Source organism: Chiloscyllium plagiosum, unplaced genomic scaffold (genome assembly GCF_037043375.1).
Source record: "Chiloscyllium plagiosum isolate Xiang-an unplaced genomic scaffold, Cpla_swu_hap1 HiC_scaffold_9, whole genome shotgun sequence".
Classification (NCBI taxonomy): Eukaryota; Metazoa; Chordata; class Chondrichthyes; order Orectolobiformes; family Hemiscylliidae; genus Chiloscyllium; species Chiloscyllium plagiosum.
Genome location: NW_028270147.1, coordinates 97,659,419 through 97,731,507, shown reverse-complemented (window position 1 = coordinate 97,731,507; position 72,089 = coordinate 97,659,419). Strand labels below are relative to the sequence as shown.

At 44.7% G+C, this 72,089-nt stretch overlaps 1 long non-coding RNA gene across 1 annotated transcript; it reads right to left on the bottom strand.

Annotated features, from left to right (window-relative positions):
* Positions 1-26,260: 26,260 nt before the first annotated feature.
* Positions 26,261-36,917, bottom strand: LOC148149200 (uncharacterized). The gene is made up of 2 exons (XR_015758066.1): positions 36,867-36,917; positions 26,261-27,136 (listed from the first exon to the last, which is right to left on the bottom strand). It is a non-coding gene; the product is annotated as an uncharacterized LOC148149200 (long non-coding RNA).
* Between the last annotated feature and the right edge of the window lie 35,172 nt (positions 36,918-72,089).

Below are 72,089 nucleotides of genomic sequence, written 5' to 3'. Positions count from 1 at the left end.
CCCATGCAGACACAGGGAGAATGTGCAAACTCCATAAAAGGCAGTCACCTGAGGCTAAAATTGAACCTGGGATCCGGTGCTATGAGGCAGCAGTGCTAACCACTGTACCACCGTGCTGCCCCACGGTGATCCCAGTTCCCCCAGAACATTACTTGGCTCTTTGGATTAAGAATCTAGTGATGATACCATTAACTCATTGCCTCCCCACATGTGAATCATCTCTATCTTGAATTTATTCAAACGCCTAAGTATCGATGAGTATCCCAAAGATTCAAAATCCTCTGAGTGAAGAAATTCATAGAATCCCTACAATGTGGAAACAGGCCATTTAGCCCGTACCGCCTCTCCAAAGAGCATCTCACCCAGACCCACTCCCCTCTAACCTTGCATTTCCCATGGCCATTCTACCTAACCCACACGTTTGTGGACTGTGGGAGGAAACCAGATCACCGGGAGGGAACCCAGGCAGAAACAGAGAGAATGTGCAAACTCTACACAATCAATTGCCTGAGGGTGGAATTAAACCTTCGTCCCAATGCTGTGCCACCCCATTTGATTCTGGGCAATAAATGCTGACATAGCAAGTGATGCCCAATCCAGCAAATGAATTAAGAAAAGATCAGTCAAGTTTAGGATCGGACTGTGGTGGGTTACTCCCCACTTGCCTGGATGGATGCAGCTCCAAAAACAATCAAGAAGCTTGATATCATCCAGTACAAAACAGCCTGCTTGATTGGCACCACATCGATAAACATACACTCCCTCTACCACTGATGCTCAGCAACAGCCGTGTGCACCATCTACAAGATGCACTGCAGGAATTCACACCAAGTCTCTTGAGACAGCACCTTCCAAACTCACAATCATTTCCATGTAGAAGGACACAGAACACTACCAAAAACAAGTTCCCCTCCAATCCACATAGAATCTTGATTTGAAAATATATTACTGTTCCTCCAGTGTCGCTGGATGAAAATCCTGAAATTCCCTCCCTAAGGGCATTGTGGGTTTATCTACAGCACATGGACTGCAGCGGTTCAAGAAGGCAGCTCACCACCACCTTGCAAAAGGCAGGATTGTGGCTCAGTGGTCAGTGCTGCTACCTCACAGCACCAGGGACCTGGGTTCAATTTCACCCTGGGACAACTGTCTGTGTGGAGGTTGCACATTTTCCCCATGTCTGTGTGCGTTTCTTCCACACAATCCATAGATGTGTTGGTTTGGTGGATTAGCCATGCCAAATTGCACATAGTATCGAGGTATGTGTTGGCTGGGTGAGTGGGCCATAGGAAATGCTGCAGTACATGAATAGGGTCAGTCCAGATGGGATGCTGTTTGGTGGGTTGGTGTGGATTTGATGGGCTGAATGGCCTGCTTCTACACTGTATGATGATTCCATGATTCACAAGGACAACATAGAATGTGTAATAAACGCTGGCCCAGATAGTAACACCCATGTCCTCAGAGTGAGTTTTAAACAAAAAGACCATCTGCACCGCTTACTATTCCATCAGTCTTTGTGTCAATGTGGAACTATGATTCTCATTAATACATATTTCTGAAAGTTGTTGAGACTTGCTGCCCCATCGACTACTTAGTTTATGCATTTGGTTCATCAGTCAGAACCTACCCATCACAAATCTATGTGGGCTATTTCCAATTCTCTACATGTTCATTCTCTTGGCTGTTAATTATAGATTCCAATGAAACCCTCAAAAGAGATGTTAGATTGACCAGAATGTAATTTCCACGGTTCCCATTCTCATCTTTCTTGAACCCGAGGAGTTACAGCAAGACATTTTCCAAACTAAAGGAATGATTGCTGCTTTGGAATCTGATGGGAAAAGCCTCTGAAACTTCTCCCCCTCCCCCTTCCTTGAAACCCCTGAGGTCCTGAAGATCTGTCAGCCATTAGAGCTGCTCGCTTTCCAATGCTGTTTTCTGGCAAGTATCAAGTTTTGTGACTTCCATTCTCCAATTGTGGCAGGACCTCCCTGGAATGTAAGCTGCATTATGCCATTCGTTGACTATGAAGACTGACACAACTAATTATTGTACATATCAGCAATTCCCTTAGGCTCATTCATGGAATTCCCTGTTTATTTTTAAAGGGCTCACATTGCACTGGAGCCTCCTTGGTCTTCTAATTTTCGTGTAAAACATTTGTGTTATTCTTGTGACCCCTTGCATGTCTCTTTTTCCATCACTTTCTGTAACTCTTGTTTCCTTTTTGTCTTCCTTTGCAGTTCTTTATACATTCCTTCAGTTGCCTGAATTGTCACTGATATTCCCACATTCAAGTGTTCTCATCTTTTGTTTTCTGTTTTCTCTCACTGATTTTGTCAGCAATGATGTGTAAACAAGTGGGGATCTGTTCCATACTGAGCTGAATTCATCTTTAACCATCTCCCCATCTCATTGAGAGTCTGATCTGACAATTTTGGCTGACGTCAATCTCTGTCGCATTCTGTTTTCTGGGAGGTGGGTGTCACTGGCATAGATCAGCATTTGTTACCCAAGACTAATTGCCCTTGAACCGTTGGCCTTGCTGTGGCTCTCAGAAGGCACCTAAGAGTTAACCAGATTGCTGTGGGACTGGAGTCTCATGAAATCCAGACTGGGTAAGGCTGAGACTGGACAGCAATCAGGGATCATTATCGTGGTCACCATTAATGAGGCTTGCTTTGTGATTTGAATTCAAATTCCAGCACTTGTCTCTGGGGGAGACAGTACAGTTCGATATATTGTGCCAGGACCCTTGTTTTGTATCTCACCTGAAAGACAACAGCTCCCTCAGTTTTGCAGTGTCAGCCTTGACTGTGTGTTCAGCATAGGAATTAGGAAAGGGAGGAGGCAATTCAGCCCTTCGAGCCCGCTCCGCCATTTAACATGACCATGGCTGATCTTATCCTGGTCTCAACTCCACTCTCCTGCCTGCTCCCCATCGCTCTTTATCTCACTTTCCATCAGAAACACATCTTTCTTGAATCTGTGGATTGATTCTACCTCCACTGCACTCTGGGGCATTGAGTTTCACAGATTCACAACCCTCTGGGAGATGTAGTTTCTCCTCAGCTCAGTTTTGAACCGACCTCCTCTCACTCGATATCGCTGACCTCTTGTTCCAGACTGTCCTGCAAGGGGGAGCATCTATTCAACATCCACCTTCTCAATCCCCTTTCCCATTTTCTGAGGTAGTTCCCTGGCACGGTGAGGCAGCAGTGCTAACCACTGAGCCATCGTGCTGCCTATTATTGCTTGCTGTCATGTCTGTTTCATGACTTGTAATTTATTTTATTGTTTTAAATAAACCAACAAATAGAGTTAATGGATTGATTATGGGACCATTATCTTTAACCTCACAGTGAAAGGCTAGAGAAAACACTGTGCAGATGAGGCCTATTGCACAAGCAGCTTAATCTGCAGGTAGAAAATACGAATGGCAATCTTTGCTTGTGCGAAGGTGTGTGAGGCAACATATGGGCAAGGAACAAAAGTAGGCCACTCGGCCCTTTGAACCTGCTCCCCCATTCAATAAGATCGTGGTTGATCTGATTTTAACCTCAACTCTACATTCTCTGATAATGTTCCATCCCTTCAGTCATCAAGAATCTATCTACCCCTTCCTAGGGTAAATATAGGGTGGGGAAATGGGTCTGGATAAGTTACTCTTCGGAGGGTTTGTGTGGACTTGTTGGGCTGAAGGACCTGTTTCCACACTGGATGGATTCTAAATTCTGCATCCACTGCCTTTTAAGGAGGGGAATTCCAAAGACTGACAATCTCTGAGAGAAAAACATGTTTCCTAATCTCTGTTTTGAATGGACTCTCCCTTAATTTAAACAGTGATCCCTAGTTCTGGACTCTCCCACAAGAGGAAACATCCTTTCCACATTCACCTGGTCAAGGACCCTCAGGATCTTGCTTGTTTCAATGAAGTCTTGCATTCAGTTTCCCCTCACACTACACCATAATGTTCTATGAACTTTCCTGATGACTTGCTGTACCTACATACTAACCTTCGGTGATTAATGCACAGAGACCCAGGTATGGTTCTGGGGACACAGGCTCAAATCCCACCGTGGCAGATGGGGGAATTTAAATTCAATTAAAAAGTCTGCAATTAAGAGTCTAACGATGACCATTAATCCATGTCGATTGTGAGGAAAACCCCTCTGGTTTACTAATGTCCTTTAGGGAAGGGAACTGCTATCCTTACCTGGTCTGGCCTACATGGGAATCCAATCCCACAGCAATGTGGATGACTGTTAATTGCCCTCTTGGGCAATTAGGGGTGGGCAATAAATGCTGTCCTCGGCAGTGACACCCTCATCCCGTGAATGAATGAAAAAGAAAAATCTGACTATAAATAATCGACGAGGATTAAAGTCATTTGTAATTAATGAGCAGCCTTTGTTCCAGGCCCTCATTATCTCCTGATTTATTCTCTTTCCCACCATAAAGCTACTGTTAGGAAGCATGGAGACTATTCCTATCAGCTCTTGGATCTCTTCCCTATTTGTGCTGCTTTCCAGAACACAAGCGTCTTCCTGCTCCAGCCTCCATTCCTCACCCTCACACTGTTCTCCCTCTCTCCACTCCTGACCTCTCACACTGTTCTGCAGCCTCCGCTCCTCACCCTAACCTATTTAAGACCAGAGGTTATAAGATTAAGGTGGAAGTATTTTTTGACCCAGTGTGTGGTAGATATATGGAACATGCTGCCTGAGAGGGTGGTGCAGGCTGAAAATTACACAACCATTTAACTTTGGCCAAATGAGCTGCCATCTCAGGCTAAATTGTTTTTCATCTGAGATTTGAGAAGATTAAGGCCTAATCTTCAATCCCCATCACAAAGCCTATTCTCTATCCATCACTTAGAGACACCTGCAGGCAACACAGAGTAACACACTGACACTCAGTGAGATACCTACAGGCAGTGCAGAATAACACACACACACTCAGAGACACACCTACAGGCAACACTGAGTTAACACACACAGAGTCAGGCAGCACTGAGTAACATGCTCACAACCCTAGCTGCCTGTAGGTGTCTCTTTGAATAATACACCCACACTCAGAGTGACACCTACAGGCAGCATTATGTCGTACACTCACTCAGAGAGACACAGTCTGCAGTGTCAGTGATTGGCCTCAGATCGTTTCAGGTACAACACAGCATGAAGCAGAGAGTGCACAGTGCAATCCCAGCACCTGAGTTTGTACCAGAGAGTGAGCACGGAATGCCTCAGATTGTAATTATTGAATCCCAACAGCTTTCAGTTTCTATTCTGTTTGGAATCTTGTAACCGCCACAGATTCCAGACCAACTGGATTATTTGAAACTGATTGCTGATTGGCTGTCAGTATCATCTACTACGGATTGACAGGCCACGTAGCCAATTGTGACAATGTCATGCTGACATGCAGCTAATCAGCTGAATGGAGTGGTCCATTTCCAAAGCACACAGAGACAGAGACTGAATCTTCATCATCTTTATTCCCTTTTCTAGACTGACATTGACAGAAAACAGACTGCAATTAACAGCCCAGACAGAGGAAGCTGCACAAAATAACAGCTACAATGGGTTTTGAGGAAAACACTTGTGGAGATTTTCTCAATAACATGAGAATCCTGCCCTTCAAATAGTGACAAAAACCTTAAATTGGAACTGGCTGCTGAGCAGGAAGGAGATCTGATTTATTGAAGAAGAAATTTCGAAGGTTCACATTGTTTTGTACAGCTGACAGCCTTCAGCAACTTCAAGAGATTTTACTTGGCATCACAAATCAACCCTGTCCCAATCAAAAAGTCCCAGAACAGGGAGATCATGAGGTTTGACACAGCGTAAAGCTCTAACTACACTGTGCCAATGAACTACCTTTCTCCTGAACCTCAGAAGTGTCCCTGAGCCAGTCCTGAGATGGAAGAGAGTTGAAATTCAGTGCTGACAATGATCTTTGTCCTGCCAGTTCAGCCCTGTTCTGTTTAAAGTTGTGTCTCCTCTGTGGACTGTCTCAAACACTCTACACACATTCTGATCTCCTGATGCTCTTGCTGAGGGGAGATGGGAGGGTCATGTGGGTGAGGGCACAGGAGAAGCGAGTGTTGGACTCCCAGTCAGACCCAGAGAGGGTCAGCAGGCTGCTGACACTGTAGGTGCTGTCCGAAGCTCGCAGGTAGTTGCTGGTCTGAACCCTGTCCGAAATGACTGCACCATCCTTCTTCCACTGCACCTCCAGCTCATCGGGATAGAAGTGATTGGCAAGGCACACCAGGGTGGCAGTGCCCTTGGCATTGACCTGCTCCGGGGAGGGGGGCAGCAGGGTCAGCTTTGGCTGAGAGTTCTCACGGACTGAAAGACAAGAGAAACAATTTTAATCCCTGCCATTCAAAGGGATTTCAATTCTCAGAATATTCACTGGTAAAATGTTTGAATATTTGTCTCCAATACCTAATAAACCAGACAAAATAATTTACATTTTTTAAATTGATTCTTGGGATATGAGTGTCACTAACAGGAGCAGAATTTATTGCTCATCCCTAATTGCCCCTGAGAAGGTGATAGTGAAAGAGAAGGGACAGTTTTGGACCATCGTTTGGGGAATGAATGTGGGCAGATGGAAGAACTAAAAGATGGTGAGCATTTTAGTGAGAGTGATCAGAACTCAGTGAGATTGAAATTAAGGAAGGAAATGGAGAACCATGGAGTAAGTTTAAAAGTTTTCATTTTACTAAATGTTTCAGTAATTTAGTAAAAGTGGACTGGAACCAGTGACATGATGGGAAATCAGTGTCAGGGCAGTGGGAGCCCTCAAGTGACAAGACAGAGATCATTCGGAATCTGTTCCCACAAAGAGTAAGGGTGGGACTCCCAAATCTAGACTCTTAGCCTGGGATGTCAAAAGGCAGCCAGTGTAGGGAAGACCAAACAGGGAAGGTGATGTTGGTTATCTGGAGATCAAACCTGCAGAAAGCTGAGAGGAGGATAGAAAATGCAGGATTAAAATTGAACAGGACCTGAGGAATGCAAAGAGTTGACAGGATGAAATATGTCCAAATGAATCAGGGAAATCCTACTGAACAAGAGGATTGGGGTCATGTACTGACATGGATTGGAAACTGGTTGGCAGACAGGGCAGGAAGAACAAGTCTTTTTCTGAATGGCAGGTAGTTACCAGTTGGGGTACCACAGGGGCCAGTCCTTGGTTCCCAGTTATTCATAATATAATAGAGTTACAGAGTCAGAGAGACCCAAAAGACCCATCAGTCCATTGTGTCCACATTGGTCAATAAAAACAACAACTCAATAATTCTCATCCATTTTTCCAGCATGAGGGAATTAGATGCAGTATGTGTTCAAGAAGGAATTAGATATATTTCTTCGGATTAATGGGATCAAAGAATGTGGGGAGAAAGCAGGAACAGGGGACTATGTTGGATGATTGGCCATGATCATATTGAATGGTGGAGCAGGCTTGATGGGCTGAATGGCCTCCTATGTTTGATGTTTCTATCTGTTTCTCAGATATTGAAGGAATGTCTCTTGTCAATTTGAACCTGGAAGTCACATGTGTGTGGAGGTGGAAGATGTGGCCATGGTGATTAATGAATGCGGGTCAGTAAGGTGGTTAAGAAGACACATGGGATAAACTGTTTTTCTTTTTTCCCTTGATGGAATGAGGTCATTGCTGGATCGGCAGCATTTATTGCCCATCCATAATCGCCCAGAGGGCAGTTTAGAGTCAACCACATTACTGTGGGTCTGGAGTCACATGGTAACGATGACCGTTTCCTTCCCTAAAGGTCATTAGTGAATCAGATGGCTTTTTCCTGACAATCAACGATGGTCATCATTAGACTCTTAATTCCAGATTCTTTTATTGAATTCACATTTCACCATCAGCTGTGGCAGGATTCTAACCCTGGTTCCCAGAACATTATCTAGACCTGTGGATTAAGAGTTCAGTAATTATATCATTAGACCATCACCTCCCTTTATCATTTTTGGTTGAGAGCGAAAGCATGGAGTTTGTTTATTCTGGAACTGTATAAAAGCCCAGTTAGAGCACAGTGAGAGAACTGTGTACGGCTCTGGTCATCACATTACAGGAAGGATATGATCCCACTGGAGATGGGGAGAGAGGGGAATTTTGTCAAAAATGGGGAGTTTTAGCTTTGAGGAATGATTGGTTTGGCTGGGATTGTATTCTTTGGAACACAGGAGGCTGAGGGGAGATTTGATCGAGGTGTGGATGATGAGGGGCCTGGATAGAGTGGGTAGGAAGGACTGATTTCCATCAGCACAGAGGATGATAACCATGGGGAGAGATTGAAATTATTTGGAAACAGAATTCGAGGGGAATTATGGAGTAATTGTTTTCAGCCAGAGGCTGGTGGGATCTGGGACGCACTGTCTGAAAGAGTTGGAGAGGCAGAAACCCACATCATATTGAAAAACACTTGAATATTCATTTGAAACAGTGAAACCGCAGGCTTGTGGAGCAAGAGCTGGAAAGTGGGATGGAGCTCGATATCTCTTTAACAAACCTCCGATTAAGCTAGTCCCATTTTCCAGCATTTTGTGCATATCCCTCTAAACCCTCCCTATTCATGTACCCATCCTCTTAAATGTTGTAATCATACCATCCTCCACCTCTTCCTCTGGCAGCTCATTCTATACACACACCACCCACCACGTGAAAAAGTTGCCCCTTCAGCTCCTTTCAAATCTTTCCCCTGTCGCCTTCAAGCTATGCCTCTAGAACTGGACTCCCCAACTCTGAAAATAATACCTTCTCTACTCACCCTTTCAATGCCCCTCATGATTCTATAAACCACAAAATGGTCACCACTCAGCCTCCAACAATCCAGGGAAATTAGATCCTATTCAACCTCTCCCAGTAGCTGAAAACCTCCAACCTTGGCAACATTCTTGTAAATCTTTTCTGAAGCATTTTAAGGTTCACAACATTTTTACTACAGCAGGGCAACCAGAATTACACACAGTGTTCCAAAAGTGGCCTAACCAATGTCCTGTACAGTCGCAACAGCTCCCAGCCAGTCAGACAAACGAGATTCTGAAGAAGTAATCTATTTGGATTTCCAGAAGACCTTTGACATAAGGTACGAGCCCATAGAGTTAGGGGCAATGTACTGGCATGGACTGAGGACTGGTAGGTTGATATAAAGCAGAGAGTGAGGAAAAATGGCAGCTGGTGACTAATAGAGTTTTGCAGGTGTTAATGTTGGCACCATAACTATTCATGTCATGCGTTAACAATCTGAATGAAGGAAGTGAAGACATTGTTGCTAAGTTTGCAGATGACATGAGATAGGTGGAGGGACAGGTAGTGTTGAGGAAGTGAGAAGGCTGTAAAAGGTCTGAGATAGGCTGGGAGTGTGGGCAAAGAAGTGTCAGATAGAATACAATGTGTTACAGTGTGAGGTTATGCACTTTGGTATTTAGAAGAGATGCAAAGGCTGTTTTCTAAATGAGGAAATGCTTTGGAAATCTAAAGTACAAACCTCATTCAGGTTTCTCTGAAGGTGAACAGGCAGGTCCAGTTTGTGCTTGGGAAGGGAAATGAAATGATAGCATTTATTTCAATTGGGCTAGAATACAAGAGCAGAGATGTAGTGCTGAGGCTGTGTAATGTTCTGGTCAGACCACTTTTGGAATATCATGAACAGATTTGGGACCCATATTCTAAGAAACGATGTGCTGTCATTGGAGGGGTTTACAAGAATGATCCTGGGGATGAAGGGCTTGTCATATGAGGCGTGGTTGAGGACTCTGGGTCTGTACTCGATGGAGTTTCGAAGGATGAAGAGGGATCTATTGAAATTTGCAGAATACTGATCAGCCTGGAAAGAGTGTATGCAGAGAAGATGTTCCCGAAAACAGGAGAGTCGAGGTAACCAAGGCACAGCCTCAGAATGAAGGACCGACCCTTTCGAGCTGAGATAAGGAGGAATTTCTTCAGCCAGAGGGTGGGGAATCTGTGGAACTCATTGCTACAGAGGGAAGAGTGTATTTAAGGCAGAGATAGATAGGATTGTGGTTGTTAAGGGGATCAAACATTCCCGTGGAGTAGGCAGGAGAATGGGGGGTGAGGAGCATATCTGCCAAGATCAAATGGCAGAGCAGATTCCATGGGCTGAATGGCTGATTTCTGCTCTTATTTCTTAAAGTCGTCTGGAGAGTTTCCCCAAAACCCTGGAACACTGAACCCACTGGACTGTGAGCCCTGCTGTAGCTGTTTGTCATCAGAATGTTGCCAAGAGATAACCAAAGAGTGGAGAGAATGTGCATCTATATGGGAATTTCAGGATACCTTGCAGTTCCTGGAATACCATGAGTGTAGGAAGTGTGGTCAGTGACAGCAGTTGGAGCTCCGGGTTTCAGAGCTTGAGCAGCAGCTGGTGTCAGTGCAGAGCATCCGTGAGGCTGAGAGCTCCGTGGAGAGCACATTTCTAGATGTTAAGAAAGATTCTGGGTAATCCAAGAAGGAGGACGGGAAACATTTCTGGCTGTAACAGCTGCTCCTTTTTTGAGGTATTTTAGCTGCTGGAGGTGATTTCCTCGAATTGCAGGATCAACAATTACTGTTTTATATGCTGTTGCATTGTTTTGGAGCTTTGGAAAAAAAAAAACAACAGCAGTTTTAAAAGGCAGAAGAACAGACAAAGTAAGCACATGGTGAGGTCATTGCAGGAGAGAGAGAGAGAGAGAGCCTGCACAGTTACTGCCTTTGCTCTTTGAATTCATGTATCGCTGGACATCGGGGTGCATCTGGGAAAATTATCCAACAGTGAAATTCACAACTGATCTTGGGGGATCTGTTGGGAGAAGTTCACAGCACAGAATCAGATAAGTTAATTGTTGTTTTAAGTGTAGCCTACAGAGAATCTGCAGTAGTGAGTAGAGTCGCTTCTTTCTTGATTATATGTTTCTGGAGATATGTTTCTTGATTAAACTTAAAATATAAGCCATAACTATTAATTTTACCTGGGGCAGGGTCTGTAGAGGAATAAGACATTGTTATTTTCTGGGTCTGTAGATTGTGAAGGAGAAAAAAAATGGCCTTTAATAGAGTGATATGTACTTGTCAGATGTGGGAGTTTAAAGCGTTTAAGGGTTACTGCGGATTATATCTGCCATAAATGCTGCTGGCTGTGAATCTTATCAGATCAAATGGATCGGTTGGAGAGACAATTGGAAGCAATGAGGAATTTGCATCTGCAACAGTATGTGATGGATGGCAGTTATAGGAAGTGGGGGGGGAAGTCTCAGATACAGTCACATAGACGGGTTAACTCCAGGAAAGGTAAGAGAGGTAGGCAGCTAGTGCAGGAGTCCTTTGTGGATATACACCCATTTAAAACAGATATGCTGTTTTGGAAAATGTAGGGGGTGATGGATTCTTCGGGGAACATAGCACGAACAGCCAAGTTTCTGGTATTGAGACTGGCTCTAATGCAATGAGGAGTCCGTCGGGTTCCAAGAGATCAATTGTATTCGTGGATTCTCTAGTTCGAGGTACAGACAGACATTTCTGTGGCCAGCAGCGAAAAAGCAGAATGATGTGAAGTTTCCCTGGTGCCATGATCAAGGATGTCTCAAAGAGGGTGCAGAATGTTCTCACGGGGGAGAGGGGCCAGCAAGAGGTCATTGTCCACATTGGAACCAATGACATAGGAAGGGAAAAAGTTGAGATTCTGAAGGGAGATTACAGAGAGTTAGGCAGAAATTTAAAAAGCAGGTCCTCGAAAGTAATAATATCTGGATTACTCCCGGTGCTACGAGCTAGTGAGGGCAGGAATAGGAGGATAGAGCAGATGAATGTATGGCTGAGGAGCTGGTGTATGGGGGAAGGATTCACATTTTTGTACGATTGGAATCTCTTTTGGGGTAGAAGTGGCCTGTACAAGAGGGACGGATTGCACCAAAATTGGAAGGGGATTAATATACTGGCAGGGAGATTTGCTAGAGCTGTTCGGGAGGATTTAAACTAGTAAGGTGGGGGGTGGGCAGCGTGGGACCCAGGGAGATAGTGAGGAAAGAGATCAATCTGGGACTGGTACAGTTGAGAACAGAAGCAAGTCAAACAGTCAGGGCAGGCAGGGACAAGGTAGGGCTAATAAATTAAACTGCATTTATTTCAATGCAAGGGGCCTAACAGGGAAGGCAGATAAACTCAGGGCATGGTTAGGAACACGAGATTGGTATATCATAGCAATTACAGAAACATGGCTCAGGGATAGGCAGGACTGGCAGCTGAATGTTCCAGGATACAAATGCTACAGGAAGGAAATAAAGGGAGGCAAGAGAGGAGGGGGAGTGGCGTTTTTTTGATTTAGGGATAGCATTACAGCTGTGCTGAGGGAGGATATTCACGGAAATATATCCAGGGGAGTTATTTGGGTGGAACTCAGAAATAAGAAAGGGATGATCACCTTAATGGGATTGTATTATAGACCTCCTATAATTGAGAAACAAACTTGTAAGGAGAACTCAGCTATCTGTAAGAAAAATAGGATGGTTATGGTCGGGGATTTTAACTTTCCAGACATAGACTGGGACTGTCATAGTGTTAAGGGTTTAGATGGAGATGAATTTGTTAAGTGTGTACAAGACAATTTTATGATTCAGTATGTGGATGTAGCTACTAGAGAAGGTGCAAAACTTGACTTACTCTTGGGAAATAAGGCAGGGCAGGTGACTGAGGTGTCAGTGGGGGAGCACTTTGGGGCAAGCGACCATAATTCTATTAGATTTAAAATAGTGATGGAAAAGGGCACAAGGTGCTGGATGGCATCTCCAGGGGTTGTAATGAGGCATGTGGGGACAAGAGGGGAGTGTGTAGGGAGGGAGTGCAGTTTCAGTTGAAATGCGACCTTTACCAGCAGCAGCATGACTTTCAGCACCAGGGTGTGTCCCTGACTGTGTCAGGCTCACTGGCTGCTCTCTGTGTAATTCCACACAGCCACTGATCTGGTCAAACACAATTATATATTGGTCAATCTAACATCTCTTTTGAGGGTTTCATTGGAATCTATGATTAACAGCAGAGAGAATGAAGATTAGATTATTTACGGTGTGGAAACAGGCCCTTCGGCCCAACAAGTCCACACCGACCCTCCGAAGACCAACCCACCCAGCCCATTCCCCTAACACTATGGGCAATTTAGCATGGCCAATTCACCTAACCAGCACATTTTTGGACTGTGGGAGGAAACCCACACAGACACGGGGAGAATGTGCAAACTCCACATAGAAGTTACCTGAGGTGGGAATTGAACCTGGGTCTCTGGCGCTTGAAGCATCAACACTAACTACTGTGCCACCATGCCGCCCCTTCTCATATAGAGAATTGGAAATAGTCCACATAGATTTGTCATGGGTAATTTCTAACTAACAAACCAAATGCATTAACTAAAATAATTGATAGGATGGATAGCCGTAGCAACTTTCAGAAATACGCAATAATTTTCCACAAAACAGTCTGCTGACCAAAGTTAAAACCCATGGGATTGAAGATGAATGTTTGACTTGGTTAGGAGACTGGCGACAGAAGACAGGGAAAAAAAACACATTTTGAATGGTGTTCCACAAGGATTCTGTGATGAGGCCTTAACAGGATACAAATGCTGCAGGAAGGATAGAAAGGGAGGCAAGAGAGGAGGAGGGGGAGTGGCATATTTGATAAGGGATAGCATTACAGCTGTACTGAGGGAGAATATTCCTGGAAATACATCCAGGGAAGTTATTTGGGTGGAACTGAGAAATAAGAAAGGGATTATGACTTTATTTGGATTGTATTCCAAACAATACCCTCTGATAGTCAAAGGGTAATTGAGAATCAAATTTGTAAGGAGATTTCAGCTATCTGTAAGAATAATAGGGTGGTTATGGTAGCATTACAGCTGTGCTGAGGGAGGATATTCACGGAAATATATCCAGGGGAGTTATTTGGGTGGAACTCAGAAATAAGAAAGGGATGATCACCTTAATGGGATTGTATTATAGACCTCCTATAATTGAGAAACAAACTTGTAAGGAGAACTCAGCTATCTGTAAGAAAAATAGGATGGTTATGGTCGGGGATTTTAACTTTCCAGACATAGACTGGGACTGTCATAGTGTTAAGGGTTTAGATGGAGATGAATTTGTTCAGTGTGTACAAGACAATTTTATGATTCAGTATGTGGATGTACCTACTAGAGAAGGTGCAAAACTTGACTTACTCTTGGGAAATAAGGATTTTAAATTTCCAAACATAGACTGGGACTGGCATCATGTTAAGGGTTTAGATGGAGAGGAAGTTGTTAAATGTGTACAAGAAAACTTTCTGATTCAGTATGTGGATGTACCCAGTAGGGAAGGCGAAAAACTTGACGTACTCTTGGGGAATAAGGCAGGGCAGGTGACTAAGGTGTCAATGGGGGAGCATTTTGGGCCAGCAACCATAATTCTATTAGTTTTAAAATAGTGATGGAAAAGGATAGACCAGATCTAAAAGATGAAGTTCTAAACTGCAGAAAGGCCAATTTTGACGGTATTAGGCAAGAACTTTCGAAAGCTGATTGGGTACAGATGTTCGCAGGTAAAGGAACGACTGGAAAATGGGAAGCCTTCAGAAATGAGATAAGAAGAATCCAGAGAAAGCATATTCCTGTGAGGGTGAAAGGAAAGGCTAGTAGGTATAGGAAATGCTGGATGACTAAAGATATTGAGTGCTTGATTAAGGAAAAGAAGGAAGCATATTTCAGGTAAAGACAGGATAGATCGAGTGGATCATGAGAAGAGTATAAAGGCAGTAAGAGTATACTTAAGAGGGAAATCAGGAGGGCAAAAGGGGACATGAGATAGCTTTGGCAAATAGAAGTAAGGAGAATCCAAAGAAATTTTACAAACACATCAAGGACAAAAAGGTAACTAGGGAGAGAATAGGGCCCTTCAAATATCAGCAAGGCAGCCTTTGTGTGGAGCTGCAGGAGATGGGGGAGAAACTAAATGAGTATTTTGCATCAGTATTTACTGTGGAAAAGGATATGGAAGGTATAGAATGTAGGGAAATAAATGGTGACATCTTGTGAAATGTCCATATTACAGAGGAGGAAGTGCTAGACGTCTTGAAATGCATAAAGGTGAACAAATCCCCGGGACCTGATCAGGTGTACCCTAGAACTTTGTGGGAAGTTAAGGAAGTAATTGCTGGGCCTCTTGCTGAGATATTTGTATCATCAATGGTCACAGGTGAGGTGCTGGAAGACTGGAGGCTGGCTAACGTGGTGCCACTTTTTAAGAAAGCTGGTAAGGATAAACCAGGGAACTATAGACCAGTGAGCCTGACGTCGATGGTGGGCAAGTTGTTGGAGGAAATCCTGAGGGACAGGAGGTATATGTATTTGGAAAGGCAAGGACTGATTAGCAATGGTCAACATGGCTTTGTGTGTGGGAAATCTTGTCTCACAAACCTGATTGAGTTTTTTGTAGAAGTAACAAAGAGGATTGATGAGGGCAGAGCGGTAGATGTGACCTATATGGAATTCAGTAAGGCATTCAACAAGGTTCCCCACGGGAGACTGGTTAGTAAAGTTAGATTTCACATGGACAACTAGCCATTTGGATACAGAACTGGCTCAAATGTAGAAGACAGAGGGTGGTGGTGGAGGGATGCTTTTCAGAGTGGAAGTCTGTGACCAGTGGAGTGTCACAAGGATCAGTGCTGGGTCCACTACTTATCGTAATTTGTATAAATGATTTGGATATGAGCATAAGAAGTACAGTTAGTAAGTTTGCAGACAGCACTAAAATTGGAGGTGGGGTGGACAATGAAGAAGGTTACCTCAGATTACAACAGGATCTGGACCAGATGGGCCAATGGGCTGAGAAGTGGCAGGTGGAGTTTAATTCAGATAAATGTGAGGTGCTGCATTTTGGGAAAGCAAATCTTATCAGGACTTATACACATAATGTTAAGGCCCTAGGGAATTCAAAGTTTGTGCGAAGATTTGTAGCTAGGGTGCTCGTTGTTGTGGTTCTGTTCACTGAGCTGGAAGTTTTTGTTGCAAACGTTTCGTCCCCTGGCTAGGCGACATCATCAGTGCTTGGGAGCCTCCTGCGAAGCGCTTCTTTGATGTTTCCTCTGGTGTTTATAGTGGTCTGTCCCTGCTGCTTCCGGTTGTCAGTTTCAGCTGTCCGCTGTAGTGGTTGGTATATTGGGTCCAGATCGATGTGTCGATGTGTCCAAGTCGATGTCCAACAACTCACCAGAACGAAGGACCCGATACCCAACATGAGCAGGACGAATGTAGTGTACAAAATACCATGCAAGGACTGCACTAAACACTATATAGGACAAACAGGAAGACAGCTAACAATCCGCATACATGAACATCAACTAGCCACGAAACGACACGACCAGCTATCCTTAGTAGCCACACACGCAGACAACAAGCAACATGAATTCGACTGGGACAACACTACTATCATAGGGCAAGCCAGACAGAGAACAGCCAGGGAATTCCTAGAGGCATGGCATTCATCCACAAACTCCATCAACAAACACATCGACCTGGACCCAATATATCAACCACTACAGCGGACAGCTGAAACTGACAACCGGAAGCGGCAGGGACAGACCACTATAAACATCGGAGGAAACATCAAAGAAGCGCTTCGCAGGAGGCTCCCAAGCACTGATGATGTCGCCTAGCCAGGGGACGAAACGTTTGCAACAAAAACTTCCAGCTCGGCGAACAGAGCCCTAGGGAATGTTGCTGAACAAAGAGACCTTGGAGTGCAGGTTCATAGCTCCTTGAAAGTAGAGTCACAGGGAGAAAGGAAAGAGAAGAAGGTGTTTGGTATGCTTTCATTTATCGGTCAGAGTATTGAGTACTGGAATTGGGAGGTCATGTTGCAGCTGTATAGGACATGGTTTAGGCTGCTGTTGGAATATTGCATGCAATTCTAGTCTCCCTCTTATCGGAAAGATGTGAAACTTGAAAGGGTTCAGAAAAGATTTACAAGGATGTTGCCAGGGTTGGAGGATTGGAGCTATAGGGAGAGGCTGAGCAGTCTGGGGCTGTTTTCTCTGGAGCATCGGAGCCTGAGAGGAGCCCTTATAGATGTTCACAAAATTATGAGGGGCATGGATTGGATAAATGGACAAAGTCATTTCCCTGGAGTGGGGGAGGCCAGAACTGCATGAATTCATGTAAGATCCTCATCCTGATCCTGTTATCTCACTTTTTAGTTTACAATCAATCTAAACATTATGGCAAAAACAGAGAACGCAGGGGGCTAACACCTTCAACATATTGTCTAGCTAACACCCATTGTTACAGTTAACCGGAGAATGCAACTTTTAAATAAAAGGTTTTGTGATTTTCACTTGAAAGAAGTGAAACTATCATAGTATTCTAACAGATGAAAGCCTCAACAAACAATTAGGGTATTATTCAATGTATAATTTCAGTTACATCACACTGTAAACTTTTGCTATAAATTCTGTGTCTGACAATTGTACCCTCCACAACCATCTGATGAAGGAGCGGCGCTCCGAAAGCTAGTGTGCTTCCAATTAAACCTGTTGGGCAACAACATGGTGTTGTGTGATTTTTAACTGAATAAATTCAAGATAGAGATTGCTCACGTGTCGGCGGGCAATGGCCTAGTGGGATCATCACGAGATTGTTAATCCAGAGAGCCAAGTAATGTTCTGGGGGACCTGCATTCAAATCCTGGCAAGGCATTTAAACTAAAAAAAACTCTGAAATTACAAGTCTAATGATGACCATTGTTGGGGGCAAACTTCATTGGTCCCACCAATGTCCTTTAGATTGCTCTCCTTGCCCAGACCGACTGACACATGACTCAGCAATGTAGGATCATAGAATTCCTACTGTGTGGAAGAAGGCCATCAAGTCCAAGCAGCATTCCACCCAGAACCACACCCCTCTCCTATTGCTGTAACCCTACACTTCCCATGGCCAGTTCACCTAACCTGCATCTCCTTGGACTGAGAATGGAGACTCGCGCACCCGGAGGAAACCCACTCAGACATGGGGAGAACATGCAAACTCCACAAAGAAAATCACCTCAGGGTGGAATGTATGCCAGCTCCCTTGTCCTGTAAGACAGTGGTGCTAGTCACTGTGCCACCCATTCCTCATCTTTGATCTAAATACCTAATCCCTTATTCCCAGACTGCGACTCTGCTTTAGAATCCCCAGGTAGGGGGGACAAAGTTAAAAATCACACAACACCAGGTTATAGTCCAACAGGTTTAATTGGAAGCACGAGCTTTTGGAGCGCTGCTCCTTCATCAACCTTCACCTGAGGAAGGAGCGTCGCTCCGAAAGCTAGTGCTTCCAATTAAACCTTTTGGACTATAACCTGGTGTTGTATGATTTGTAAATTTGTACACCCCAGTCCAACCCCGGCATCTCCAAACCCAGGTAGGGGCACATCCTTCCAAAATCTACCCTGTCAGGGCCCTGGAGAATTTAAAATGTTTCAGTGAAATCTCCTCCCAACCTTCTAAATTCCAGGGAATCCTGATCCAGTCCCTCCCTCGATCATTAGACAATCCTCTCAACCCATCACATGAACTGTTGCTGTGTTTGATCATCTCAGTAAACGTTTCAAGGAGGGAAGGAGAGAGAAAGACTCTTTCTGCTTTGAATTGATACCAAACATTGAAAAAGCAGGAAAATATTCTCACCAAGTATTGTTCACATACTCAGAGGTCACTGGTGTGGTGTCCTTATATTCTTTATTCTTGCCTTTTCTCTTGTTCATTTCATTTAGGAGAACAGAGTCAACCGAGAAGGAAATGAACAGCAGAGTTTGTTTTCTCTGTCAATTAAATTCACCTTGTTTGCTCCTCTGAGCACCTGAAAGAAGGGGCAAGGCTCCGAAAGATTGTATTTTCTAATAAACCTGTTGGACAATAACCTGGTGTCGTATGATGTTTGACCTTGTCCTCTGATCACATTCAGGTTATTCCCACAAGCACTGCATGTTCTTGCTTCTCCACGTCAGCAGGTGGCGATGTTGACTATGGCTTTCACAATGGTCTCCATCAGAGAGGACCCACAAATCAGGGACAGAGACCAGAGATTGCAGGCCTTGCTCTTGCTCCTCAGTCCCAGAAACGAGCACAATAGGCCTCCCTGGAATCCCGAGCCCTGTGCAGAATGCAAATGGTGTGACTGATTCTTCTGATTGTTCCCAACCTCGCCAGGTCTCCACAGTCAGTGAGATTATTTGAATACAGTCTTTGCCTATTAGGGATCCTGATTGATGGGATACAGACTGAAATGGATTAATAATACAGTATTGGGGGGTTACAGATGCAGATTGTCAAGTGGAAATCTGATGTTGTGGTTCTAACAGAGATCCGGGATTGGGGATTCCTGGATACAAAGTGTCCAGTAAAGATAGGAAAGAGGGAAAACTGTGGGAAGTAGTGGGATTGATCTGTACTGACCAGACAGTACTGACCAACCTTAGGCCCTGAGATATGATGGAAATGAAGGGTGAACTGTGTCGGGCTTTAACTCACTGTTACCAGAGTAAAACAGGGATTACCCATTTCACAAAAGAGAAAATGGATCTAACAAACCAGGTGCATGTGAAACACCCACCCAGTCCCTGAGAGAGGGAGGGACAAGAACAATGACATTCTCAGACAAAAAGGATGCGAAAAATGGTATCACCCCGAGAGTGAAGGCTGGGTGGGGATAGTGACAGCGACATCTCCCAGAGAGTGGGGAGAGTAACACTGACACATTTAAAACTGTATTATTACAAGTGAGAATTCAAACAGACACCCACTCCATCATACGGTGTTGAAGATGCACTGTCCTCATCAAAACACTTTTGCAAACCTCTTCATAACACGTAAGGGGAGAGAAACATTGTAAAATGTATTATCACGATTGAGAGATGGTGCATTTAAATCTTAGACCATGATGGTAAATGTTCCAAGCCGTAAACAACACTGGTGCATTAACGTCATTATCTTATTAAACAATATTAAAACCTCGGCCAAACATTTTCCTGCAGACAGTGTATTTAAAATATCAAGAGGCTTTCTGCATTGTTGGTTTGATCAGTGACGTAGCAAGGAAGCAGCAGCTGCCCCATGAACTCCAACAAAAGAATGAGAACTGGCTCTTCATACGGAGCTGGCTCCCGAGAATCCAATTCAACAGCAGGGATCAAAGAACAAGGAACAATACAGTACAGGAACAGGCCCTTCGGCCCTCCAAGCCTGTGCTGACACATTTTGCCCTTCCTCGCAGAAACTGTCTTCACCTACAGGATTCATATCCCTCTATTCCCTTCCTATTCATGCATTAGTGCAGGTATTTATTGAATACTTCTATTGTGTCTGCTTCCACCCCCTCTTCTGGCAGTGTGTTCCAGATACTCAACTCGCTTTGTGTAAAATACTTATCTCACACATCTCTTTTAAATTCCCCCGCCCCTTGAACCTCTGTCCCTGAGTAAGTGACGCATCCACCCTGAAAAAAAGCCTCATATTTTCCACGCTACCTATGCCGTTCACAACTCTGTAATCTTCTATCAGGACACACCACATTTTCCCGTATTCCAATGAAAACAAAGCCAGTCCATCCAACCTTTCTTCAGAACTACAATCCCCCATACCAGTCCCCCCTGATAAACATTTTCTGCACCATCTTCAAAACATCCACATCCTTCTGGGAGTGTGCTGGGAGTATTGCTGCATGCAATATCCCAAGTGTGGCCTAACTAATGTTCGATAAAGCTACAGAATAACTTGTCAATCCTTATACTCAGTGTCCCTTCCAATGAAGGCAAGCATGCCAGAAGCCTTTTTTACTGCTTTACCTCCCTGTGCTGCCACCTTCAGTGATCCGTGAACATGCACACCCAGATCTCTCTGCATATTAATACTCCAGAGGATTCTGCCATTCAAGGTATAATTCCCACCTGTACATCACCTTTCAAACTGCATCACCTCACATTTGTCTGGATTAAGCTACATCTGCCATTTTTCTGTCCAAGCAGATCTATATCCTGCGGTATCCTGTGACAAACCTTCTCATTTTCCACAACTCTACCAATCTTTGTATCAACCGTAAACTTACTAATTAGACCAGCAATGCCCTCCTCCAATTAATTTATGTAGAACACCAATGAACCCTGTGGAATATCATGAGTCTTCACCCTCTATTCTGAAAACTATCCTTCCATCACTGCCCTTTGTCTCCTGTGACTAAGCCAGTTCTGTATTTAATGCTGGGAACATTTTAGACAAGACACCTTGTTGCCAGCTCGTTACTGCAACTTGATCCAGTTCATTCAGAAAGAGAAAAAGGACAATGTGCAGATTGTTGAACAGGCCCCTACACCTGGGCCTGAGGTAGGGGCCCAAGCTCTAATACACTGGCCTCACTTCACACCAATCTTCACACAGTGCGGGGTCATGAACTCAGGCCATCAATTCCTCTGGGACCGGGATGGAGTGGGAGAGTAGGGGGCGTGTCCAAGAGTCAATAAGGATTAAAGCAAGATGGAGAGAGTGTGATGGAAAGTGTTCAATGGAGGAAACATGCTTTGTGATACCAAACATGCTTTGTGATACCCAATACTGACATAGTCCACGTGTATCACAGAATGAAAAAAAGCACAATCTGGAGACAATCAAAAATCACACCAAAGTACTCCGTTTTGATATATCATAGCATGCAGGGCATTTTCATTGCGATGCCATAAGTATCCTGGTCTGAAATCTGTTCTCTTTTTTTCTCTCTCTCTCTCCCCACGATTCTCCAGATGGAGCCGGTTAGATCCTCTCAAAGCCCCAGTTTATTTGTACTGTTCAGTAATGTGGGGATGCTGATGGTGGACTGGGGTACATCTGATGAAGGAGCAACGTTTCGGAAGCTTGTGATTTAAAATGAACCTGTTGGCTAGAACCTGCTTTTGTGTGACTTCTGACTTTGTATTGTTCGGGCAGAGAGAAACAACTGCCTTCTAGTAACTATAGAGTACTTGCACAGCAGCTGAGGATTATGGGTAATGACTCTTTCCATTAGCCATGAATAAACCCACATTCATTCCAGTCGATTCCAGTGAGAATGACCTGTCAGTTGCTTCCCAGATATTACATGGCTCACCACCGCCTTCTCCAGGACAATTCGGGAAGGGCAACAAATAACCAACACGTCAACGCCCACCCCATCCCAGGAGAAATCAAAATAAATGGCATACAATTCAAATGATCAAACTGGTGAGACGTGAATTCATCTCTTTTAAAGACTGGAGGCTCGGCCAGAAACAGAGCCATGACATGGGTAACCCTGGTTTGTCAGACTGAAAGGTGGAGTTTGGATTATCACTGGGATCAGCAAAAAATGAATTATACTCAAAGATCTAACAAACGGCTATCAAAGCGTGCCCCCAAACTGCAGAGAACAGCACTTGAGGCTTCGCGTCCCCATCTCCATCCTTGCTTGTTGCCATTCCCCTCTGTCCTGCAGAGGACGGTGGTGATCCATGAGTTTCTAGAAGAGGATCTGACAGAGGGACAAGGTGATGTCCTCGGCCTGAGCACAACTGCCTGACCTGCTGTGCTTTCCCAGCCCCACACTTCTCGACTCCAAGCACAACTATCCCTCAGGAGAATGAGCTGTGACACAAGAGGAAATGTGGGAGTGTTGGAAAGGCACCGGCAGCCTGGTCAGCCTGCAGAGGGGCAGAAACAGATTTGATGAATGAGCTGATATTCTCCCGAGCTGAGATGCAGACCCAGGCTTTCAGAGCCACACAGTTTACATTGTTACTGACCGTAGCTCCATGAGCAATGTTACTGCCTCATCGTCAAAATGGTCATCGGATTGAAAGCCACTTCAGAAATGAGAGCACAGAGCCAACAAAACAGATTTGTCTTGTCATTCATTTCCTGCCTGCGGGACCTCACCATCTTGTCCGGGAACGTGACTGCTCTGTGCACACAGCTTTGAATATTCTGAGATGATTTCAAAAAACTGCACCAACAAGAGTTCTTTCCTCATTATCATGTAAAAGGGAGGAGTTAATATTTGGGGTTCAGTGATGTTTTATCAAAAAAAACAGCAACATTTTATTTTATTTCATTTTAGGTTGTTTTAAATTATTTTATTTAAATTTTGTTTATCAAATTTTAGCCCGCTTGATTGGCACCACTTCCACACACATCCATTCCCTCCATACCAACATTCAGTAACATTTGTGTGCACTATCTACAAGATGCATTGCAGAAATTCACCAAAGGTCCTGAGACAACACCTTCTAAACCCATGATTACTTGAATCAAGAAGGACAAGGGCAGCATCACCCCAGCAAGTTCCTCTCCAAGCCATTCACCAATTTGACTTGGAAACATCGTCACTGGGTTAGAATCCTGGAATTCCCTTCCTAAGGACATTATGAGTCTACCTCCAGCACACAGATTGCAGCGATTGAAGAAGGCAGCTCAGCACCATCTTGTCCAGGACAATTAAAGATGGACAGTAAAAACGCTGGGAAAATTAAGAGTAGGCATGATTCGGGACCAGAAAGTGAGACTGTGATGTCTCAGTTATTCCTGGACATTGGTGTGATCACATCTCAAATACTGTATTGTGTGTAGTTTTGGTCTCCTTATTGAAGGAAGAATATAAATGTATTGGAGGTGGTTCAGAGGAATTTTACCCGATTGATCCCTGGTATGAGTGGGCTGCGTGATGAGGAAAGATTGGAAAGGCTGGCCTTGTTCTCACTGGGGTTTAGAAGAGTGAGGGGTTTTCCTGTCCCACTGTATTCTCCAACTCCCTATCTGCCTCCCTCATGTGTCGTACCCTCCTGCCCTTTACTACACATGGAATTGAACTGTGCAGTCCTGAGGCCTATAACTTCCTTCTGGAACTAAGTCTCCAGGTATCTCCGGCACTCCCTGATATATCACTGCTTTTTCAATTCAGCCTTCATTCCAAACCCCCTGAGTGGGAGTTCCTGTAGTTTTTTACATTCACTGCAGATGTATTTACCCTGAATCATTTCAATGCAATAAAGAAATGTTGATCTTACTTACAACTGAAAAATATCCATTCCTTCATTGGTCCAGTAATTGTCTTCAGTCTCTGTTTTGAAGTTTCAGTACTTTGCATTTATTAACCTCCCCTAATGGACATGTCCTGAAGCAGTCTATTTACACATTCCCTCATACTAAACAATTCCCAGATTCCTATTTTCTTGTTTACCATTTTGTTTCATTCAAACCAAGTGCACGTGCAGGCTCCCAGCAGCTGAAGTGACAGTTCCAAATCACTTTGGAAAAGCAAAGGTGGACTCCTTCCCCGAGTTCACCAATCTCCCACACTGATCAAACTTCCCAGCATTCCCCTCTCTGCTGGCTGCACTGAGTGCGAGCTGCAGAACAAGCTGCCCTGTATTTAATTTGCTTCTGATTTATATCACTCCATTCTGAAGTGCTGTTGTTCAGGATCTGGGTTAAGCTCACTCATTTCTCAATTGAAAACTTCCTTCTTTCAGCCTGAAAGAGACTTTACATGTGCAACCAGCAAATGGGACTTCAATGTTGGAATCTGTTTTCAGGATTGATGGTCTCGATGGTTTGATTCCATGAAATAACCTCGTCTAATCTCTTCAGGGATCGACGTTTCAGGTGTAACCCTTCTTCAGGAAGGGGGAGGGTAGGTGTCAGGGGAGTTGCAGATAAAGGGGTGGGTGGGAGCGAGGTGGTGAGGTGGGGATAGGTTGAGAAAGATAGAGAGTATGACCTGATTGGTCGATGGGAGAGATGAATCCAGAATTATCCCTCCCCTCGACAAACCATGCCCTAACCTGGACCTGTCTCCACCTATTCCCACCTAACCACCCTGCCCCGGCCACTCCCTTTATCTGCAGCTCCCACCCACCCCACTTCCTGAAGAAGGTTTACACCCAAAACGTCGATTTCTCCACCTCCTGATGCTGCCAGTCTTGCTGTGTTCTCCCAGCCTCCTGTTTGTCAACCTTGGATTCCAGCATTTGCAGTTTGTCTCTAATCTCTTCAGGGGCCAGGATGAGTGTGAGGAGATTGGGTTTTGATGGAACTACCCACAGACTGAAGTCAAAAAAAGCAAAGTAAGAAAGGCAAGTGGATCAAATTCGAGAGAGCAAATTGTGAGCAAAAAGTAATTGTTACCAGTTTAGCAATTGCAAAGGAGAGAGTGACAACATTGAATTGCTTCTGGTGTCATCCTCTGTGCCCTAACATTTCACAGAGCCAGCTCCACATCCTTCCATTGGCTTTGTCATTGAGAGACAACATTTCCCTTCCCACAGCCCTTTTTAAAATGTCCTGTCCCAGGGAATCACTGAGGCAGAGAATACTTCACCTTTTCTGGGAAAGATAGAGAAATATAGGGTGTCAAGGAGCAGTTTCTCTGCCTTCAGGGTCTGACAGAAGGATGTGTGTAGTCTGTGGATTCTGGAGACAGATCACTGAGATATTCCTCACTCCCATCAACACCTGACTTTATTCTGACATCAGTTTCTATTCTTCATTATAAAGTACCCCCACCAGCTTCAGACTGGACATTTCACACCCAGCCCCCATTTCCCCACAATCAAGAACCAAACTTGCCCCATCTCAGGATTGCCCTCTGAATGTGGTGTCAGTGTGTTAATGCTGTGTTTGAATGAAAGAGCCACGGTGGAATCTGGGACTGAATCCAAGGGGTTTCTGAGCCACCAGCAGCCTCCCCGCTCTGTGAGGGTCTGTTTGGATAAGATTTCAGCCCCACTGATTCCCACTGATACTAAAGCCCTCGAGTGAGATTATTGGAGTCACATGTGGACTAAGGAACACAACAGTCAGGTCAATGATCTGCTCTGGAATCCACCCTGAGCCCTGGATGTCTCTCACTGAGATGGCCCAGGGGTTACAGAATATGACAGCAGAAGGTGGAACCAGTTTATCATTGACTGCCCTCCCCAGCCATGACTCCCACACTCCCCAGATTTAACATTCTCAATCTGACTCCAGGGACACACAGGCCCATTCCATTGCACTTTAAGAGTAAAGAAAGCCCAAGTCTAATTTAAGGAATATTTATTTTCCAAAACCTGTGAAATTGTTATTCTGAGTAACAAGATGCTGCTGATCATATTCATCAATGCAGGGTTCCCAGTAGCTCTGGCCATTTCCAAAGCACACACGAGACAGAGACTGAATCTTCTTGATCTTTATTCCTTTTTCCAGATTAACATTGACAGAAAAAAAACTGCAATTAACAGCCCAGACAGAGGAAGCTGCACAAATTCACAGCCACAATGGAGCTTGAGGAAAACACTTGTGGAGATTTTCTCAATGACATAAGAATCCTGTCCCTTTAAGTAGTGACAGAAGCTTAAATTCGAACTGGCGGCTGAGCAGGAAGGAGATCTGGTTTACTGAAGCAGAGATTTCAGAGGTTCACATTGTTTTGTACAGCTGACAGTTTTCAGCATCTTCGAGAGGTTTTACTTGGCATCACAAGTCATCACTGTTCCCATAAAACACTCCCAGGACAGGGTCAGCACGGGGTTTCATACAGAATAAAGCTTCCTTTTGATGATCCCAATGACCTGCCTTAACCCTTGAACCTCAGAAATGTCACCGAGCCAATCCCAAGAAGGAAGAGAGTTGAAATTCAGTGCTGACAATGACCTTTGTCCTGCCAGCTCAGCCCTGTTCTATTTAAAGTTGTGTCTCCTCTGTGGACTGTCTTGAACACTCTACACACATTCTGATCTCCTGATGCTCTTGCTGAGGGGAGAGGGGAGGGTCACGTGGGTGAGGGCACAGGAGAAGCGAGCGTTGGACTCCCAGTCAGACCCAGAGAGGGTCAGCAGGCTGCTGACACTGTAGGTGCTGTCCGAAGCTCGCAGGTAGTTGCTGGTCTGAACCCCGTCCGAAATGGCTGCACCGTCCTTCTTCCACTGCACCTCCAGCTCATCGGGATAGAAGTGATTGGCAAGGCACACCAGGGTGGCAGTGCCCTTGGCATTGACCTGCTCTGGGGAGGGGGGCAGCAGGGTCAGCTTGGGCTGAGAATTTTCACGGCCTGAAAGACAAGACAAACAATTTTAATCCCTGCCATTCAAAGGGATTTCAACTCTGAACATTCACTGGCAAAACAATCCATTTGAACATTTGTATTCAATACCTAACAGACCCCATAAAAGGACAGGGCCTTTTAAAATTGCTTCTTGGGATGTGAGTGTCACTGACAGGGCGAGCATTTATTGCCCATCCCTAATTGCCCCTGAGAGGGTGATGGTGAAAAAAAGGGGCGGTTTTGGATCATTCTTTAGGGAATGAATGTGGGCAGCTGGAAGGGCTATCAATGGGGGAGCATTTGAGTGACAGTGATCAGAACTCAGTGAGATTGAGAGGAGGGATGGAAATGGAGAACCATGGAGCAAGTGGAAAAGTTTTCATTTGGGAACAAAACCATTTTACTAAACAGGGCAGGGATTGGGTAAAAGTGGCTGAAAGACAAAATGCAGGGGTGAAATTTACCAGGACCTGAGGAAAGCAAAGAGCTGACAGGATGAGATGTGTCCAAATGAAGTCAGGGAAATCCCAGTGATGTTTTATAATCACAGAAAGAACAAGAGAATGAAGGAATGTATGAGGCCCATTCAAGAGCAGGAAGGGAACTTGTGTGCAGTGGTGCAAGATGGAGCAATGATTCCTCATGAAAACTTTCGGTCTGTTTTCACAAAAGAGAGGGACATATACATCAGTAACTGTAGTTCAGGAGGAGAACTGTGCAATATTGGAACATCATCTTTCACATCTGAAAGACTCCCAAGTCATCCTAAGAAAAGAAAGATCCATACTGTCCCAAAGACATTTGCAGACAGTGTGGGACTTGTTGTAATGTAGGAAATGTGCAAACCAGATTGTACACAGCAAGATCCCACAAGCAACAATGAACCAAGGAACATTTTTGAGAGATGTTTGTTCAGGAATAAGTATCAGCCTGAATATGATTCAAAGAGAAAGTAACTAGAACAGTTGGATGGAAAATGAGGAAATGAAAGTTAAAGGAGAAGGGAGGAATACTGGTTAGTGATGGAATTGATTGTTACTAGAAAATAAAAGGAAAGGGATAGAGTATTGTGAATGTCATATTGCACTGAGGAAACTTAAACGTGCAGGGAAGCTCAATATAGAACAAGCTTAAAGGTTTTGTCTCTTAACACATGAACCATTCGGAATAATGTAGACAAAGTGGTACCACACAAACCAAGGGAAATCAAGTTTGCGAGGAGTTTAAACTAATTAAAGAAGGTAGGAGCTCAGGAGAAGTTATTAAAGTATCCAGACCAAGTAATAGGATCGAGATTATGGAATGGATCAAGAATCGAACTTGATGCACCACAGGGTGGAATGGTGGATCAGTGGTTAGCATTGCTGTCTCACAGCTCCGGAGACACAGACTCAATTCCAACTGACTGTCTGTGTGGAGTTTACACATTCTCCCGTGTCTACTTGGGTTTCCTCCCATTGTCACAAAGATGTGTAGGTGAGGAGGATTATCCATGGGAATTGTAGGGTTGGTGGGATGTTATTTGGAGGGTCAGTCTGGGCTGAATGGCCTGCTTCCACACTGTAGGGATTCTGTGATTTCTAAAGGAGATAACTATGAGAAGGAGACAGTCAGTGCATGACTGAGGGTGTTGTACTTCGATGCATCGAGTATATGAAACAAGGTAAATGAGCCTGTAGTGCAGGGACGTGGCTGCAAGGGGATCAGGGTTGGGAACTAAATATCCAGGGATGCACATCCTATTGAAAGGAAATGCAGGGGGATAGAGGGTCAAGTGTGAAGGAGGAACTGAAGGTAATCCTTGTTAGTCAGGAAATGGTTTTGGGGAGACTGATGGTATCAAAACTTGTAAGTCCGCAGGGGCCAGCAACTCACCAGAGTATTTAAGAAAGTGGGTGTAGAAATAGTGGACACATTGTTGATCATTTTCCAACATTCTGTTCGCTCTGACAGAGTTCCAATGGACTGGACAGTATCCAATGTAACTCCACTTTTTAATAAAAGGAGGGAGAGTGAAAATGAGGAATTATACATGAGGAAAATGCTGGAGTCAGTTATTAAAGATACAGTAACTGAACATTTGGAAAGCAGTGACAGGATTGGTCCAAGTCAGCATGGATTTACGAAAGGGAAATCAGGCCTGACACATCTTATGGAAGGTTTTGAGGATGTGATCAGTGGAGAGTGGACAAGGCTGAATCAATGGACAACAAAAATTGATGAAAAAGTTCAGCAGGTCTGGCAGCATCTGTGGACAGCAATCAAAGTTAACATTTCAGATTGAGTGACCCTCCCTCAGGACCCAGTGGATAGTGTGTATCTGGACTTTCAAAAGGCTTTTGACAAGGTCCCATACAAGAGATTAGTGAGCAAAATTAAACCTCATGGTATTGGAGGTAATGTATTGACATGGAGAGAGAACTCGTTGGCAGATAGAAAGCAGAGAGTTGGAATAAATGGGTCCCTTTCAGAGTGGCAGGCAGTGATGAGTGGGGTACCGCAGGGTTCAGTGCTGGGACCCCAGCTGTTCACAATATACATAAATGATATGGACAAAGGAATTGAATGCAATCCCTCCAAATTTGCAGATGACACTCAGCTGGGTGGCAATGTGTGCTGTGAGGAGGATGTTAAGAGGCTGCAGAGTGACTTGGACAGGCTGGCTGAGTGGACAAATACTTGGCAAAAGCAATATAATTTGGGTAAATGTGAGATTATCCACTTTGGTGGAAAAACAGGAAGTCAGATTATTAGTGAATGGTGAAAGTTTAGGAAAGAGTGAGGTGCAATGAGAGTTGGGTGTCATGGTGGAACAGTAACTGAAAGGGGGCTTGCAGGTGCAGCAGGCAGTGAGGAAAGCTAATGGCATGCTGGCCTTCACCATGAGACGATTTGTGTATTGGAGTAAGGATGTCTTGCAGAATTAAGGCCTCAGCTTGAGTATTATGTGCAGGTTTGGTCTCCTCGTCTGAGGAAGGACATTCTTACTATTGAGGGAGTCCAGCGAAGGTTCTCCAGATTGATTCCCGGGATGGCAGGACTGACATATGAGGAAAAACTGGATCAACTGGGCTTGTACTCACTGGGATTTAGAAGAATGAGAGGAATCTCACAGAAACATATAAAATCCTGATGGGATTTGACAGGCTTGATGCTGGAAGAATGTTCTTGATATTAGGAAAATCCAAAACTAGGGGTCACAGTCGAAGATTAAGGGTTAAGTTATTCCGATGTTGTAAACCTGTGGAATCAAGGGATATGGGGGTGGAGTGGGAATGGGATAATAGATTGCGTAATCAGCCATGATCATATTGAACGGTAGTGCAGAGTCAGAGGGCTGAGTGGCCAATTCCTGCAGCTATTTTCTATGTTTCTATGTTTCTAATGATGGGTAGAGGTGTGAGGGTGGTGGGGGTGTGTGTGGGAGGAGCAGGTTTACCCTGTCAGGAAGAACTGAAATTACATTGACAGCAAGCGGAAATATGGAGTTGGAAAGCATAGAATCTGTGTGAGTCAACTTAAGGACCCACAAAATAGCAAAGGGCTTGATGGGAATTATGTACAAGTCTCCTCTCAGTAGTTGGGATGTGGAGCAGAAAATAAATCAGGAGATAGAAAACGCATGTAAGAAAGGGATTATTACAATAATCATGGGGACTGCAATATGCAGGTGGACTGGGAAAGTCAGGTTGGGAATGGATCTCAAGGAAAGGAATTCATGGAATGTCTGCGAGATGATTTTTTTTGGAACAGTTTGTGGTAGACCCACTAGGAAACAGGTAATTCCAGATTTGGTGATGTGTAATGAGGCAGCCCTGATTGGGGAGCTGAAGGTGAGTGAACCCTGAGGAGTGAACCCTGTGGGCGGCACGGTGGCACAGTGGTTAGCACTGCTGCCTCGCAGCGCCAGAGACCCGGGTTCAATTCCCACCTCAGGCGACTGACTGTGTGGAGTTTGCACATTCTCCCCGTGTCTGCGTGGGTTTCCTCCGGGTGCTCCGGTTTCCTCCCACAGTCCAAAGATGTGCAGGTTAGGTGAATTGGCCATGTTAAATTGTCCGTAGTGTTAGGTAAGAGGTAAATGTAGGGGTATGGGTGGTTTGCGCTTCGGGTCGGTGTGGACTTGTTGGGCCGAAGAGCCTGTTTCCACACTGTAAAGTAATCTAATAATGTGATACAATTCACCCTGCAGTTCGAGAAGGAGAAGCTGGGAATTATATGAAATAATATCAATGAGCAAGTTAGACAAAGGAGAGTCAATGGACATGATCTGTTTGGGTTTCCAGAAGGCCTTTGACAAGTTGCCACACAGGAGGCTGCTAAATAACATAAGAGCCCATGGGGTTTGGAACCCAGTACTGACATGGACAGAGAGTGGAGATAAATGGGTCTTTTGCAGGATGGCAGCTGGTGCCTCATGCAGTTCAGCAGGGGGCAGTGTTGAGACCTCAGCTATTCATGTAACAATTAATTAAATATTAATGATCTGGGAAAAGGAACTGAGGGCATTGTTCCTAAATTAGCTGATGACACAAAGATGAGGGGAGGGGCAGGGAGAATTGAGGAAGCAGGGAGGCTGCAGAAGGACTTGGAAAGGCTCAGAGAATGGGCAAAGAAGTGACAGATAAAGGGACTTAGGAGTCCTCTTTCAGATTTCACTTAAGGTTAATATGTAGGTTCAGTTGGCAATTAGGAAGACAAATGCAATGTTAGCATTCATTTCAACTGAGTTAGAATACAAGAACAGGTGTGTACTACTGAGGCTGTATGAGACTCTGGCCAGACTGCATTTGGAATATTGTGAACAGTTTTGGGACCTGTATCTAAGGAGGGATGTGCTTGCATTGGGGGGAGATCCAGAGGAGGTTTATGAGAATGACCCTGGGGGTGACAGCCTGGTCTGTTGAGGAGAGATTGAGGACTGTGGATGTGTACTTGATAGAGTTCTTAAGGATATGCGGAGATGACATTGAAACTTACAGAATACTGAGAGGCCTGGATAGAGTGGGCGGGGATGAGATGTTTCCACCAGTAAGAGAAACATGGACCAGAGGGCACAGCCACAGACTTTAGGGATAATCCATTAGGACTGAGATGAGGAGGAATTTCTTCTGCCAGAGGGTGGTTAATCTGTGGAACCCATGCTGTGGAGGTGAAGGCATTGAGTGTGTTTCGGACGGACATTGATAGGTTCCTGATTGGGAAGGCGATCAAACATAATGGGAAGAAGGCAGGAGAATGTTCGTGAGAAACACATCAGCCATGCCCAAACGGCACAGCAGTCTTGATGGGCCGAATGGCCTAATTCTGCTCTGTTATCATATTGTCTTTTGAACAGACTCTGCCAAACCCTGGAACACTGAAAGGCCTGGATTTGAGCCCAGCTGGAGCTGTTTGTCATCAGAACTTTATCAAGGGATTACCAGGGAGTGGTGAGAGTGTGCACCCTATTCCATGTGGGAACTTCAGGATGCTTCCCAGCTCCTGGAATACCATGAATACAGGAAGTGTGGTCAGTGACAGCAGTTGGAGCTCTGGGTTTCGGAGCTTGAGCAGCAGCTGGTGTCAGTGTGGAGCATCTCTGAGGCAGAGAGCTCCGTGGAGAGCACGTTTCTAGATGTGGTCACTCTGCAGCTTCAGAGTATGCAGGGAGAGAGGGAATGGGGGAGCAGCAGACAGTCCAACAGGACTATGCCGCTAGTACAGGAATCCCCTGAGTGCATCCCACTCTCCAACCAGGATTCACTTTGGAATCCTGATGAGAATGATGGTTCATCTGGGGAGTGCAGCCAGAGCCAAGTCCCTGGCACCACGGGGGGCTCAGCTGTACAGGGGGGCACAAGGAAGACTGGAAGAGCGATAGTGAGAAGAGATTCGAGAGTGAGGGCAATCGACAGGTGTTTCTGCAGTTGCAGATGGGATTCCAGGATGGTGTGTTGTCTCCCACCCTGAGGGGAGAGGGGGAACAGGCAGCAGTTGTGGTCCCAGTGACAGAGGGAGAAAGGGGATGTGGTCTTGCAGTCAGAATTTAGGGAGCTCTGGAGGCAATTAGCAACAGCAGCTCAAAATTGTGAATCTCTGGACTACTCCCAGTGACCAATGCAAGTGAGGATAGGAACAGAAGGATAAGGCAGGGTGTATCTGAGGCTGGAAAGGTGGTCCAGGGGGGAGCGTTTGAGATTCTTGGGACATTGGGAATGACTTTGTGGGAGATGTGACCTCTATAGACCAGATGGGTTGCTCCTGAACAGAACTGAGCTCCTTGTGGGGTGATTTGCTGGTGCTGTTGGAGAGGGTTTAAATGAACATGCAAGGGGGGCTGTGGGAACCAGGAGGAAATATCAGGGAGGAACACCAAGGAAAACAGAATCATGGAAGAGATAGATATTCTTAAGTAAGGAATAGTAACTTTCTTGGCCAGGTCACAGTGAGGGAGAGAGTAATAATTTCTAAATCCAACTGACTGTGTGCATGTATGGGCCTGCGTGGAGTATGGGGAGTAAGATTGGGGAGTTACAGACGCATATTACCAAGTGGAAGTCTGGTGTTGTTGCTCTTACAGATGAGGCTCAAATGAGGACAGGACTGGGTGTTAAATATTCCTGGATACAAGGTGTTCAATAAAGATAGGAAAAGGGGAAGAAGGTGTGGGATTGGTTAAGATCGGTGCAGAGCTGGAGAAAGAGGATGTCCCAGAGGGGTCAAGGGCAGAATGGATTTGGTTTGAGATAAGGAACAAAAAAGGTGCAATCAGGTTGTTCAGTGCAGTCTGTCAGTCACCAGCTAGAGGGAAGAATGTCGAGGGAGAAATCTGCAAGAAATTCACAGCACACATTTGGGTAACTTTAATTATCAGAATATAGAATGAAATCGGAGCAGTGTGAAGGGCAGAGAGGGGCCAGAGTTGTGAGAGTGTGCTCGGGTGAATTTTCTCCAACCATGTGTTCGCATTCCAATCAGAAAGGAAACTCTGCTCGACCTGGATCTTGCGAATGAGGAGGCCCATGTAGATCAAGTATCAGTGGGAGGACATTTAGGGAATTGTATCACAAGGATTAGGGAGACAGTGGAAAAGGACAAAGGACAATCCAGAGTAAAGTCATGACCATGGATCATATCCCATGGATCACCTCCAAATGTCTCACTCTTAGAATTTTCATATTTTATTTTAAAACAGAATATGAATGAGTTACCAATCTAATATTTTGCCGCAGTATTTATGGTTGAGAAGGACATCGAAGTGAAGGAAATTCGGGAAATAAATGTTGATGTCTTGAGAAGAGTCCATATTACAGAAGAAGAGGTGCAGTAATCTGTTCTTTAAACTCATAAAGGTAGATAAATCCCCAGGAGCTGATCAGCTCCATCCCAGTACTTTGTGGGAAGCTTGGGAAGAGACTTTGACACCCCTTGGTGAGATGTTTGTATCATCAACAGCCACGGGTGATGTGCTGGAAGACTGGAGCTTGGCTAATTTTGTGCTGATATTTAGGAAGCTCTGCAAGGAATACCCTGGGAATTATAGACCGGTGAGTCTGATAGTGATAAGTTGTTGGAGGGGATTTTGACAGACAGGATCTAAATGCATTTGGAAAGACAAGGATTGATTAAGGATAGTCCACATGACTTTTTCAGTGGGAAAGCATGTCTCACAAATTTGATTGAGTTTTTTGAAGACATGACCAAGAAGATAGCTGAGGGCAGAGTGGTAGACATTATCTACATGGACTTTAGCAAGACCTTTGACAAGGTGCTGCATGGACAACTGGTTAGTAGGTTAGATCAAGTTGGATCCAGGGAAGCTAACTGATACAAAGTTGGCTTAATGGTTGGAGACAGAGAGTGGTGGTAGATAATGGTTTTCAAACTGGAAGCCTGTGACCAGAGATGTGGCAAAAGGATTGGTTCTGGGTTCATCATTGTTCATCATTTATAGAAACAAATTGAATGAGAATATAGGGGCCATGGTTTGTGAGTTTGCAGATGACACTAACATTGGTAGTTTCATGGACAGTGAAGAAGGCTATTTGAGAGTACATTTACATTACACATTGAGATAATAAGGAGGTGTTACATTTTGGTACAAAAACCAGGCCAGGGCTAACACAGTTAATTGTGGGGCCATGGGGAGTGTTGTCAAACAGGGAGACCAAGGGGTGGAGGCACATAGAGGATTGAAACTGGTGTCACATGGAGACAGGGTGGTGAAGAAAGCATTTGGTACAATTGCTTCTATCGGTCAGAGCATTACGTGTGGGAGTTGTTACGATTCTCCAAGGTATTGATCAGGCCCATTCCCAGTCACCCTGCTATTGGAAGGGTGTCATTAAATTGGAAAGGGTGCAAAAAGGATGACAAGGATGTCACCGAGACTGGAGGGTTTGAGTTATAAGGAGAGGCTAGTTAGGCCTGGGCTATTTCCCTTGGAAGGTCAGAGACTGCTGGATGACATTTTAGAGGTTTATAAAATGATAATGGGCATAGATAAGATGACTAGCTCAGGTTTATTCCCCAGAGTAAGGGAGACCAAAACTAAACAGCAGAGGTTTAAAGCAAGAGGGGAAAGATTCAAAAGGGACCTGAGGTGCATCTCGTTCACATAGAGGGTGGTGGGTGTATTGAATGAGCTGCCAGAGGAAGTCGTAGAGGTGAGTATGATAACAACATTTAAAAGGCATTTGAACAGGTACATGGACAGGAACGGTATGGGGGAAATTAGCTAAATGCAAGCAAATGGGACTACGGGAATAGATAAGGGGAATAATTCATGAAGGATGTGAATATTTTGGAGATGGGGTAAAAAAATTCCCATAGAAGGTTCAGGGATGAGGAATGTCAGTTGTGAACAAATTTTGGAGAAGTTTGGACTGTCTTCCTTGGAGAAGTGAAGGCTGAGAGGAAATTTGTTTGAGGAATTCAAAATCAGGAGGTGTCTGGCCAGAGGAAATAGGGAGAAAATGTTCCCACTCATGAAAGTATTGAGAAGGAGAGGGCACAGATTTAAAGTAATTAGTGAGAGAATCAAAAATGAGATGAGGAAAAACATTCTCAGCCAGTGAGTGGTTAAGGTGTGGACTGCACTGCCTGAGAGTGTGGTGGAGGCAGCTTCAATTGAAACATTCCGAAGGGAATGAGACTGTTATTCGAAAAGGAACAATGTGCAGGGTGACAGGGAGAAGGCAGGAGAATGACACTCAGTGAATTGCTCATTCGGAGAGCCGACCCAGACAGGATGGGCAGAACGGCCTCTGTGTGCACTGTAACAACTCTGTGATTGTGTGATTGAGCAGAGTTAAAGCTGGGGGAGGTGGGAGCTCGGTGTCTCACTGTGCTGCTGCTGCTGCTGCTGCTGCTGCTGCTGCTGAGGTCAGTGAGATCAGAGACTGGGACAGGGAGCCAGAGCTCACATCAAACTCTGCCCGTGTCCGACACACTGAGACTGGCAGAAGGCTACTCACTGATTTCACACCATGCTGCAGGAATGGGACCGCAGGCTGCAAATGGACAGAGCTCCTCCACACGGTGAGTAAAACTAATTGACTTATATCTTGCTGCTTAAAGGGACAATGGAACTAAAGAAATACAGCTGGACACCCTGTTAGACACAGTGCTCCTTAATCAACTATTTCATTCACTGCAGCTTCTCACTAATACCTTCAACAATTCAGCATTTGTGTTTTAGAAAGTGTGTTTCAGTATTGACAGGATTCATAACGGAGGATTGAGGTTTACTTACTCAGTCTGAGCTTGGTTCCTTTCCCGAACGTAAGCCACAGTGAGAGCTCCCAGTGCAGAGGGTGAACAAAAATCTCTGCTCTTTGCTTCCCTTTCTCACTCACTCTCACACTCTCCCTCTCACTCTCTTTCTCTCTCCCTCATTCATGTGTCTTTCTGTCTCTGTCTCTCTGGGTTGTGTCCAGCTGGGCTCGGGCGGTTTTTCAAATGTATTTTTCAATGTTAAGTTTTGCAGTTGTTCTTCACGTGTGGCGATGGAGTGTAAGAGGGAAACTTGAGGCCTTCAGTAAATGGTGGACACCACTGGAGTGTGTAGTGGACAGTGACAATCCAGCATGGGTTAGTTTGTTCATTTACATTTATATGTAACTGGATGTGTCAGTACAGGCAGTGGGACTGTGCCTATTGAGATTTTTGTACGGCTCTGTAATACTGTGTAGGGGGAGCTGTTACTTTGCTGACAGTAATAGTCAGCGACATCCTCATTCTGAACATTGCTGATTGTCAGGGTGAAACTGGTCCCTGATCCACTGCCGGTGAATCGATTGGAGACTCCTGTGAATCGATTTGTTGCTTGATAGATCAGGAGAGAGGGTTTCTGACCTTCTCGCTGCTGGTACCAGCTAACCCACTTGCTAACAGATTGACTGGCCATACAGGTGATGGTTGCAGTGTGGCCCAGTCCCACTGACAGCACCGGGGGAGACTGAGTCATGGTGATGTCCCCACTGATACCTGAGGGGTCAGAGAGAAACACAGTGAAGTCAGAACTGTCACACAAAGAGCCTGTCAAATGGAGATTGTTGGAGACATTGAGCTTTCCTCTGGTTTCAGCTTTTTTCCTTCAATCACAAGTCAGTGGAATTGGAGTGAAATGGAGAGCAGTTAAAGATTCAAGGTGGAAGGAGAGAGATTTGTACCTGCGACACAGAATGCCAGGGGCCAGATCAGCTGGATGTGTGAAATCATGGTGTGTGCTCCTGTCCCTGTGCCTGGTTCCTGATAAACTCTCCCTTCACTGGGCTCTGCTTTATAAAGCTGCAGCCTGTGAGAGTCTGACTGGGTGTTCCTCAGTATGTAAATGGCATCAGGCAGAGAGAGCCACGTCAGCCCCTCACACTTCCTCTTCTCTCTCTCTCTCTCTTTCTCACTGTCTCAGAAAGTCATTGATGTGAACAGCACTGAATGAGGCCATTTAGCCCATTGTATCTGTGCTGTTAAACAAAGATCTGATGACACTAAACCCATCCTCCAGCTCTTGGCCCATTACCCCGGAGGTTACAGCAACACAAGGGAATATCTAAACACTGCTCCAATGTCACGAGAGTTTGTGACTCAACCAGCCTTTCAGGCAGTGAGTTCCAGACTCCCACCACCCTCTGGGTGAAAACAGTTCTCTCAACTCTCCTCTCTCTCTCGAACTCGACTGGGCCTGGACTCACTCGAGTTCAGAAGGATGAGAGGGGATCTGATTGAAACATATAAAATTCTAACAGGGCTGGGCAGGGAGGAGGTTTCCCCTGGTTGGCGAGTCTGGAACCAGGGGACCCAGTCTCAGGGGGATACAGGATAGACCATTTAGGACTGAGATGAGGAAACATTTCTTCACTCAGAGGGTGGTCAACCTGTAGAATTCTCTACCACTGAATATATTCAAGAAAAAGTGAGAGATAATTGTTTTGCATTTTAACAGCATGAAGGGAATGGGGAGAAAGCAGGAATATGGTTTGAGAGAGAGGGTCAGCCATGATCATACTGAATGACAGAGCAAACTCAAAGGGCGAAATGGCCTGCTCCAGCTCTGAGTTTCTGTGTGTCCATGTCTGTGTTGCCTTCAATCTCGGTCCCTGGTTACTGAGTCCTTTACTCATGTAAAAAAGTGCCTTCCTACCCACACTATCACTGCCCCAAATAATCTTATACCCCTCTATCAGGTCCCCTCTCAGCCTTCACTGCTCCAAGGAAAACAACCCCAACCTTTCTAATCTTATCTCAAAGCTCACATTCAGGCAGCATTCTGGGAAATCTCCCCGTACCCTCTCAAGTACAATCACATCCTTCCCAGAATGTGGTGACCAGGACCTGTCCTCTTCTCTCTTTCTCTCTCTCTCTTTCTCTATCTCTCTCTCTCTCTCTATCTCCCTTTCTGACTCACACCTTACACTTCTTTCTCTCTACCTCTATCTCTCTTTCCCCACTGTTAATCTCTTTCATATTCTCTTTCTGTCTCAAAGCCACTCCCTCCAACTCATTCCCAGTTCCTCACTCCGTCTCATAATCTCTATTTCTGCATCTTTCTCTGTCTCCGTCACTCACTCCATCTCTCGCTATAATTGAAAGCATCCAAATGTTATCTGCCCCTCTCTATTCCTCCCTCTCTTTCTCTCCCTCTCTCTCTGCATCCCAATCGACAGTCTCTCTCCCTCCCTCTCTGGCATTCTATCTCTAACCATACTCATATCTCTCTCTCTCTCTCTTTCTCTCTCTCTCTCTCTCTCTCACACACACACACCCAACCCTACCCTCTCTCTCTCGATTCCCTTCACGCTTGGTATCACACCCATCCTATCTCTTTCTCTCTCTCCATGCCTCTCAGTCACATCTTGTTTCTCTCTCTATCCCTCAACCTCACCATTTCTACCATCCTCTACCTCTCTCTTGGTCCCCTCACATATCTCACACTGTCTCAGATGCTCCTCCCTCTATCCCCGATCTCTCTCTCTCTCTCTCTTGCACACACACACACACACACACACACAGAAACTCCCTCTCTCTCTGTCTCGCTTCTCTCTCTTTCTGACAGTGTCCTGGGTGGTGACAGTTGAATGCAGGATAAATCTCCCTCTGCTCTGCACCACTAATGGACATTAACCCTTTACCCCAGAAGGATGTATTTTCCTGGAGTAACTCCCCATTTCCCACATTGACCAGGGTTTGGCCTCGCTCAGGAAGACAGATAGATTCTTGTCAAAAGAAAGGCAATTCTGTGCTGTTGGCCTATTCTCACTGGGGACTAGTTTGGACACAAACCTCATTCCATGAAGGCCCAGCAGAGAGAGAGGATATCCTCACGCCATCAGTGTGAGCTGGAGGGACAGGACAGACGCTGACCCACTGACCCATCCTGTCCATTCACAACATGTTCCAATCCCTTTCCCTTTCCTTCCACTTCCATGATGAGTCTCTGAGTCAGGCTGTTTCACTGGGATGAGGGTTGGACTATCACACAGTTACAACAGAAAGGAATTGACCTCACACCCAATAACGGCCAGTAAACATTGTCCTCCTTCCTGCTGGAACCTCCAACAGAGACCAGTAAACATGGATCTCCTTCTAACTGGATCCTCCAACAGAAACCAGTAAACATGGGCCTCCTATTCACTGGAGTTTCCGATGGAGACGAGTAGATGACTGAGTTTTTGAAGAAATAATCACGGAGATAGATAAAGGTAGAGCAGTACACTCTGTCCACATGGACTTTAGCAAGGCCTTAGACAAGGTTCCCCTGGTAGACTGTTTAGTAAGATTATATCACAGAGGATCCAGAGAGAGCTCGCCAATTGGATAGAAAATTGGCCTAATGGTAGGAGGCAGAGGCTGGTGAGAGAGGGTTGTTCTTCAGACTGGAGGCCAGTGACCAGCTGTCTGCCACAAGAATCGATCCTGGATCCACTGTTGTTCATAATTTATATGAACAATTTGGATGAGAAAATAGCAGGAACGGTCAGTAAGTTTGTGGCTGACATTAAAATTGTTGGCCAGGGACAGGGGAGAAGGTTATCCAAGAGTGCAATGTCATCTTCATCAACTGGACCAGTAGGTCAACAAATCCCGATGGAGTTTAATTTCGATAAATGGAAGGAGTTGCATTTTGGTAAGACAAACCAGGGCAGGAATTACACAATTAATGGTAGAGCCATGGGGAGTGTTGTTGAACAGAGAGACTGAGGGGTACAGGTACATAGTTCCTTGAAAGTGGTGTCACAGGTAGACAGGGTGGTGAAGAGGGTATTTGGCACGCTCACCTTCACTGGTCAAAGCAGGGAGTACAGGAGCTGGGACATCATGTTACAGCTGTACAAGGCATTGGGAAGGCCACATTTGGACATTATGTACATTTCTGCTCACCCTGCTATAGGAAGGAAGTTATTACACTGGTTTGGATAAAATAAAGATTAATTGGAAGGTTTGAATCATAAGGCAAGGATGGATAGGCTGAGATGTTTTCCAGGGAATGCAGGAGATTGAGGGGTGACCTTAATAATCATGAGGTTTATATAATCATGAGGGTCATAGATAAGGTGAATAGCTAAAGTCTTTTCCTCAGTGTAGGAGAGTCCAGTACTAGAAGGAATAGGTTTAAGTCGACAGAGGAAAGAATTAGAAAGGGCCGGAGAGACAACCTTTTCACACAGAGGATGGTGTGTATGTGTAATGAGCTGCCAGATGAAGTGGTAGAGGCGAGTACAATTACTACATTTCAAGGACGTTTTTACAGGAACATGGATAGGAAGGATTTAGAGAGGATTGGGCCAAACACAGGCAAATGGAACTCGTTCAGTTTTGGAAACTTGGTCAGCATGGATGAGTAGAGCTGAAGGGCCTGATGCCATGCTGTAAACCTCTATGACTCTATGATGATGTATACATTGGCCACTTTCCCATAGGACCAGTCAACATGGGCCTCCTTCCCATTGGATTGTCCAGTATCTGAGCTGCAAAACCGATATTGTGTCCACCACATATGTCTCTTATTTCAATCTCAATCACATTGTCTGTCTCTGCAGAGAAACCCTAATTTCTGCTTGTCCCACCTCCTAACTCTATGATTCCAATGTCCTCTCCCAGTTTCCTGAACCACATTCCATAAATGCCAGCTTGTCCGGTATGTAGTGGTCTCTTCCCTGTCTTACCATGTGTTGTTCTAGAATGACCCACGACCTCACTGCCAGCCAATTGCTTCCATGGCCTCCCTCCTCCCTCACTCTGTGTCTTGCTGCAGACTCACATTCCCTCCCTCCCCCTTCCTTCTTCTGTCTCTGGTGTCCTGCCCATTGCTGCTTCCTCCATCCCACCATTGACAGCAGAGCCTTCAGACCCCTACTGCGTGCTCTCTGACCTCCTGCCCTTCATCCCTCCCCCTCTCGATGGCTGTGCTATTGAATAAACTGTTCACTTCCATCACTTTAGTTTCACTGTAGCTTTGCCATTGATTTGCTGACTTATTCTGGTACATCTAGTCTGGTCTGTTCCCTGAGTTGGTTTAAGAGTGTTTTGCTTGAGAAAACACTCTTCTATAAACTGAGTTGTCTGTTTCTCCCAGTCTTTCTGTAAAGGTGAGACTAAGTGTGTGTAAGCTCTTATACAACACAGCCAGAAGTCACTGGGCCGATTGTGACAGTCAAATGAGTCCAATGAGTCCCATTTACCCAGCCCTTCCTGTATAACCCTGCAATTGTTTCCTTTTCAGCTATTTCTCCAAATGCCCTTTTGAAAGTTGCTGTTGAATCCACTTCCACTCACCTTGCAGACAGTCATCATGAACTCGCTGGATAAAAATGTTCTCTCTTGTTCTTCAGACCCTTTCTGAAATGTGTGCCCTCTGGTTACTGACCCTCCTGCCTGGAGAAACAATTTGCCCTGTATTTACTGCATCCAAACTCTCGAATTGTGAACCCCTCATTGAGTGAGACCTATTTCCATCACAGGGGGAGAACATTCAGCCTGTCAGGTAAATGCTGTCATTTCATGGAGCAATCCAGTCAGTCCCACCCCCTCCCCTACTCGACCCCCAGAGCCTTGCAGGTTTATTTCCATCAAGTGCCCATCCAATCTGCCATTGCAATCACTGAGTGTCTTCACCTGCCTCACCTGAATGGGCACTAATTTCCACGTCATTACCAGTTGCTGCTAAAAACAAAGTTCTTCCTGACATCCTGTATCTCTTACTGAACAAAATGTAAGGTATTCTCAATGTGAAGATGGGATTTTGTCTCCACACAGACCGTGCAGTGGTCACTCATACTGATACTGTCATGGACAGATACACCAGCAGCAGGCAGATTGGTGAGAGTGATAGTGAGTATGTTTTTCCCTCTTGTTGGTTCCTTCACCACGTGCCCCAGGTCCAGTCTAGCAGCTGAATCTAGACCAATTTGCTCAGTAGTGATGCTTCTGAGCTGCTCTTAATGGTGGGCTTTGAAGTCCCTTACTCAGGGTATATCCTGCATCCTTCCCACCCTCAGTGCTCCCTCCAAGTGTTGTTCAACATGGAGGAGGACTGACTGCTTAGTTGAGGTTGGAGGGGAGGCCGGTGCTATATGGTAATCAGCAGGAGGTTTCCTTCCCCATGTTTGACCTGCTGTCATGAGGCTTCATGGATTCCATCGTTAATGGTGAGGACTCCCAGGGCAACTCCCTTCCGACTGTACACACCATTGTGTTGCCTCCCCTGCTTGGTCTATCCTGACAGTTAAAAACTGAATGAGGGAAAAATTCTGTGCAGGTTTCAAAGCTTGGAGACAGAGCTGCTGCTGGATTGTGTTTCTGATCTCCAAGTGCAGGCGTGTGTGTTTGTGAGAGAGTGACTGTCCTTATTTCCATCACTGTGCTGTTTCTGCAAAACAAATCCCAGAACAAGCCTCCTGTGCTATCACGTTCCAGGGAGTGCAGATGGTAGACAGTTTTCTCCCGTCTCAGTAACAAACGTCCAGCTGCTCCGAGCTCCTTCTTTCACTTCCTCTCTTGGTGAAGTTTCAACCTTGCGATCTGCCAGTCTTTGCAGTTATTTTTTACACTGGGGCTTTCTGCTGTGGTCAGAATCTCTAATAATAAGTGTCCAATCAGTGACAATCACAGCAGCTCAGAGCAGTCAGGACTGAGGAGCCAGGCTCACTGTGAAACACGTTGGGAAGATCAAAGCCATCCTCTTCAGCTCCCGGTACAAACTCCATCCCTCTCCCTGAGCACTGTCTGCTGCTCAATCAGACTCGTTACATACTTGGCCACATCTATGTAAATGATCTGAGCTCCATATCGCAAAGATCAGCCACTGAAAATCTCAGCCATGTCTGGGACTCCAAACATGACCATTCCAATGCTGTACTTGCACTCATCACAGTCACAGCCCTCCATAATCTTGAGCTCATTCCAAATTCTGCTGCCCATATCCCAACTTGCACCAAGTCCCATTCCACCAACCCCCTGCACCCCATGTTTACATTGGCTATGGCATAGTGGGCGGCACGGTGGCACAGTGGTTAGCACTGCTGCCTCACAGCGCCAGAGACCCGGGTTCAATTCCCGACTCAGGCGACTGACTGTGTGGAGTTTGCACGTTCTCCCCGTGTCTGCGTGGGTTTCCTCCGGGTGCTCCGGTTTCCTCCCACAATCCAAAAATGTGCGGGTCAGGTGAATTGGCCATGCTAAATTGCCAGTAGTGTTAGGTTAAAGGGGTAAATGTAGGGGTATGGGTGGGTTGCGCTTCGGCGGGTCAGTGTGGACTTGTTGGGCCGAAGGGCCTGTTTCCACACTGTAAGTAATCTAATCTGATCTAATCTAATCTAATCTAAAGAAACACTTCAATTTTCAAATTCTTATCCTTGTTCTCAAACCCCTCGTTGTCCTCCACCTTCCCTATCTCTGTGACCTCCTCCAAGCCGCCTCACTCAGTGTGGTTAGCAATCTTGGATATATGGCTCTCTAATCCTTTATGCACATCATTGAGAAACATTGTGCATAGCTGAGCACAGATCCCTGGGGACACCACTATTCACATCTTGCTCATTAGAGGACACAAACATTATCCGTCCTCTCTGACTCATACCTCCAAACTAATTCCTGACATAAGACAAATACTTTTCACTAATTGGTTTGATGGGAGAAAGCAGAGGTTAATGGTGGAAATTGCTTGTCAGACTGGATGCCTGTGTCTAGTGGAGTGCCTGAGGGCTAGGTGCTGGGCCCATTACTGTTTGTTATGTGTATCAATGATTTGGATGAGAATCTGTAAGGCATGATTAGTAAGTTTGCAGAAGACATTACAAAAGGTAGTATCATGGAAATTATCAGATATTGCGGCAGGACCTTGATCAGCTGGGGAAGTGGGAAGAGAAATGAAAATTAAATTTATGTTGATTAGTGTGAGGTCTTGAATTTTAGAAAATTAAATCAAGGTTGGGGTTTCATTGTGTAGTGGAACAGTGGGATCTTGCAGTTCAGGTACACGGTTCTCTGAAAGTTGAGTCACAGTTAGACAGGGCAGTGAAGAAGGCTTTTGGTGCTCTGGCCATTATCAGTCGGGGCACTGGGTACAGGAATTGAGAAGTTATGTTGCAGTTGTACAGGACATTGGTGAGGCCGAACTTGGACTATTATGTTCAGTTTTGGTCACATTGTTATAAGAAGGATATTATTCAACTGGAAAAAGTGCAGAAGAAATTTACAAGGATGTTGTCAAGTTTCAATGTCTGAGTTTTTGGGAAAGGTGGGACAGGCTGGGACACTTTTCTTAGAGTGTAGGAGACTGAAGGGGAATCCTTTAGAAGTGTATAAGACCATGAGAGACATGGATAGGGTGAATGCACCCAGTCTTTTTCCCAGGGTTGGGGAATTGAGAGCAACAGTTTAAGGTCAGAGGGGAAAGAGAAAAAGGGAACCTGAGTGGCTACATTTTTACACAGAGGGTGGTACACATATGGAGTGAGCTGCTAGTCGAAGTGATTGAGGCGGGTGCATTAACAACATTTAAAAGGCACTTGGACAAATACATAGGTAAACGTTTGAAGGATATGGACCAAGTGAAGGGAAATAGGGTTAATGTGGATGGACATTTTGGTCAGCACGGTCCAGTTTGGGCCAAAGGGCCTGTCTCTGTGCTGGAGGACTCGATAACTCTATGACTCTATAATTCCATATGTTTCCATGTTTATGAACAGTCTCTCAAACATAGAAACAAAGGAACTAGGAGCAGGAGGAGGCCATTCAGCCCTTCGAATGCGTTCTGCCATTCAATATGACGATGGCTGATCATCCAACTTAGTCCCCTGTTCCCACTTTCTCCCCATAACCTTTAGTCCCTTTAGTCCTAAGAACAATACCTATCTCCTTCTTGAAACTATTTAATGTTTTGGTCTCAACTGCTTTCTGTGACAGAATATTCCTCTAGCTTCCCAGGCTCTGGCTAAAGAAATGTCTCCTCATCTCAGTCTGAAATGGCCTTTCCCTTTTCTGTAAACTGTAATTCCTGGTTCTGAATTCACCAGTCATCAGGAACATCCTTCCTGTGTTTTTCCGCCTTGTCCTGTTAGTACTTTACAGGTTTCAAAGTGATTCCTCTCAATCTTCTAACCTCCAGTGATTATAGTCCTAACCAATCCAGTTTCTCCTCAGATCGAAGTGCTGTCATCCCTGGAATCAGTCTGGTAAACCTTCGCTGCTCTCCCCCCACAGCCAAAACATCCTTCCTCAGATAAAGAGACCAAAACTGCACACAATATAATCATAAAATCACACAGTATAGAAGAGACCCTTCAGCCCACTAACTGTGTACCAGCCAAACTACACTAAACCCACACCAGTCCAACTTTCCAACATGAGGCCCATAGTTTGAATGTTATGACATTTCAACTGCTCATCCAAGTACTTTTTAAATTTTGTGAGGCTTCCCAATTCAACTACACTCCCAGGCTCTGCATTCCAGACCCACACCGCCCTCTGGATGAAAAACATCTTGAAACCTCCTATCTTTTATATTGAATGTGAGCCAACTTGTTATTGACCTTCCCACGAAAGAGAACAGCTGCTTTCTCTCCACCCTGTCCATTCCCCTCATAACCTTATACACCTCGATCAGGTCCCCCCTCCACCTTCTCTGCTCTGAAGAAAACAACCCGAGCTGATCCAATTTCTCTTCATCACTGAAAGGTTCCATCGCACACAACATCCTGGTGATTCCCCTCTGCACCCCGTCCAGTGCAATCACATCCTTCCTACAATGTGGTGATCTGAACTGCACACAGTACTCCAGCTGTGGCCTAACCAATGTTCTGCTTAACTGCAACATATCCTCCTGCTTTTATAACCAATACCTGAAATGACAAAGGCAAGTGTCCCATATGCCTTCATAACTGCTCTGTTAACCTGTCTTGCCACATTCAGGAATCAGCTGACAAGTACACAAAGATCGCTCTGTTCATCTGAGCTTCCTCAGTTCAAAGAACAAAGAACAAAGAAAATTACAGCATAGCAACAGGCCCTTCGGCCCTCCAAGCCTGCGCCAATCCAGATCCTCTATCTATTTCCCAAGGATCTGTATCCCTTTGCTCCCTGCGCATTCATGTATCTGTCCAGGTACATCTTAAATGAGGTTTTCATGCCTAACTATATCATCTCCACTGGCAACATATTCCAGGCACCTACCACCCTCTTTCCATGCATATCTCCCTTAAACTTTTCCCCTCTCACCTTGAACTCATGACCCCTGGTCATTGAGTCCCGCATCCTGGGGAAAAGCTTCTTGCTATCCACCCTGTCTACACCTCTCACAGTTTTGTCAACCTCAATCTGGCCCCCCCAACCTTCATCTTTCCAATGAAAATAATCCTACATCTACTCAACCTCTCTTTATAACTAATGCCCTCCATACCTCAATTCTGATGAACCTCCTTTGCACACTCTCCTAAGTATCCACAATCTTCTGATAATGTGGTGACCAGGATTCTACACAGTTTTCCAAATGTGGCTGAACCAAAGACCGATACAATTTTAACATGACCTGCCAACTCTTGTACTCAGTATCCTGTCCGATGAAGGAAAGCATGCCATCTACCTATTTAACCACTCTATTGACTTGCATTGCCACCTTCAGGGAACAATGGACCTGAATACCCAGACCTCTCTGTACATCAATTTTCCCCAGGGCTTTCCATTTACCATATAGTTCACTCTGGAATTGCATTTTCCAAAATTCATCACCTCACATTTGACCAGATTGAACTCCATCTGTCTGTTTCTCTGCCCAATTCTCCAATCTATCTATGTTCTGCTGTATTCTCTGACAAACCCCTCCACTACCTGCTATTTCACCAATCTTGGTATCATCTGCAAACTTAATAATCAGTCAGCCTATGCTTTCCTCCAGATCATTTGTGCATGTCACAAATAAGAGTGGTCCCAGCACGGATCCCTGTGGAACACCACTGGTCACAGTTCTCCATTTTGAGCAACTCCCTTCCACTATTACTCTCTGTCTCCTGTTGCCCAGCCTGTTCTCTATCCATGTAGCTAGAACACCCTGGACCCCATGTGACTTCAATTTTTTCATCAGGCTACCATGGGGAACCTGATCAAACACCTTACTGAAGTCCATGTATATGACATCCACAGCCCTTCCCTCATCAATCAGTTTTGTCATTTCTTCAAAGAATTTTATTGAGTTGCTGAGACATGACATTACCTGCACAAAATCATACTGCCTATCACTGATAAGTCTATTTTCATCCAAATGTACATTTATCCTATCCCTCAGTATCTTCTCCAGCAGCTTCCCTACCACTGACATCAGGCTCACTGGTCTATAATTACCTGGATTATCCTGGCTACCCTTTTTAAACAAGGGGACAATATAAGGAATTCTCCAGTTCTCTGGGACCTCACCCGTGTTCATGTTTGCGACAAGGCCCCAGCTATTTCCTCTCTCATTTCCCTCAGTAAACTGGGATAGCTCCCATCTGGGCCTGAGGACTTGTCCACCTTAATGCCTTTTTGAATGCCCCAGAATTCCTCCCTCCCTGTGCTGACTTGACCGAGAGTAATCAAACATCAATCCCTAACCTCAACAATCATCATTTCCCTCTCCTTGGTGAATACCGATCTAAAGCACTCATTAAGAATCTCACCCATTTTCTCTGACTCCACGCATAACTTTCCTCCTTTGTCCTTGAGTGGGCCAACCCTTTCTCTCGTCACCACCTTACTCCTTATATACAAATAAAAGCCTTTGGGATTTTCTTTAACCCTGTTTGGTAATGATATTTCATGACGCCTTTTAGCCCTTTGGATTTTCCATTTCAGATTGGTCCTACTTTCCTGATAGTTTTCCAAAGATTCATCTGTTTTCAGCCACTAAGACCTTATGTGTGCATCCTTTTTCCACTTAGCCAGTCTCACAATTTCACATGTTATCCAGGGTTCCCTAATCTTGCCATTTCAATCCCTCATTTTCACAGGAACATGTCTGTCCTGCACTCTCATCAACCTCTTTTTAAAAGCCTCCCACATATCAAATGTGGATTTACCTCAGACTGCGGCTCCCAACCTACATTGCCCATCGCCTGCTGAATTTTGCTATAGTTGGCCTTCCCCCAGCTTAGCCCTCTTCCTTTAGGACCACTCTTGTCTTTGTCCATGAGCATTCTAAAACTTACGGAATTGTGATCACTGTTCCCAAGGTAATCGCCTACTGAAACTTTAACCACCTGGCCAGGCTCATTCCCCAACACCAGGGCCAGTATGCCCCCTTCCTGAGTTGGACTATTTACATACGGCTCTGTAAAACTCTCCTGGATGCTCCCTACAAATTTTGCTCCATCTAAACCTCTAACTCCCAGTGAATCCCAGTCAATGTTGAGAAAGGTAAAATCTCCCATCACCACCACCCTGTTGCACCTACATCTTTCCTTAATCTGTTACATATTTGTACCTCTATCCCACGCTCGCTGTTGGGAGCCCCAACATTGTTATCACATCCTTCCTATTTCTGAGCTCTGCCCATATTGTCTCACTGCTCGAGTCCTCCATAGTGCCCTCCTTCAGTACAGCTGTGACCAGTAATGTAACTCTCTGACCAGTAATGTATCTCCTCCACCCCTTTTACCTCCCTCTCTATCCCACCTGAAGCATCTATATCCTGGGATATTTAGTTGCCAATCTTGCCCTTCCCTCAACAAGTCTCAGTCATAACAATTACATCATACTCCCAGATACTAATCCAAGTCCTAAATTCCTCTGCCTTACCTACTACACTTCTTGCATTAAAACAAATGCACCTCAGACCACCTGTTCCTTTGCGATCCTCATCTGCTCCCTGCCTCTTCTTCCTCTTAATCACACTGACTTCATTATCTAGTTCCTTATAGGCTTTAATTACTACCTCCTTACTGCCCACTAACCTCCTCATTTTGTTCCCATTCCCCTGACAGATATGAAAGACAGCATAAGGATTTGTTGGATTCATCAAAGGCAAAGTGCCAATTTCTAATTAGAGTGACAATCATGATGCTAGCCAACTATTCCCATCCCAACTGCTGGTATTATTGGACAACACAGATCTCAGACTACAACACAAACAGAAACTGCTGAAGAAATGCAGTTGGTCTGCAGCATCTATGGAGCATAAGTGCACAATGCTGATGATTTAGATTTAGTAACAAGACCTCCTTACACAATCCAAATTAAGATAAAATAAAACATACTGACAGAAAACACAAATTCAAAAGATTTCAAAACACACAGCAAAATAAAATCCTTTCTGTTTGAATGTTATTGATTTATAGTTCTCAAATAACGGAGCAAAGAGGTTCATTTCTCTAGCGCACCTTTAGGTTTAACTTAACTGTATTTTTCATTTCAGTGTCTTGAAAGTTTGATTGCCTTTTCCTTGATTAATACTTCGCTGGCCACAGGTGAAGTGCCAGTCTGGAGGATTGTCAATGTGGTTCCTTTGTTCAAGAAGAACAGCAGGGACAGGCCAGGCAATTCCAGACCGGTTAGTCTGATGTCAGTGTGAGGGAAATTATTTGAAAAAATCCTGAAGTACAGGATTAACCAATACTTGGAGAGGTAGGGATGCCAGTATTGATTTGATTGACGAAGGCCCCACATGGAAGGCTGGTCCAGATGGTAAGAGCCCATGGGATCAAAGGCAAGTTGGCAAATTGGATCCAAACATGGCTTCCAAATATGAGGCAATGAGTGATGGTGGAGGGTTGTATTGTGATTGGAAGTCTGTGACCAGAGGTGCATTACAGGGATTGGGGCTTGGACCCTTTCTGTTTGTAACAAATTGGATGTGATTGTATAATTAGAAAGTTTTCAGATGCCACATAAATTGGTGGTGTTTTTGATATTGATTTGATTTTTATTTTAGTTTATTGTCACGTGTACTCACATACAAACGTATGGGATTACAGTGAATGGTATGTCATGTCGCCTCACAAGGTGCCATCTTAGGTCCAAGGACCTAGGTACAGAATCTCAAGAGCAAGTTAGAAAGAAAGATTAAAGTTAAAAGTTACACGTTACAGACCTTTTTAGTTTCAAGAAGAAAATAAAAAAATAAATCTGCAAGTTCAAACATTACAATATTTCTGAAGCGCTCAGCTACCATGGGATCATTTACTTTGAGTCATCACCTCGAGAGCGGAAGTCCACGCTGAGGCCGTGCTGGGCCGAGAGACCACCATATGCAGCAAAAGACCACCTTGTGGGCCTAGAGACAACCAAACTGGGCCACTGAGAGATCACCACACTCAGCCGAGAGTCAATCACGCTGGTCTCAGAGACTAGCATGCTGGGCCAAGAGGTCACCACATTGAACTGAGAGACCAGCATGTCTGACCAAGAGTCTGACTCACCAGGCTGGGAAGTCGCCCTGCCAGGCCAGGACACTGCCACACCAAGCCGATAGGTCACATCAGTGGGTCTGCACTGGGTCGGATGCCAGGCATCTGAGCTGGGAGTCTGTGGCTGGGAGAGAAAAGAGAGAAGGTCAAAAGAAAAACACAAAAGAAAAGAAAAAATGGTGGAATAGAAAGAAGAAAAGGAAACAGGCAGAGCAGATGAACTCGGTCTGAAGTGTCCTACTCTGCTGCCATCTTGGATCACCGGGTTTCAGGCTACAGTCTGATATTGATCAGCTGGTAATTGGGCAGAGCAATGGCAGATGGAATTTCATCCTGATAAGTGTAAGATGATCTGATTTGGGAGGTCTAATAAGGGAGGGAAAGACACAATGAAAGGTATATGCCTTGGGTGTCCTTGTACATGAATCACAGAAGGTTGGTCTGCAGGTACAACAAGGAATTAGGAAGGCAAATGGAATTTTGTCCTTCATTGCTGAAGGGATTGAGTTTAAAAAGCAGGGAGGTTATGTTGCAGCTCTACAAGGTGCGAAGAGGCCACACCTGGAGTACTGCGTGCAGTTTTGGTGTCCTTATTTGAGAAAGGATGTACTGGCACACAAAGGGGTGCAGAGGAGGTTCACTAGGTTGATTCCGGAGTTGAGAGGGTTGCCTTATGAGGGGAGACTGAGTAGACTGGGATATATTCATTGGAACGTAGAAGAATGAGGGGGGTGGGGGATCTTACAGAAACATATAAAATAATGAAGGGAATAGATAAGACATAGGACGTTTCCACTGGTAGGTGAGACTAAAACAAGAGGGCATAGCCTCAAATTAGGGGGAGCAGTTTTAGGACCAAATTGAGAAGGAACTTCTTCACCCACAGGATCATAAATCTCTGGAATTCCTTGCCCAATGAAGAAGTCGATGCTACTTCAGTAAACGTTTTCAAAGCTAAGATTTTTTTTGAACAGTAAAGGAATTAAGAGATACAGTGAGAGCGTGGGTAAGGGGAGCTGAGTCCATGAAAAGATGAGCCATGATTTTATTGAATGGCAGAGCAGGCTTGAAGGGCCAGAAGGCCGACTCCTGCTCCTAGTTCTTATGTTCTTATGTTCCTTGGGAGTAGTGAGGAACAAAGGGACCTTGGTGTACAACTCCATCGATCCCGGGAGGTATCAGCACAGCTAGACAGGGTGGTGAAGAAGGCACATGGGATGCTTGCCATCATTAGCCAGGGTGTAGAATAGGAGCAAGGAAGTCTTGTTGTTACTTTACAGAGCATTGGTTAGGTCATATCTGAAATACTGTGTACAGTTCTGGTCATGACACAGTCAGAAGGATGTGATTGGAGTGGAGAGGGTGTAGAGGAGATTTACCAGGATGTTCCTGGGATTGAAAGTCTTTCCTATGAGGAAAGACTGGTTAGACTGGGTTTGTTTTCTCTGGAGCAGAGGAAGCATGGGGGGAGTCTGAAGAAGAGATACAAAATGTTGAGACACATAGACAAAGTCAATCATGATCATCTTTTCCCCATGGCGGGCATGTCTAAGATCAGAGGGAATAAGCTTAATGTGAAGAAAATGTGTTTTAGAGGGGATTTGATTAAGCTTTTTTTTCTCCCAGAGGGTGGTAGACATATGGAATGTGCTGCCTGAGATTGTGGTGGAGGCAGGTCCTCTCACAACATTTAAAAAACATCCAGACGTGCACATAAAATGCCAGGGCATGGAAGGCTATGGACCAAGTGCAGGTAAATGGGATTAGTGCAGTTTGGTGTTTACTGACCGGCGTCGACATGGTGGACAGAAGGGCCTGTTTGTTTGCTGTATGACTATGAAGAGAAGGATGTGGAAACATTTTTCATGTTGTTTGAGAAGATAGTTAAACAAGTGAGGTAGAGAAAAACAATAGAACTTGCCCATGCAAATATGAACTTGGGAAGCACACGAGGTTACTACATCCCTGTCAGAGGAACATTCTCAGGATCACAACGATGTGAAAAGGTGAAAAGTGCAGATGAGTTGGTCTCGGAAACATACAGACAGAGGTTTCAGAACTTACAGAAACAGCCTCCACAAAACAGCTGAGAATACTTACAATGCTCTCAGAGAAATTATTCTCTGGGAAGAATTCAAAACTTCCTTCCCTTCATGAATCGGAATTCATGTAGAAGACCAAAGGGGAACGACAGTAAGACAAGCAGCTAGAATGGCTAATGATTATAGACTTCATTAAAGCCAAAACCCTACAGATGCTGGAATCCAAAGTAGACAAACAGGAGGCTGCAAGAGCACAACAAGCCAAGCAGCATCAGGAGGTGGAGAAGTCACCTGATGGGAGACTGATCCAGAAACCTTTTTCCCATCAGGCCCAGATATGGGAGTAAAATAAAAATTGAGAGAGAGTGTGAGGAAGGCAGGGAGCCAGGGGAGAGAATGGACAGGAGGGAACAGCCCGAGAACTCCTCCTCAGATTAAGAAGGAAATTGCTGAGGGTGGAAGTGATGATCAGAAGCTGAAATGTTTCTCTGGGAATAAGGTGGGCCATGTGTTTTTGGAATGTTGGAAGTTCTGAGGTAGATCCATGGGAATTACAGGAGTTGTTAAAAATGAGTCAGAGAAGGGAACACAAACAGATAATCCCACGAAGCAAGTTGTAGCTGTAATAATAACAAAAAGGTTGGGGGTGAATTCTGTCATTAGTAAAGGAAGTTGGAAGGTAGATGAGAGGTGGACAGGATTTTTATCAAAAGGAATGGTGACCACTTTTTCTTCAGCTAAACCCAGAACCAAACTGAGAGATACACAAAAACACAATCATTTTTACTGGAGAAAGAATTGATGTTCCCTCCAGAGAGCTCGATGGGAGCTAAGGTATTAATCAATGGGATTGGTGGAGAATATATTCCACTTCAATTGTATAAAATGCAACTAGAACGTGATTTGTTATCAGGAGAAGTAATTGTCGGAGTGGGGGAAACATTCCCTGTTGAGGGAGTCGATTTCCTTCTGGGGAATGATTTGTCAGGACTAAAGGCAGTAGCTTCCCCGATAATTACAGAATGTCCAAAGGAGGGCCAAGAATCAGAACAATGACAGGGACAGGTTCCTGGTCTCTCTCCTTCGTGTGAGGTAACCAGGGCAATGGTTAAACAAAATCCATCAATAAGGGCTGATGTGATACCACAGCAAGTGAAAGGATTGCTGAAACTTTCCGAAAGCGTGAAGATAATCCAGCTGGAGTGTTTGGTATGATGTCCCTAATTACAGCAGATCCAAAAAGCAGATTTTTAGATTACTTACAATGTGGAAACAGGCCCTTCGGCCCTTCCACACCGACCCGCCGAAGCGTAACCCAACCAGACCCATTCTCCTACATTTACCCCTTCACCTAACACTACGGGCAATTTAGGATGGCCAATTCACCTAACCTGCACATTTTTGGACTGTGGGAGGAAACCTGAGCACCCGGGGGAAACCCACGCAGACACGGGGAGAATGTGCAAACTCCACACAGAGAGTTGCCTGAGGCGGGAAATGAACTCGGGTCTCTGGTGCTGTGAGGCAGCAGTGCTAACCACTGTGCCACCGTGCCATCTTGAATGAAATAAATGAGCACAGTCAGCTCACACTGAGGTTGAGGCTGGAGGGGTTTCAGAGTGTTATTAGCTTCAGAATGGAGGCTGATGAGGAAGTGGAGACCCCCCACTTCATAGACCCCCAGATGAAGAATGGTTGGTAAGACATTGGCTAGTGGTCCCACCCAGCTATCATAGGGAGATCTTGTGAGGAGTACATCAGATTCCTATGACAGGACCATGGGGATTTGGATAACACAGGCGCTCAGAATCACATGTACTGAGCCAAAAGTATGTAAAGATGTGGTTCAGTTTTATAAAACGTGTCATACTTGACCTCATCCTTAGAAATCTGTCAGTTACAGATGCATTTGCCCATGACAGTATCAATAAGAGTGACCACCACATAATCCTTGCGAAGATCAACTCCTGCATTCACACTGAGAATAATCTCTATTGTTTTGTGTGGCACTATCACCGTGCTAACTGGGACAGATTTACAACCAATCTCTCAACTCATGACTGGGCATCCATGAGGCACTGTGGGCCATCAACAGCAGCAGAAATCTGCTCCAGCACAATCTGAAACTCCATGGCCCAGTGTATCCCCCACTCAACCATTGCCATCTAAGCAGGGGATCAACCCTGGTTCAATGGAGAATTGAGGAGGGCATGCCTGGAGCAGCACCAGCCATACATCAAGATGAGGTGTCAACCTGGTGAAGCCACCAAGCAGGACTCCTTGCATGCCAAACAGCATAAGCAGAAAGTGATGGACAGAATTAAACAATCCCACAACCAATGGATCAGGTCTAAGCATTGCAGTCCTGTCACATCCAGTCGTGAGTGGACCTCACTGGAGGAGGAGTCTCCACAAATATCCCCATCCTCAATGATGGAAGAGCCCAACACAACAGTGCAAAAGATAAGGCTGAATCTTTCGCAGTAAACTTCAACCAGAAGTGCCGAGTGGATATCCATCTTGGCCTCCTCCAGTGGTGCCCAGCATTACAGATACCAGTCTTCAAGGTGGTAAAAACAATGACTCAGATGCTGGAAACCAGATTCTGGATTAGTGGTGCTGGAAGAGCACAGCAGTTCAGGCAGCATTCGAGGAGCAGTAAAATCGACGTTTTGGGCAAAAGCCCTTCATCAGGAATATAGGCAGACAGCCTGAAGCGTGGAGAAATAAGCTAGAGGAGGGTGGGGGTGGGGAGAAAGTAGCATAGAATACAATAGGTGAGTGGGGGAGGGGATATATCATTTACTGTATCCGTTGCTCCCAATGCGGTCTCCTCTACATTGGGGAGACTGGACGCCTCCTAGCAGAGCACTTTAGGGAACATCTCCGGGACACCCGCACCAATCAACCGCACCGCCCTGTGTCCCAACATTTCAACTCTCCCTCCCACTCTGCCGAGGACATGGGGGTCCTGGGCCTCCTTCACCGCCGCTCCCTCAACACCAGATGCCTGGAAGAAGAACGCCTCATCTTCTGCCTCGGAACACTTCAACCCCAGGGTATCAATGTGGACTTCAACCGTTTCCTCATTTCCCCTTCCCCCACTTCACCCCAGTTCCAAACTTTCAGCTCATCACTGTCCCCATGACTTGTCCTGACTTGTCCTACCTGCCTATCTTCTTTTCCACCTATCCACTCCACTCTCCCTCCACCCCCGACCTATCACCTTCATCCCCTCCCCCACTCATCTATTGTACTCTATGCTACTTTCTCCCCACCCCCACCCTCCTCTAGCTTATCTCTCCACGCTTCGGGCTCTCTGCCTTTATTCCTGATGAAGGGCTTTTGCCCGAAACGTCGATTTTACTGCTTCTCGGATGCTGCCTGAACTGCTGTGCTCTTCCAGCACCACTGATCCAGATACCAGTCTTCAGCCAATTCGATTCACTCCACATGATGTCAAGAAATGGTTGGAGGCCCGAACAAAACTGGAATCAGTGCGTATTGGGGGTAAACTCTCCGGTGGTTAGCATTAGACCTGACACATAGGAAGATGATCATGGTTGTTAGATGTCAGTCATGTCAGCTCCAGGTCATCTCTGGAGGGGCTCCTCAGGGTCGTGTCCTTCTGTTGCTTCATCAATGACCTTCCCTCCATAAGGTCAGAAATGGAAATTTTCACTGATGATTGCACAATGTTCAGCACCATTTTCGACTCCTCAGATATTAAAACAGTCCGTGTCCAAATGCAATAAGATCTGGACAATATCCAGGCTTGGGCTGACAAGTGGCAAGTAACATTCATGTCACACAGGTGCCAATCTATGACCATCACCAATAAGAGACAATCTAACCACTGCCCCTTGACATTCAGTGGTGTGACCATCACTGAATCCCCCACTATCAACATCCTGGGAGTTACCATTGATCAGAAACTCAACTGGACTCACCAAATAAACACTGTGGTTATAAAAGCAGGTCAGAGGCTAAGAATACTGTGGCAAGTACCTCAGCTCCTAACTCCTGAAAGCCTGTCCACAATCTACAAGGCACATGTTGGGAGTGTGATGGAGTACTCTCCACTTGCCTGGATGTGTGCAGCCCCCAATATCACCCAAGAAGCTTAACACCATCCAGGACAAATCAGCCCACTTGATTGGCACTGCATCCACATGCAACCATGCCGTCTGCCACCAACGCTCAGTAGCAGCAGTGTGTACCATCTACAAGATGCACTATAGAAATTTGCCAAAGATCCTCAGACAGCACCTTCAAGACACATGACTAGTTCCATCTAGAAGGACAAAGGCAGCCGATATATTTTCAAGTTCCAAGCACCACTTTCAAGTTCCCCTCCAAACCACTCACCATCTTGACTTGGAATATATTGCTTTCCTTCACTGTTGCTGGCTCCAAATCCTGGAATTCCCTCCATAATGGCATTGACAGTCAGCCCACAGCAGGTGGACTGCAGCAGTTCAAAAAGGCAGTTCCCCACCACCTTCTCAAGGAGCAACTAGGAATGAGCAATAATGCTGACCATCCAGCGCTGCCCACATTCCACAAAATGAATAAATAAAAATAACTTGTTGAGTTGTAGGGAAACACGTGATGAAAGCAGGATCCTTAATTCCTCTCCTAGTGTTTGAGAAACCATTCAGTTGTGTACAGGTGTGTCAAACAGTGAGGGAGCAGAGAGGGATGAGAAAAACTGTGAGAGCCAAAGAGAATTGGACAATTCCCAAAGTGAACTTTCTCCTGTGAGGTGAACAAACTCAAAGGCATTAGAGAATTCAGACACTGTATTTTTGTATCTGGAGAAAGATTAACAGAGGGACAGAGGGAGATTGCTCAGAGAATACAAAGAAGTTTGTATGAGGAGTGGTTGAGGCCTGTACTCGGTCTGTACTCGATGGAGTTTAGAAGGATGAGGGAGAATCTCAGTGAAACATACAGTAAACTGAGAGGCCTGGATAGAGGAGACATGGAGAAGATGTTTCCACTTGGCAAAGAGACTGGGACCTGATGGCACAGCCTCAGAAGGGGCCATCCTTTGGAAGTGAGATGAGGAGGAGATTCTTCATCCAGAAAGTGGCTAATCTGTGGATTAATCATCGCCGCATAATGCTGTGGAGGCCAGGTCCTTGAGTGTATTTAAGACAGAGATAGATATGTGTTTGATTAGTAAGGGGATCAAAGGTAACGGAGAGAAGGCAGAAGAATGGGATTGACAAACAAATCAACTGTGATGGAATTGCAGAACAGACTTGATGGGCTGAATGGTCACATTCCGCACTGATATATGGTCTTTAAAAGATACACTTGGATGTTCCACATTTCACAAACATGACGTGGATGTAAGTAATTCAGACCCAATAAAACAAAACCCATTTGGGTTAAACCCAGAGAAACAAGCCAAAGTAACAAAGGAAGCTCAATATTTGTTGGAGTATCAATTGATTGAACTGTCAGAGTAATTGGAGTTCTCCCGTGTAGATTGAGCAAAATTCCCTATTATTTAAACCCCTGGATTTTAAAAAATCTTTTAAAAATAAAGAGGCAGCAAGGCTGAGCTCGGGGGAAACACAGAGACACGAAATGGCTGCCTGGAACCATTGTTCTGCCTGGAATTCCAGTTCACACCTCAACCCTTAAAGAGACACCAACCAGACCTCATTCTCCAGACTGAACCTCACTTTTACACCTCGGCCTACTAACACAGACATTTTGGAACCTGTACAGATACTGGACATTCAACACAATCAATATTCATTCACAGGGATATTGGGCATTCATCATCAATCAAGATACATTCACACACACTCTTAACTGTCAGGAAGCCAACTGACCCCAAAGGGAACACCAGAAACACATTGACCAACACAGATCTGAGGGGAGATAACGGGGCACACAGTCTGTATAACAGACAGCCCTAATCTGAGGGCGAGCCTTTTCAACAACAAGTTTCTGCAGGAACAGCTTCAGCAAGCTCCAACAAGCAGCTTCAGAACCAAGAACCTCAGAGGCTGAACAGAGAAGCTGCATCCAGAAACCAAACCAAGAGCATCATCGCAACAAAGGACACCCGAGAGCAGGAACACCAACCAAACGCGATCTGAACAAGAGCTTCCAGAGGCAGGCCTGTTCCGATCACATTCCCAGATACTTTCACCCCATCCCTACCCCCATTCCATTTATCTCTCAGCCCCCGGCCCACAGGTCTTATTCCTGATGAAGGGCTGATGCTCCAAACGTTGATTCTCCTGCTCCTCGGATGCTGCCTGACCTGCTGTGCTTTTCCAGCACAGCACTCTCGACCCTGATCTCCAGCATCTGCAGTCCTCACTTTCTCACAGACCTGTCCTGAGCCAAGAGAACCGACAGTGAGAACCTCACCAACAGGACACATTTTAAACCTGTATTTTCCTCTGTGCTGAGCTGAAAATCCTGAGACCCCAAAGTTTCCCTCTGAGCCCGCAGGGAGGGGATGGCGGGTGGTGACAGTGCATTGGGACCCCAAGGGTAGGGAGCCTGATTAAAGTTTGTGTGATTCAAACTGTTTTGCTTCTAATAGTAGAAAGTGATGACTGCAGATGCTGGAGATCAGAGTCGGAAAGTGAGGTGCTGGAAAAGCGCAGCAGGTCAGGCAGCATCCGGGGAGCAGGAGAATCGATCTTTTCGGCAGAAGCCCTTCATCAGGAATGTTGGGAAGAACGACTTGCGGAACATTTCTGGGACACATGCACCAAACAACCCCACCACCCTGTGGCCAGACACTTCAAATCCAAGTCCTGGGCCTCCTCCTTTATCATTCCCATTACATTCAATTCTGTTCAGGTTCCTTGATACCATCCTCAGTTAAATCCTGCTTTGATATCAAAGCCTGTCACACTTACCTTGTGTTCATATTTTAATTCATGTCAATAGGTCGTGGTGTGTGTGCACGGAGTGTTTCCTTCTCACAGAGGGTAGTGACTATCTAATCCAGAGGGTTAAGCGAGATGGATCACTGAGAAGTTTGGTGGGGGGTGGGGTGCAAAAATGGATATGCCTTATTCCTGTAGGAGTTAACCACTCCCACCAGCTTCTCACCTCCATAGCCAGTCTGTCTTCTCAGAGATCGAAGGTATTTTCTTGAGATGTTGCACAAACCATCCATTTTCCATCCTCACTTTCAGCAAACCACATTAAAGTGACACGTGTCTACCACAGGCAATAGAGCAAGGAGGAACAACATGCAGTAGTCTATCTGTGGGGTATCAGTAACATCCTCCTATTTCTGAATAAGTAGCTTTGTAGGCTGCATTGCCTCTTCCTGGTCATATGGAAGTGGCTCAAGGACCTGACGTAGCGACTCCTGATTCCTCTTTAACGCTGTTGACGCTGCAGGAATTGGGTACAAAAGAGGAGTAGAGGCATTGAGCAGATCAGTCATGATATTATTGAAGGGAAAGACAGGTTTAAAGGGCTGAAGGACTTATTTGTATTTCTGTTGTTCTCGCATTCGGTTATTGGAAAGTTATTTTCCTGGAAATCCTGTTATTGAAGATTGCAGTCAGGGAGACCAGATGATTTTGTGAGCCACCTCTGTGCGAGGTATGGGAGCTGTACACAGAATTAATCTGGGACTGCAACATAACCAACAAATGACTCCAGTTCTGCAAAGAGAGAGGAGTAGGATGTTTCACACTGGCATCGACTCTTTCTTTCCCCAAGAATATTTTCCAACACCATACCAAACTGTGTGTGACAATCTTCGGGCGCTAAAAAAAAAGTGAGGACTGCAGATGCTGGAGATCAGAGTCGAGAGTGTCGTGCTGGAAAAGCACAGCAGGCGAGGCAGCATTCGAAGAGCAAGAGAATCGACATTTCGGGCAAAAGTTCTTTGTCAGGAAGCTTGATGAACAGTTTATGCCCAAAACGTTGATTCTCCTTCTCCTTGAATGCTGTCTGACCTGCTGTGCTTTTCTGGCACTACACTTTCGAGTCCTCAGACCCTGAATGGTCTGTTCTGTTTCTGTGTACCAGCTTATCGAAGTAAATAACCTCCAAATGCTCTTGTCTGGCAGGTTTCAGGAGCTGAATGGAACATAGGGACGTTGGACTGAAGAGCAGGAGTGAGTAATTAGACACTTTGAGCTTTCTCCAGCAGACAGTAAGATTGTGGCTGATCAGTTTGTGGTCTCAGCCCCAATTACCTATCTGTAGTTCATTGTCCTTTACTGTCTAATATCTAACTAACAGCTTTGACTAAACGCAAACACACATGCACCACAAACTTCCAGGAAAGAGCACTTCCACTCAAACAGCCCTTTGTGAATTTCTCCTTATCAATGCTCAGACTGCGGTTAGAGGGATCACTGATTTATTTTGTAGTCCCGCTCCTCCACTGGTCATTATAAATTTTAAGTGTAACCAGGTTGGTGTTATGGCCAATAATATAGGTCTCAGAATAGGTCACGTTCTTTGTGAGGGACAAAGTCAGTTCGATATCTTTAATTTGCAAAACTAATTCAACAAAGCAAAGATACTCAATGTAAGATGGAAAAATACATGACAAGCAGTTTGGACAGATATGTGCATTAATATTTATCTTTCAATGCAGACACCAACACACTTTGTGCATACACACAGACACATACACAGGTGCACACAGACACACCCATATACATGCCTGAAGACAAACAGAAAAAACTCTGCGGAATACCAGCTCAAAAAAGCTTTACAAGAAATAGTTAAATTCAAGACAAAAAGGAAATACAAAATAAATGGTATTCTGCCTCTGAGGTTATTCTGCTCACACAAGCTGTTGGCATTCGGATTCCTTCCTGCGACATTTGGAGTTGGCTGAATTCCCTTTGCTTCAGGCAATGTGGAGATTCCAATGAATCCTCAACAGGAATTCTTCATGAATGGTAAAGATGACTGATAGGTTTTCACCTCTCATACGTTGCTGTGAGAAGGAAGAAGGAAAGAGAGGGAGCAATAACCTGTGGCTTCTCAAGCAGGTTGCATTCTCTCGAACTTTTAGCTGAAATAGTGTTATCTGACCACCATACTGGATCATGTGAAACCTCCTTGAACAATCCCGGGACTGTGTGACTCCATCCCTGTAACCTGCTCCCTGTAGGAGCAATTTATAAAGTATAATTTCAAGATATGTTTGCACGTGTCCTCATAATTTTGTCCAATAAATTCATGTCTTCAAAGTACGTATTTAAAATGAGTACATCGTTCTCTTAAATTTAAATGCTTAGTTCCAGTCTCACATAACCGTAGGAAATGTCCATCAGCTACGCAATGGATACACTATCCTCAAGACCTTATATGGTTTAGTATGAACATCACTCATTCTCAATCCTGAAATACTCTGGCCCTGTAGAGAGTTATAAAATCACTAGGGGCATGGAAATCGTGACATTTCCTTGATTAGGGAATTCCAAAACGAGATCACATAAATGTAAGGCGAGAGGGGAAAGATTTAAAAGAGACAAAAGTGGTAACCTTTTCATGGAGTGTATGGAATGAACTGTCAGAGGAAGTGTTGGAAGCTAAGACAATTACAGTATTTAAAGCCCATTTGGTTTGATGCATGAATAAGCAGTGTTCAGTGGGATATGGGCCAAATGCTGGCAAATGGGACTAGATTAATTTAAGACATCCAGTCGGCATGGACAAGTTGAACCAAAGTTTCTGTTTCCATGGTGTATGACGGAACAAGGTCTTCATTCCAGGAAAAAAAGTAAAGCGAAATATTTTTACAAAGACTCAAAACAATTGAGTAGACATTAGATTACTTACAATGTGGAAACAGGCCTTTCGGCCCAACAAGTCCACACCTACCTGCCGAAGCACAACCCATCCCCCTACATTTACTCCTTCACCTAACTCTGCGGGCAATTTAGCATTGCCAATTCACCTAACCTGCACGTTTTTGGACTGTGGGAGGAAATCCACACAGACACGGGGAGAATGTACAAACTCCACTCAGACAGTCGCCTGAGGCGGGAATGAAACGCGGATCTCTGGCGCTGTGGGGCTGCAGTGCTAACCACTGTGCCACCGTGCCACCCAGTATGTTTGCTATTCAGTTTAGGAGATCATAGCTACATACAATGCATCTAATGTGGCCTCAGGAATGCCCTGTACAGATGCAGTAAAATGTCCTGACAGCCTTTGTATAAAGTAGAGTCATTCCATATACCTTCCTAATCACTTGCTACTTTTGCATAATAACTTTGTTTGATGTCTGTACCAGGATTCATAAATCCCTTTGCACACTGAGTTTTGCGACCTTGTGCCATTTAAACAGTTTACTGTTATTTTACCTTTCTTTCACAGTACAAACCTCGGTAGCCCAGCTAATACTGTTTCTGCTGAAGGTTTGCACACTAAACTCCCCTGTCTATATCCATTTACAGACACTCTGCCTCCACTTGACATCTTATTGAATGATTATCTTGGTGGCTGAGCTAATTGAGCTCCAATATAATCAGTCCCCACATCCAAATCATTGACAGGTTCGAAATAGTTGTTGATACTGCACTGATCTCTGAGGTACAATACAAAGTTAAAGTTTTCCAACCTGAAAATAAACATTTATCCCTTATGTCAATTTCCTAATAGTTACTCAGGGCTTCACGTTCTTGTGTAGCAGCCCAGAAAAATTGAATGGCCTCCTCCTGTGCTGTGTATTGTACTCAAACGGCTGAATGACTTCATCCTCTCCCTTCATATATCCTTAGGGGACAAAGAGGTCTCCTCGTGTCTCATTGTACTGATCCTGACTGGCTGAATGGGACCTTCCTCTCTCTGTAACAGCCTCGAGGGGTTGAATGAGAGAACAACACATGGGGCAGGAGCAGCAGTTGGCCACTCAGCCCGTCTAGCCTGCTGCATCATTCGGAATGTGCATTGTTGACGTGATTGTAACTACACATCCCCTTCCTGTCTGTTCCCAATAAACATGGATTCTCTTGTTCATCAAAGGGCTACAGAACTCAACCTTGAGTGTTTTCAGGAACCCAGTCTTCACTGCTCCCTGTGGATGAGAACACCACAGATCACACAATCCTAAAGAGAAAGGAACATCCTCATCTCAATGGGAAGGTCCTTATTCTCAAAATGTGTTTCCCTCAAACCAATCACCACTGTTTCGAAACACAAGGGCACAACAATTAGGAACAGATATAGACCATTCAGTCTCTCAAACCTGTCCACATTTCCATTAACTCTCTTCAATCAAATACTTACCAAATGTAGCCTCCACTGAAGTTAAAAGGTTTCCAGGTACTCTAAGCTCACAAGAGTGTAGGAAATAAGAACATAGAACAATACAGCACAGTACAGCCCTTCAGCTCTCAATGTTGTGCCATGCTTTTAGCCATGGAAGAAGGAACTACACAAGGGACTACTCAATGAATGGCAGCATACTCGGAAGCTCAGAGGGTGTTTCTCCTCATATCCCTGAATATGACTGGACAGTGTAATAGCTAATTAAGAAAGCGCAAGGGACTGTAGGCAAAGAGTTTATTCATCAAGGCGAAATAATATGAGCTAAACATACCATTGGTTAGGCCATAGATAGAATACTGTGTGCATTTCTGGGAGCCACATTACAGGAAGGGTTTTGGTTTCTCAGTAAAATCAGAAGATATTGGGGTCTCAACAGAATTAGAAGCTTCAGTGGAAGTCTCCTAACTGCAACTCTCTCTGAATTTTCACTTGATTTTTTGCTATCCTCGATTGGAGAACTGCATCTGAGAATCTGTGTCTGAACTTTCCTTTTTGCCATGTATGTGTTTATGGGATATTACTGTATCAGAAATCTTAATTAATAATGGTTGCTCTATCTATCATTGTGATAAGATTTCCAAAAGACTTATTTTTCTGAATTCCTGCTTATTTGCCTGTATTTTGTTTTTCTCAACGTCTTGTTGTTTGCCCAGTCACATTGCATTTGGAACAGACATTTTACATTTCCTTTAAAATTAAAAAACATTGGAGACTAGACAACCGCCTTCAAATATTTTTGAGGGGGTCTGGAGTGGTCCGAAACACGTGACTCCTTCCCTTCCTGTGTAATTGGTTGGAGGCACTAAATGGACCATCTCTACTCTTCTCCAATCATTTCATTGAGCTGAATGAGTTCCTCATATTCCTGTGAAACTAGCGTGAGGAGCTGAATGAGCTCCTTTCAACTGTGGAAATGTGCAGTGTCCAGCAGTACTGTTACATGAATGTTACCGACACTTCAACAGCACAAGCCTGAATGTTGTCCAGGTCTTGCTGCATATGGACACAGACTGGTTCAGGAGCTGAAGGGAGACTTTTTTTCTGAGTATTGCACCATCTTCAGTAAACACCCCCACTTGTAATCTTATGGTGTGGGCAAGACATTTAAGAAACAGCTGAGGAAGCTACCTTGAGGATCTTTTGCTGACATGTCCAGGACTGCATGGATTTATGTACACAAAACACAATCATTATGCTTTATGCTTTAAATAACTCTAACCATGGAAGTTTACAACTCATTCCCATTAAGTGAAATCCTGCTCAGGCTCCTTGACACCGACCTTAGTTAAATGCTGCCTTGATGTCAGGGCCAGACACTCTTCCCTGAGCCCTTGTGTTCACATCCTTTGCTCATATCAACAGGTCCTTTATGAGTGCAGGAAGTGCTTTTTATCCAGTCAGAGAGTTAAGGGCTGTGAAGAATTGGGCACGAAAGAGGATATTAGACCATATGATCTTATTGTGGGCAAGGCAGGCTTGCGGGGGTGGGGGTGGGTGGAGGTGGTCGGGGTGTGTGGATGGTGTGTATGAATGACATACTCCTGTTTGTGATGTTCTCACGTTCTGTTATTGGAAAGTAGAGGCTATTATTTTCCTGGAAGCTCTGTTATTCAATATTGCCAGATTTTCTTGACCATCTCTGGATGAGGAATGGGGCTGTATTCACTGTGAAACTGGGTCTACAACTTGACCAACAAACGAAGCACAAGTTCCAGAAAGGGGAAGCTCAGTTAGGAGTGATGATGAGCTTCTTTCACACCCCATACTGGGTTTTCCAATTACACTTTCCAAACCAGCCCAAACTGGGTTTGACAGTTTTGAGCAGCTGAATGGTCTCCTCTGTTTCTGTGCAACAGATGATAGGAGTAAGTAGCCTCTAACTGCTGCTGTCCAGCAGGTATGATGGGCTTAATGGAACACAGAAACATGGAACTGAGGAGCAGAAATGGGTCATTAGATACTTTGAGACTTCTGTACCAGGGACTAAGATTGTGGTTGACCAGGTTGTGGTCTCAGCTCCACTTTCCTGTCTGTGTGCCATGATCGATGAATCACTTCTCTGTCCAACATTTAACTAACTCAGCGTTGAATAAATGTAAACAAGGAGACATCTCAAACTTTTGGGGAAGAGAATTCTCACTTGAAATGCCTGTTTCGAATTTCTGCTCATCCCTCTTATAAAGTCATATAGCATGCAAATGTGTAAGTGCTGACCAGACATCCGATTAAGATCGAGTCTGATTTGGCAGCATTTAGCTCATATTCCTCTAAACCTCTTTATTCACATACCCATCAAGATGCCAGACCTCTGGCAGATAATTCCATATGGACACCTCCCCTTATATGAAAACATTGCGTCTAAGTTCCCTCTAAAATATTTCCCCTCATACATTAAAACAGGCCTCCAGTCTGAAAAGCAATTCTCGACCAACCTCTGTCTCCTCCCTTCAATCTAATTTTGTATTCAATTGGCTTGGGTGCGCTGGTTACCATGTGACCTAATCTTACTAACTTGCCTAATATGCAGAATTCTGTCGAACACCTTGTTCCAGTCTGTATGGAAAAAATCTACAACACTGCCTTCACAAATCTGCTTGTAACCTCTTTAACAAACTCAGTCAAATTAGTGCGACACGATTTCTCATGCAAAAAGCCATGGTGACTATCACCAATCAATCCTTCCCTTTGAAAATGCATGCAATTGGCTATCCCCCAGAATCCCCTCCAACAACTCACCCACCACTGATGCCAGACTCACTGCTCCAGATTTCCTTGGGTTATTTGGTAACTGTTTTCTTTTCTACTGCCACTCCTCCATTGGTCACAGCAAATTATCGGTGTAATCAGGTTGATGATATGGCCAATGATATCGGTCTCACATTGGGTCAGGGTCATCCTCGGAAGAGGTCAGGTTGATTTCCTTCATGTGTTAAAATAACAAATGCATGCGGAAAACAAAGTTCCTCGAACTATGATGGACAGGTGAATGTCAAACAGAATAGAAATTACAAAAATGTACATTGATATTTCCATTTCTAAAAATACTCAGGGGCACAAACACACACACACACACACACAAACATACAGATACCTACACAGACAAGCACACACAGACACACTCAAACACACACACAGACTTGCACACACAGATACACTCAAAAACACAAAGACACAGACACAAAAACACAGACACACACACAGACACATGCACATACAAGTGTACGCACAAACACAGACAAACGCATATACTGTAGACCGTAAAAAAAGCAGAAGAAAAGGCCATTTGGCCCATCCAGTCTACTGAGCTATTAGTCATGGCTGACATGTTTTTTGAAGCCAATTCTCCTTTCTTCTCACAACAAGCCTTGATCCCATCTTGAAGTATAACTTATCTCGTTATATCCTAAATACGTTAATGTGTCTGTGAGTGTATATGTGTGTCTGAGCGTGTGTGTATATGTCTGTGTGTGTCTCTCTTTGTGTGTCCGTGTGTATCTGTGTGCATTTGTTGTCTCTGTGTGTGTCTGTGCTTGTGCATGTGTCTGTGTGATTCTGTGTGCGTGTCTTTGTGTGTGTGTATCTGTGTATGTATGTCTCTGTACGTATGTGTGTCTTTGTGCATGTGTCTGAGTGTGTGCGTGTGTTTGTGTGTGTGTCTGTCTGTGTGTCTGCCTGTGTGTCTCTGTGTATGCGTCTGTATCTCTGAGTGTGTGTCTGTGCGTGTGTGCATGTGGGTCTGTGTACGTGTGTGTGTGTTTGCCTAAGAGCAGGAGACAGCATTATTGTTTTTCAGACTGGAGGCCTGTTATTATGGACTAGGCCAGCTCACTCAAAACATTCTAAGCAGGCAATTTGTTTCAGTAAGTGCACAGTGAAAATTACCCAGAGTAACCTGGCTAGGTTGACTATCAGGTTTTAAAATAGACAAAAAATAATTCACAAAATTACACAATGACACACAAAGAACAGAATAAAGAACCCCTACAGAATTCAGTTTATTCAAACTAGACTTAATTAGCTGTTACGATGTACACAACAGTCCCAATAAGCAAACCCCCCTTAAATACTGTAAAAATGGAACATCTGCTTACCGGTTGAAGTTAGAAGGCCAGAAGGACAGAGAGAGAGAGAGAGAGAGCCTGGCCACACAGCTGAACTCCAAACTGTTTCTGGACTGAACAGCTCACCGAGAGAGCTGACCACTCCCCTTTAATTATACCTTTAATCACAACACCGTTTAATCTCTGGACCAAACCAGTCACCTTGGAGCCAGGAGCTACTACTTACGACCCCTCTGAAAAAAACTCAAGGACACAGTATCTTTGAGAAAAGGAAACTTTCAGAGAAAAGGGACCAGCTTTGTGACACTGTGCACAGTGGTGTTCCACAGGGATTTGTGCTCAATCCATTTTTGTTTGACATTTATACAAATGATTCAGATGAGAATTATAGAAGGCGTGGTTAGAAAGATTGTGGATGAAAACAAGATTGGCTATATAGTGGGCAGTGAATATTACACAGGTACCTTGATCAAATGGCTTAACGAATCTTAGAGTTGTACAGCGCAGAGGCAAACACTTTTGACCAACTCGTCCATGCAACCTGATTTCCTCAATTAATCATGCCCTATTTGGGTCGGTGTGGTGGCTCAGTGGTTAGCACTGCTGCCTCATAGTACCAGGGTGACTGTGTGAAATTTGCACATTCTCCCTGTGTCTGCGCTGGGTTCCTCCCACAGCTCAAAGATGTGCAGATTTGGTGAATTGGCCATGCTAAATTGCACATAGTGTCAGGTGCATTAGTCAGGGGTGAATGTGGGTAGATGGTTCTGGATGGGTAACTCTTAAGAGGGTTGTTGTGGACTTGTTGGGCAACTGGGCCTGTTTCTACACTGTAGGGAATCTGATCTATTTGCCAGCAATATGTCCATATCGTTCTAAATCCTTCCTATTAACATAACCATCTGGGTGCCTTTTAAAAGTTGTAATTATACCACCCTCCACCACTTCCTCCAGCAGTTCATCATATACACGCTCCACTTTCTGAGTGAAAAAGTTGCACCTGAGCTCCCTTTAAAATCTTTCCCCTCTCACATTAAATCTATGCCTTCTAATTTTGGACTTCCAAATAAGACCATAAGACCATAAGAGATAGGAGTGGAAGTAAGGCCATTCGGCCCATCGAGTCCACTCCGCCATTCAATCATGGCTGATGCGCATTTCAGCTCCACTTACCAGCGTTCTCCCCGTATGTGGGGAAAAGATCTTGGCTACTCACCCCATCCATGCCCTTCATGAATTTATAAACTTTCTAGAAGGTACAAATGTGACTCCAACCCAGGGCCTGTCCTTTCAGTCATCCGGGGATTAAATTCTGAAATTCAATACTGAAACCTTGATCAAATCACAGTTCTAAGCTCATTTTAGTCAATGTGATCAAACATATTTTAAAACAGCTCTAGTAGGATTTGAACCCAGAGCTTTGCGACCAGAGGTAGGGACACTACCACCACTCCACAATAGCCCGTAAACTTCCAACATTATTCTCCTGTGTGTTTGTTCATCAGCCTGTTCTGACATGCTGTGACACATCTCTGCACCTGAATCCAGACTGGTCTCGAGTTAGGGACACGTTCAGACAAGTTCAGGAATTGGAATAGAATCCAGAACTCTGCATCAGAGGTAGGGACGCTACCGATTGCACAAGACCTAAATCATGCCCAAATTTTTAATTTTAAGTGACAGTTTTCAGTGCAGTATGGATTCATTGAAATCTGTTTCACTTTACTGAATAGCACAGTTAGAATAATAACGTTGTTTAAAAAATGCAAGGTACCTGCCTCAATTGTAGGATGTCGGGTTTATGTGTTCTACTTTCGAGATAAACTTTGAACATCTTTAAATACTTGGCTATTAGTTCCAGTTTAAATGGCTATTGTCTGTAATCTGCAATATGAGGGAATGAAATCCTGCAGACACACTCTGCTCTATGAAGGATCTCGAATAGATATCAATACTGAACACCAGAGACAAAGAAAACACATACTTTCTGGCCTCAAACATCGATCATTGTTTCCCATCTCTAATGTGTGACTGTCCTCTTCCTAGAATCATTAAATGATACAAGACAGCTGATTACTTTCCAGTCTTTCTTCCCCAGTACTATCACTCACTAAACTAAAAAATGGTAGATGGAGTATAATGTTGATAAATGCAAGGTATTGTACTTTGGTAAAACAAACAAAGAAAACACATATACAATGAAAAGTTGAGCCAATGGCAGTGTTGTGGAACAGAACTACCTAGGGTTTCAGGCATAATTCTTTGAAGTTTGCATCATGTATAGGCAGGGTGGTTATGAAGGTGTTTCGCTTTCTGGCCTTCATTATAGAGACATAGAGTCATAGAGAGGTCCTGCGCAGAAACAGACCTTCTGGTACAACTCGTCCATGCCGAGCAGATATCTTAACCTATTCTCGTTAAATTTGCTAACACGTTGTCCATATCCCTCTGAACCATTCCTATTCATATACTCATCCGGAGTCTTTTAAAAACTATAATTTATGTTGACCAGCCTCTACTACTTCCTCTGGCAACTCATTCCATAGGTGTACCACCCTCTGTGCAGAAACAAATTGCCCCTGAGGTCCCTTTTAAATATTTGCCCTCTCACCCTAAACCTATGCTGTCTAGTTGTGGACTCGCCAGATCCAGGGAAAAGACATTGCCTACTTACCCTATGCATGGTTCTCATGATTTTACGAACCTGTATAATTCACCCCTCAGCCTCCGATGATTCAGAGAAAACAGCCCTAGCCTATTTAGGCTCTCCCTACAGCTCAAATCCTCCAGCTCTGGCAACATCTGTGTAAATATTTTCTTAACCCTTCCAAGCTTCACAACATCTTTCAAATAGGAATGAGACCAGAATTGCACACAATATTCCAAAAGTAGCCGAGTCAATGTCCTTTACAACCACAACATGTCCTCCTAACTCTTGTACACAGTGCAATAAAGGAAAGCATACGAAACACCTTCACTATCCTATCTACCTGTGACTTTACATTCAAGGAACTATGAACGTGTACTCCAAGGTCTCTTTGTTCAGCAACATTCCCCGGGACTTTACCATTAAGTGTATGCGTCCTGCTCTGATTTGATTTTCCAAAATGCAGCACCTCACATTTATCTAAATATATCTCCATCTGCCACTCCTCAGTCCATTGGCCCATCTGATCAAGTTCCCATTTTACTCTGAGGTAACCTT